This window comes from Phallusia mammillata, chromosome 3, assembly GCF_965637545.1.
Source record: "Phallusia mammillata chromosome 3, kaPhaMamm4.hap1.1, whole genome shotgun sequence".
In the NCBI taxonomy this organism is placed as follows: domain Eukaryota; kingdom Metazoa; phylum Chordata; class Ascidiacea; order Phlebobranchia; family Ascidiidae; genus Phallusia; species Phallusia mammillata.
The window spans coordinates 16,483,808-16,554,597 of NC_137254.1; the positions used below are offsets into that span (position 1 = coordinate 16,483,808).

The 70,790-nt window shown below is 38.2% G+C and overlaps 7 protein-coding genes, 4 long non-coding RNA genes and 1 pseudogene across 16 annotated transcripts in view; 4 read left to right on the plus strand and 8 right to left on the minus strand.

The window, feature by feature from the left end:
- Positions 1-15, plus strand: part of LOC145219700 (general transcription factor II-I repeat domain-containing protein 2B-like) — a 705-nt gene extending 690 nt beyond the window's left edge. Inside the window, exon 1 of the mRNA XM_080087024.1 lies at positions 1-15. This exon is cut by the window's left edge and continues 690 nt beyond it. Within this exon, the coding sequence (XP_079943150.1) occupies positions 1-15 (15 nt within the window).
- Positions 16-5,461: 5,446 nt separating this feature from the next.
- Positions 5,462-17,390, plus strand: LOC145219701 (uncharacterized). The gene is made up of 2 exons (XM_080087025.1): positions 5,462-13,479; positions 13,948-17,390. The coding sequence occupies exons 1-2, from the start codon at positions 13,365-13,367 to the stop codon at positions 17,388-17,390; spliced, it is 3,558 nt and encodes a 1,185-aa protein (XP_079943151.1). The 5' UTR covers positions 5,462-13,364.
- Positions 17,391-29,104: 11,714 nt separating this feature from the next.
- On the minus strand, positions 29,105-29,800 carry LOC145218381 (uncharacterized). Its single transcript, XR_013857583.1, has 2 exons — positions 29,282-29,800; positions 29,105-29,217 (listed from the first exon to the last, which is right to left on the minus strand). It is a non-coding gene; the product is annotated as an uncharacterized LOC145218381 (long non-coding RNA).
- A 92-nt stretch (positions 29,801-29,892) lies between these two features.
- On the minus strand, positions 29,893-33,162 carry LOC145219702 (uncharacterized). The gene has a single exon (XM_080087026.1). The coding sequence runs from the start codon at positions 33,160-33,162 to the stop codon at positions 29,893-29,895; it is 3,270 nt and encodes a 1,089-aa protein (XP_079943152.1).
- A 1,191-nt stretch (positions 33,163-34,353) lies between these two features.
- On the minus strand, positions 34,354-34,643 carry LOC145218385 (uncharacterized). Its single transcript, XR_013857586.1, has 2 exons — positions 34,537-34,643; positions 34,354-34,472 (listed from the first exon to the last, which is right to left on the minus strand). It is a non-coding gene; the product is annotated as an uncharacterized LOC145218385 (long non-coding RNA).
- A 1,075-nt stretch (positions 34,644-35,718) lies between these two features.
- On the plus strand, positions 35,719-36,446 carry LOC145219703 (uncharacterized). The gene is made up of 2 exons (XM_080087027.1): positions 35,719-36,059; positions 36,123-36,446. Exons 1-2 carry the CDS (start codon positions 35,886-35,888, stop codon positions 36,444-36,446), a joined length of 498 nt encoding a protein of 165 aa, XP_079943153.1. The 5' UTR covers positions 35,719-35,885.
- Positions 36,447-36,804: 358 nt separating this feature from the next.
- LOC145218367 (uncharacterized) lies at positions 36,805-38,003 on the minus strand. The gene has a single exon (XM_080085775.1). The coding sequence runs from the start codon at positions 37,831-37,833 to the stop codon at positions 37,000-37,002; it is 834 nt and encodes a 277-aa protein (XP_079941901.1). The 5' UTR covers positions 37,834-38,003; the 3' UTR covers positions 36,805-36,999.
- Positions 38,004-39,640: 1,637 nt separating this feature from the next.
- On the plus strand, positions 39,641-40,425 carry LOC145218379 (uncharacterized; annotated as a pseudogene).
- A 4,819-nt stretch (positions 40,426-45,244) lies between these two features.
- On the minus strand, positions 45,245-47,959 carry LOC145218383 (uncharacterized). Its single transcript, XR_013857584.1, has 2 exons — positions 45,756-47,959; positions 45,245-45,689 (listed from the first exon to the last, which is right to left on the minus strand). It is a non-coding gene; the product is annotated as an uncharacterized LOC145218383 (long non-coding RNA).
- Positions 47,960-48,595: 636 nt separating this feature from the next.
- On the minus strand, positions 48,596-49,514 carry LOC145218384 (uncharacterized). Its single transcript, XR_013857585.1, has 3 exons — positions 49,281-49,514; positions 49,037-49,136; positions 48,596-48,764 (listed from the first exon to the last, which is right to left on the minus strand). It is a non-coding gene; the product is annotated as an uncharacterized LOC145218384 (long non-coding RNA).
- Positions 49,515-60,028: 10,514 nt separating this feature from the next.
- LOC145218361 (uncharacterized) lies at positions 60,029-64,767 on the minus strand. 5 transcript variants are annotated; one of them, XM_080085766.1, is made up of 17 exons: positions 64,673-64,767; positions 64,486-64,575; positions 64,071-64,240; positions 63,972-63,996; positions 63,106-63,326; positions 62,928-63,033; positions 62,781-62,872; positions 62,117-62,282; positions 61,886-62,028; positions 61,754-61,809; positions 61,588-61,693; positions 61,375-61,530; positions 61,192-61,319; positions 61,034-61,119; positions 60,793-60,973; positions 60,658-60,740; positions 60,029-60,399 (listed from the first exon to the last, which is right to left on the minus strand). In XM_080085766.1, exons 1-17 carry the CDS (start codon positions 64,758-64,760, stop codon positions 60,299-60,301), a joined length of 1,998 nt encoding a protein of 665 aa, XP_079941892.1. In that variant the 5' UTR covers positions 64,761-64,767; the 3' UTR covers positions 60,029-60,298. The 5 variants fall into 5 exon arrangements, with proteins under 5 accessions (XP_079941892.1, XP_079941890.1, XP_079941893.1 ...); XM_080085764.1 differs by having other exon boundaries at positions 64,486-64,581; XM_080085767.1 differs by lacking the exon at positions 60,793-60,973 and having other exon boundaries at positions 64,486-64,581; positions 64,673-64,760.
- Positions 64,709-70,543, minus strand: LOC145218368 (uncharacterized). 2 transcript variants are annotated; one of them, XM_080085776.1, is made up of 4 exons: positions 69,554-70,543; positions 66,746-66,832; positions 65,146-65,239; positions 64,709-64,773 (listed from the first exon to the last, which is right to left on the minus strand). In XM_080085776.1, the coding sequence occupies exons 1-4, from the start codon at positions 70,194-70,196 to the stop codon at positions 64,767-64,769; spliced, it is 831 nt and encodes a 276-aa protein (XP_079941902.1). In that variant the 5' UTR covers positions 70,197-70,543; the 3' UTR covers positions 64,709-64,766. The 2 variants fall into 2 exon arrangements, with proteins under 2 accessions (XP_079941902.1, XP_079941903.1); XM_080085777.1 differs by lacking the exons at positions 64,709-64,773; positions 65,146-65,239; positions 66,746-66,832 and adding an exon at positions 67,000-69,133.
- Positions 70,544-70,790: the final 247 nt, after the last annotated feature.

Here is a 70,790-nt window from a genome sequence, read left to right on the forward strand (position 1 = left end):
CAGCCATCTCACTAAGAGTTTTTTTTCGCTCGTGAAATATGAAACAATGCTTTGGATATTTTATTCGGAATTAAAAATAAAAAATATTTGGCCCGCCCAAACTGTTGTGCAATTCATGCGGCCCGCAGCATAAAGTAGGTTCCCCACCCCTGTTATATGGTTTCGGTCATCCCCAGGGTGTTTCGAACGTGCTCATTGCTAAGTCTGTCACTCTCAAGATTGTTCTGAGGCATTTCATTTGAAATAAGATTTATTTTTTTAAATACAAAAATTGCGATCAAAACAGACATAGACATGCCGTTAAAGAAAAAAAGTTCGAAATCAACCATCTGTTAAGGCGGGAACGCGCGAAATATTTTCGCTTCTTTATTTGAGACTTTGAAGAGCGATAAGTAAACAGCGCTTTCACCTTTCGTTAATATGTGCACTATTCGAAAACACACCTACATGCACTGATTATTACTGTTGAGTTTGATTGGTTTACTTTATCACTTATATTTTTATATTATTGTTGAGTTTGATTGGTTTACTTTATCTCTTATACTTTCACCTATTTGGCCATATACTTTGTTTTGCCACACACTATTCACTTATATTTGTTTTACACTGTAGTAGTTGCTTTTTCGTCGTTTCTATGGTAGAAGACCATGCTTGGAGTTCAAGGTCCTGCCCTATTCAGATGACTTAGTCATCTCTGCTGTGAAGAGGTTAGGGATTACCATCACCAAACCTGACATTAGCATCTCTCACCGACTTCTAAAGATCATCCCCGCCCGGCTATCATTGCCAAATTCATGAGCCGGAAGGTGAGAGATGCCATTTACTCCAACCGGTACAAACTAAAACAAACGAACAAAGTCGTAGCCCCTGGGAATCAAATTTTCATTAATGAGAGTTTGACAAAGAAGAACCGTGAGAGATTTAATAGCTGTCTCGGTTTAAAAGGGAGCATCAATTCCATTACATCTGGACAAGGAATGGAGCGACATTTCTGAATAAGGATTACAACAGCAACATCATTGCCATCCCCACAGCGACATAGATTTGGTAAGGCATAAGATTTGTTAATACTTGTAGTATGCAAACCCCAGAACTTATTATCACTTCTCTTCCACATGAAATGCAAAAGATCGAAAGCAATACACATGCGCTATTTTCTTAGACCTGTCCAAAGCGTTTGACACAGTCGATCACAGGGTTTTGTTGTGGAAGTTGGAGCATCAGTATGGAATACGGGGAAGCCCCTTAGAACTACTGTTCAGGAGCTACTTAAGTCATCGTAAGCAATGCACACGCATAGCAAACGTAACATCACAACTGCTGAATGTACCATGTGGCTGCCCTCAAGGTTCGTCACTGGCTCCTTTACTCTTTTCGCTTTATATAAATGACTTACCAACGACATCTAAATTTACAACGAAACTCTTTGTGGATGACGCGTGTTTAAGCATGTCATCAGAGTCGCTGACTGATCTACAGGCAAACGTAAACAAAGAACTCGTTTATGTTGACAACTGGATGCGCCACAACAAATTATCGCTTAATACGAGTAAAACAACGTATTTACTGTTTTGTCCTTCCAGGCGCTCAAACACGCAGAAGTTTTCGATTTCCATAGGATCGCAGCAAATACAGCGATCAACAGAAACAAAATACCTTGGAGTTTATATCGACGATCAGTTAAAATGGGAGAAACACATAGCCCATGTGGAACGAAAACTAGCACAAGCCTGCGGTATTATGTTCAAGCTGCGTGACCCATTTGGACAACAGTTTCTCCGTATTATCTACTACTCTTTTGCGTACCCCTATCTGCAATATGACGTCGCGGCTACCTTCCACATACAACTCTCTGTTCACACCTATTGCGTCAGTACACTATCACAACACCCGAAGGGCTGAAAACCAGAACTACTTTCATCCACGCGTAAACACCGCGTTCGGCACAAGATCAATTTGTCATCGAGGTCCAAAAGTATGGGAAGACTTACCACACGATATTAAGTCTCTGTCACGCTTGTCCTGTTTTAAAAAACAGCTTCGTTTGCATTTTTTAGGGCAATATTACCCCTCAACAATTAATTCACTCCCGTGTCCTCGCTTATACCAGAATACATATAATAGGCCTACAGCTTGTTCTCCTACGTCATAACTACCCTATTTCTCACTTTTTTTTCTTTTGTGTTTTTTTTGTGTGTGTGTGTTTCAGTTTTATCTTAGTGTGATTTTACATTTTATTTTTTTATTCTATACTATTATATCATTAAACTAGATAACTTGGTCACATACAAAAGAACGAAATACTGCCGTAGGATTCGGTTTTTTCAGAGCACCTTCCCCAGCGAACAACATCTGAGATCTCGCCATCGATCTTACAAAAGCAGAGGAGGAGATGCTCGACTGCAACATTCTCATCGTCGCAACGAACTGTCCTTGGGACACCCGGGTCTGCCTACGGGATCACAGGAAACGTTCCGAGGAACCGAGCTGGTGTTTCCGTTTAGGCGGGTTTCATTTGGCCAGCAGAACCTGCGGGTTCAACTACCGTCTTATGCAACCGGACGTACCCCGCCAGGCTCGTGCGGTCGGTTGCGATCCTACGGCAGGAAATACCTAAAACGGAATTCAACCACAATTCAAATAACAGGACACTTGACTCGATAACCTACGTTTTTTTCGGTGTCCTTGCTGTTTATGTATCCGTTCAACAATGGAACTGTGATGATGAAGTGACTATGCAAATAAAATTTGACTTGACTTGACTTGATGATGACAATAGAGATTGTCGAAACGTCTACACCAGGGGCGGGCAACTTCTCCAGTGGGCGGGCCTGATATAGGAAAATGAAGTACTTGGCGGGCCGGATTCCTGAATCGACACATTAATCGTGTATTTATCCAGTGATTTAAAACGGATTTTTGACCACCTAAACCAAATACATTCAAGAACATCACAAATACAATACAGTCCAAACAATCTAACTCATATAATACAAAATTATTCACCACAGCAAATTTAATGCATACACCACAGACTTAGATACTGCTGAAACACTAACTAGGCTACACGTGTGGAAACAAAAGAAACCGTGAAAGCAAGCCACACACATGGCAGTTATGTCGTAACAATGGACGTATGGTGCAATGGTAACAACGGCGGGAAATTTTTTGCTATTGGGGAGCGTTACTGTCCGTTTCAACTATAATTTGACGCAGTAGGCAAGTAAGTAGTGGGGGAATGCGGCAGACCGTGGCCGCGGGCCACATTATCATGCAAGACCTGAAACTGTCTGCGGGCCGCTCAAAATCCCGTCGCGGGCCGAATCCGGCCCGCGGGCCGTATGTTGCCCGCCCCTGGTCTACACGATGTATTCTACACCACTACCTTGGCAGTTATGTTCATGATTATTGTGACATTTGCAACAAAAGATTTAGGCGCAGTGTGATTTGACAAAACACATGTTGACTCACACCAAAGAGAAACGCCATCAATGTGATGTTTGTGGAAACAGATTTGGTCTTACTGGAAGTTTGAGAGACACATGTTGACACACACAAATGAGAAACCTTATCGATGTGACGTTTGTGAAAAAACTTTTCAACGTGGTGAACATTTGAAAAGGCACATGTTGATTCACACTACATAAAATGTTATTGGAGAAACACAATTAGTTTGTTAGAAAATGTTCAATGTTAAGTGCATAAAACCTTATTAGCAAATGCAATGGATTTAAAGTTTTATTTTTTTAAATCCAAGTGCACTTCTGACACCCCCACAAGTTGGGTTATCTTTGATTCCAAAGGAATGCGTAGCGCATTTTTAGTCGTTTATTGAATTAGAACGCACAGATGAGTTGTTTCTTTTTTGCGCTAGCACTTTGCTTTGCCGATTCAGTGGGATGGCTGACTAACCCCCCTGCTAGTTTTGTAGCATTTTTTTAAAAGAATTTTAACAGTTTTGTACAAAGTACAATTACGACAGTAAAGACGTATTCGCAAATTTAACAGACGTAACAGATTAACACAATTTGCGGCGTATTCGCAAATTGTGTTAATCTGTTACGATTAACCTCGAATAAACACCTCGCTACACCCTTGCCTTTTTTACACATAAGGCTTGATCGTATTCTAATCCAACAAAACAAGTTTACTCACCTCCACTAAACCGGTCATGAACTGTCTTATGGCTAATTTGTATCGTCCCTATACGTGCTCACGAGAAGCAACGTCTTAAACAGTTTCTATCCATGTTATATTTGACGTTTCTAAAATCACTTAATGAATAATTACGGTTTTGAACTTGCTTAATCTTTTTGGGAGCATGTGTTTACAACTATGCGCTCATATTAGTCTTGTGCGCTTAATAAGTCAAACGTTTCTAAAGCAAAAGAGTTAATAGAGTGCATAATAGAGTTATGTAGTAACTTAACTGAAGTACTCGGCGTCATATAGGTTTACTTAAGCTGCGTTTAGCTTGTTTCAACAAAGAGTCAGATCAGTATTGTTTACTGAGAAGTTATTAATGAAGTACAAAACAGCAAGCGTTTCATAGTAATATTCCCCATGTTGCCATTTTCTTCCTTGAAAAGCATAGAGGCCTTAGTTTTCTTTATGTGCAAACGTACTAAAACGGTACATAATCGCAGCGTTTTAAACCCAACCGGAAATTATCTACGCATGGCGGTCGGTTTTGAGCTCTTCTGCGCATTTAAAGTACCCTTGCGTTTAGGTTCGGCGATATTTTTTCCGTTCTCCAACCTGATTCGCAATAGCAATGTAAACCACGTTTGTACAAAAGTGAATGGATAAATGAAGCGGTATGTTGACCCAGGGTATCGCGTTTGATGTAAATTGATTGACCGCACATCACAATAATTTTTAACTGGACATTTGACGTGTACAGAGTACGGCTTGCTGGCCATTGCAGTAATGATTTATTTAAACTGACAAGACACATTATTTACCTGGCTGCTGGTACATACATACGATGTTAAATAATTACGTACATATAGGCATAAATTATGTTCACTACTTTACGACTCAAACCAGAAATCATTTGTGACAAAATAAATTCCCACGTACATACGCGTCCATAACGGTAGTATTGCGGTGTAGATTTTTGTCTGTTCGAAATACAATAAAACAGCAGGTTATGGTAGGGCAGACAACTCTAAACTCGCGTGAAGACATTTAACTGACTTTCTTCACTTTACTTCGATTAATGTGGTAAAATTTATTCCAAGGGCACCCATAGACAGAGTATAAAAAAATACACAACTGCTCTCAACTTTGTATGTACATCATGTACCATGGGACCGTTTTTACACAATTATACATCCAACTACATTACCTGTTTCATATGAGTCAACATATGTCTTTTTAGGTTTCCAAGCTGTCTAAATCTCTTTGCACAAACATTACATCTATGCAATTTCTCTTCCATGTGCGTAGCGTATGTATTTTCAAATTTCCTTTAAATCTAAATGTCTTTTCACAGACACGACATCGATGAGTTTTCTGTTGTGTGTGAGTCAACATGTGCCCTTTCAAAGTTCCAGCCAATCCAAACCTTTTCTTGCAAACATCGCATTGATAAATCTTCTCTTTAGAATGAGTTAACATGTGTAACTTTACATGCCCACGGAGTGCAAATGCTTTTTTACAAATTTCACATCGATGCGGTTTTTCTTTTGTGTGAGTCAACATGTGTGTTTTCAAATTTCCAGCTTGACTAAATCTTTTCTCACAAACATCACATCGATGTGGTTTCTCTTTTGTGTGAGTCAACATGTGGGTTTTCAAAGTTCCCCTCTGACGAAACCGTTTTTCACAAACATGGCATCCGTGAGGTTTTCCTTCAGTGTGAGTCAAAATGTGTGATTTCAAAGTAGACCCATATCTAAATCTTTTATCACAAATATTACATCGATGTGGTTTTTCGTTTGTGTGAATCAACATGTGTGCTTTTAAATTACCATCAAGGATAAACATTTTCTTACAAACATCACACCGATGGCTTTTTTCTTTACTATGAGTCAACAGGTGTCTTTTCAAATTTCCACTTTGCCGAAATTCTTTTTCGCATACGTCACACCGATGGATTTTTTTCTTAGTGTGAGACATGTATGTTTTCAAAACTTCCTTTCGACTAGATCCTGTTTCACGAACATCACAAGGATGTGGTTGTTTCCAATTTCCAGTTTGGTGTAATTGCTCATCCATGTCCCAGCATTGAAAGTTGTGGTTCTCGTAAGTACCTGGTTGCCTTTGCAATATTATAGATGGCGCTGTAATAAATCAGGGCGGTTGGAACATTATGCACTCCCTCACAAAAAGGAAATTTGAATCTCATTAAACCTTTGAAATACATAAAATTGACTGCTTCTGACCAGAAATGCGGATTGACCAGCTGTTACCATCGATTTCGTTGCTGTTATAAGGTATTGCCAACATAATAAATCATAAGCAAATACGCATCACAAAGATTGGAAAGTTAAAATGTAACAAATTACTCGAGTACACTTAATTACCACTATCAACAACTAATATCATACAACCGCTTCCGAAACCACGAAACAACTATTTAAATCTTGCCTAGAGAGAAACTATTTGTTTGTTTACCTGCATCTATCTACTGCTACTTTTCTTATTTTTGACTACCACAAATAAATCGATGGGTGAAATAAAATCAACCGAACAGCACAATTAGATAAGAACAGTTCCATCACCAACAAAACAACAGTCCGACAACGTTTTACTCACATACACGATATTGTTTTATAGTAAAGCCAACTGCATCTGTTTTTGTGAAATAGTTAAAAGCCGCTGATGGTAGGGACAAGTGCTAGCTAGTTTCTGCGCAAAACATCCCAAAACGCGTCGTGAATGTCAAACTGGGCCATGCGTCGCAACAAAAACAAAGTGTGCAGTGAACCGTAGCTGAAAGAAAAAGGCAGTCGTGCATTGCCAGTGCGCAGACGTTACTAATTTGTTAACTTGAAAATAACTAGTCTGGGGAAGTAGCATAAAAATGCTGTATCCTTTTCAGTATTTCGCATCTTGACAACTGTACAGAGGAACTATAATTCGTTAACAACCAGAATAACGTTTTTGTGCTCATATTGCAATTCCAACTTTGCCTGACTGCAACGTAAATGAACACAAAGTTTTTGTTCACAATATTATTTATCGAAGTTAATACGCTTTGTTGTTATAAACCAGAGGTGGCCAACTTGCCAGTCGTTAGATCGACGAAAATTTTTCTGAATTGTACACGATCGACTGATCAGTCGTAATTTAGGCTGCCACTAACACAAAGCAATAACGCACATTTCTTCATGGTATTTGATTGACAACCACTGAATATTAATAACCATGAGTTTTATTGTCAAGCATCACCTAGTTCTTAAAACGTCGCATAAGTAAATATTTTTCATCCAAGTAGTCAGGGGGAACTTTTAAATCTCCCCAATCAATTGCAACTGCTTCGTTAACGCAAACACTCGAGTTGTGACGACAAACATTGCAGTTGTTACGACATAATTTGGTGCCAAACTAACAATTGTTACGCAACAAAGAAAGTGACAATTACATAGGTATTGTCTTATTGTACTTTGTGTGTTGTGTCAAAATGTCAGAAGTGCTGTTTTATATTATTTATTTGTTTTTCAATTGATAAGCTTTTGATTAGTAGTGGAGAATTTAGTGGCGATCGACGAGTCAAAAGCAGGCGATCGACGTGTTGGCCACACCTGTTATAAACGATGGAAAACAATGGAATGTTACAAAATGCAAGTAGGCAACCGTAAGCAGTGAGTATAAACCACCGCATTAGGTGTATTACCACCACGCCGCATGTAACAAAAATCAATGAGTTTGGCTTTGCGCTTTCTATGTTCGACGCAGTGTTTAAGGTGAATACTGACCACCATACCAATATGTATTGTTTGTACTAAGCAAACGTTTTGTAAAGAGTATTTGTTTTCGTTTTAAACTCCATGTGCTGGAAAATTAGCAACTTTCTATGCTTGCTGTGGGTGCAACTGTTTACTAGTTGATGTCTGCTGAAAAGTCTTTTGAGTGTTTGTTACGGTAGGTTCAAAAACTTCGCAATTGGGTGGCATATCATACTGTCGGCGCATTGTGCAAAACTAAATTACTGTTTTTTTACGTCACCTTTTTTTCTTATTCTTGTGAAGTTGAGTCTTTTTCTGAATATGCTTAACGACAAAACACAACCGTGCACCATTAGAGCGACTTTTAATGCATCTCAATGCAGCTAATCACAATGAGGGCACGGATTTTCTGCAGCTGTCGTTTGTGTAACCACGGCTCTTTGTAACATTTTTTCGAAGGAAACTGATTGTATTCAAGCAACAAACGCCCTTGATAAATGCTAAAGCAAGTTCCTGTGCGTCCGTTCAATTTATGCACGGACTATTATAAGATAGGTTCATTAATTCAAACAATAGACCTTTGTTTCGTTAGTCAAGCACGGAGAGGGGATTTTTGTACATCCGTCCTTTATACGTGCTAGTTTATGAGGGAAAGTTTGTTCATGAATTTTATTCTTCCTACTTACTTTTCGTGCAGCTGTTTCTTATTATGAAAACACTAGCGTTTTTTGGTGCAGTTAGAGTTGTGAGAAAAGTGTGAGACTGTTGCTCAGGTTTTGTTTCAATGAATTTAGGATGTCTTAACCAGTCAGAGTTTTGTCGCTTTTAAAGTTTGAGAGGTGTTTTGTCTCAAATTAAGAGCAACAAAGATAATTACAAATGTGCGAAAGAAACTAAAAACATCCACATAGGTTGCATTCTTGCACTTTTAAAGTGGTCGCGAAGATTCATCCCAACTTAAAAACTGTAACGTTTTTTTCCTATTTCATGCGACTAAAGTGTAAATTGTGGTTGAATGTAAATACTTCTTTAGTGCACAATACTAAGAAACACTAGCAATTGTTCGTGCACAAACTTTACTTTTTTGTTTTGTTTATTGCTGTGTAACAAATTTTCCTTGCATAATCCTAAACGCGGTAATCTTATAAAACTAGGTGAAAACAATCTCGTACGTTGTTAATGAAGTTCTTAAAGGTTTCCTAAATGAGTAAATTAGCTTTTTTCCTTCACTCAGCAAAAAACAGTTGTAAAAAGACCGCTTGCAAAAATTAAAACTTTGGGAACCATTCATGATTTTGAATGTTGTTTAGTGCAAAATAGCATAATAATGATCCATTCTGCCAGAGTTTTTGACTTTGCACGACTGCAAGGCAAAAAAGCTTACTTTTATATTGACTTTTAACGCTAAATTATATGTCAAATACATTCTGGTAGCTGTGTTAAAAGAATCAAAAGGAAGTTGCACAAAAAAAGGTTGAGAACCACTGTTTTAGCGAATGTTATCTTCTTCACATTAATCTGTTTTCGGTAAACGATATGCTTAGTTAATCAAACTAGGAAAGCCAGGCCTCTGATCAAAATAACAATTGTTACGCAACAAAGAAAGTGACAATTACATAGGAATTGTCTTGTTGTACTTTGTGTGTTGTGTCAAAATGTCAGAAGTGCTGTTTTATATTATTTATTTGTTTTTCAATTAATAAGCTTTTGATTAGTAGTGGAGAATTTAGTGGCGATCGACGAGTCAAAAGCAGGCGATCGACGTGTTGGCCACACCTGTTATAAACGATGGAAAACAATGGAATGTTACAAAATGCAAGTAGGCAACCGTAAGCAGTGAGTATAAACCACCGCATTAGGTGTATTACCACCACGCCGCATGTAACAAAAATCAATGAGTTTGGCTTTGCGCTTTCTATGTTCGACGCAGTGTTTAAGGTGAATATTGACCACCATACCAATATGTATTGTTTGTACTAACCAAACGTTTTGTAAAGAGTATTTGTTTTCGTTTTAAACTCCATGTGCTGGAAAATTAGCAACTTTCTATGCTTGCTGTGGGTGCAACTGTTTACTAGTTGATGTCTGCTGAAAAGTCTTTTGAGTGTTTGTTACGGTAGGTTCAAAAACTTCGCAATTGGGTGGCATATCATACTGTCGGCGCATTGTGCAAAACTAAATTACTGTTTTTTTACGTCACCTTTTTTCTTATTCTTGTGAAGTTGAGTCTTTTTCTGAATATGCTTAACGACAAAACACAACCGTGCACCATTAGAGCGACTTTTAATGCATCTCAATGCAGCTAATCACAATGAGTGCGCGGATTTTCTGCAGCTGTCGTTTGTGTAACCACGGCTCTTTGTAACATTTTTTCGAAGGAAACTGATCATTGTATTCAAGCAACAAACGCCCTTGATAAATGCTAAAGCAAGTTCCTGTGCGTCCGTTCAATTTATGCACGGACTATTATAAGATAGGTTCATTAATTCAAACAATAGACCTTTGTTTCATCAGTCAAGTACGGAGAGGGGATTTTTGTACATCCGTCCTTTATACGTGCTAGTTTATGAGGGAAAGTTTGTTCATGAATTTTATTCTTCCTACTTACTTTTCGTGCAGCCGTTTCTTATTATGAAAACACTAGCGTTTTTTTGGTGCAGTTAGAGTTGTGAGAAAAGTGTGAGACTGTTGCTCAGGTTTTGTTTTGTGAATTTAGGATGTCTTAACCAGTCAGAGGTTTGTCGCTTTTAAAGTTTGAGAGGTGTTTTGTCTCAAATTAAGAGCAACAAAGATAATTGCAAATGTGCGAAAGAAACTAAAAACATCCACATAGGTTGCTTTTATCTAACTAAGAAAGGGGAGGCCAACCTATGGCGCATTGCATTCTTGCACTTTTAAAGTGGTCGCGAAGATTCATCCCAACTTAAAAACTGTAACGTTTTTTTTCCTATTTCATGCGACTAAAGTGTGAATTGTGGTTGAATGTAAATACTTCTTTAGTGCACAATACTAAGAAACACTAGCAATTGTTCGTGCACAAACTTTACTTTTTTGTTTTGTTTATTGCTGTGTAACAAATTTTCCTTGCATAATCCTAAACGCGGTAATCTTATAAAACTAGGTGAAACCAATCTCGTACGTTGACTTTTAACGCTAAATTATATGTCAAATACATTCTGGTAGCTGTGTTAAAAGAATCAAAAGGAAGTTGCACAAAAAAGGTTGAGAACCACTGTTTTAGCGAATGTTATCTTCTTCACATTAATCTGTTTTCGGTGAACGATATGCTTAATTAATCAAACTAGGAAAGCAAGGCCTCTGGCCAAGAAGTGAATGTCACCTTCGTTCTTGCAAGTCAACAACTGAAGCTCGGCCCAGTCAACGTATGAAACAAGTTGTCAAAACTTATTGTTACTTATTTTATCAAACCTGTTGTTACTTATAAAATCAATTTGCTTCATGGTCGCCAGCTTGTGTCCAAAGTAATACAGCGATATAGTGGAAATAATGCATAAATTGTCTCGTTTCGTACAAATTAACGCGGATTTGATTGGGCGAATGGTAGAATCAACAGTTTAATTTGATTTGACTGTTCAAATGCGCGTCAAAACGGTTTGTAAAAATCACGTCAAGGTATTTATTGCTCATTTGTATCACTTTGTTAAAATACACCCCCAACAAATCAAAGGGAACGAATCCCTCGTATATAAAAGAAATTGCCCTTCAACGAACACAAACCAAGTACGAAGAATATTGTGAAAAATAGCGGTGCTGTATTAATACAACATTAACGTGCGTTGCACATTTACCACCAACTGCAATAAGGAGGAACCTAAATTCGCAAGGCGATAGATTATGTTAACAAATCCCAAATTAACTTACGTGATTGCTGAAAACACCGCGCCGGGGCGATGCAACATTTAAGTACAGTAAAATCGGAAATGCAAAACATTGCAAGAATCTACAGCGCATGAAACCAGAAAGTAATCATAATCTCTTCCTTCTGTGGCTACAGGGCTGCCAAAATGCAACGCACTCAAACAAGATAAAGTTGCGAAGCTCGTTTAGCACAATTACCCCAAAACAGAGGACGCAAAAATAAGTTATACGCCCACACCGACACGCGAAGAAATGTTAGTGTGCTGAGCACGAGTTAACACTTTTATTTGAATTACTCGGCGACGAGAGGGCATTTTTAACAGTATTTTTGAAGCTAAAGGTATTCAACTTTATTTTACAACATTTTATACACGCCGCACATATCTTTCGCAACATTTTGTTTCAAAGTAATTCGTGAGGGAGACGTAATGCTCACTTGACTTTCGAGAGCAAAAATCGGAATTCTGCCGATATTATTGCAGTGCAAAGAGGACCATATCGATAACTGAGTCCAACATATTTTAATTCGAAGACCGAGATTATATGAAATTTCGATACAATGGATACACAGTACCGAGTACTTATAACTAAAAAAATAATCCACCCAATGTTGTAAATAGTATCCATCTAAAACAATTTTAAGCCCTCACAGTATTGCTAGAAAAACTAGGTTGCGATGGGATTCGAACCCATCTTTTCACGACTCGCGCTCTGCAAACTGAGCCGCACAGGATCAGTGGCGTACCCGCTAAAAGTGGAATCACAAGCACTGTTGCCTGCCTCGTATGCTGCACATGTCACCTTCGCCGGTCGCCAAGCACTGGCAAGGAGTAGCCAAAAGATTAGCCTGCGGTGGAATTCAAACCCACGACAGACATCTTTTCGGGAGCCCTACTTTAAGATTTTGCTTTAACTAAAACTTATCAAACAACTTAACACTCAAGTGACATCTATAAGCCCTACTTCATTAAACTGTGTACGAGTTGCGAAAATTAGACTACCAACTTAACTAGACGTGCGTCGCCTGGTTGCCACGTACGGTGTCCCGTTATTGCTTGATTGGTACATAAATTGGCCTAAATCGGTAAAACGGCTGGGAAAATATAATTTAAATGACCTGTTTGTGAAACAGATTTAATTTTGGATTTTTGCTCTCTCGTTAGAGATGTAAAAAGGCAGTTCAAATTTTTAACAGTGATCAGTGGGACAGTTACGCGAAAGTTGACCGGACGTTTTATAGTTTTTGGCTAACCTTCCAATAGTGACAGGCGGTTGGGCCCAGGCTTAGGATCCTATCTCCAATAGCCCTTACTGTGAGTAATTGCAGAAATTTCCACTGCAGTAAACCTTCGCACACTCGAGCCTTTCTGTTAAATGTATAACAGACGTTTTTGTCACCACATGCTCTTCATGACCAAAAAAACTTTTTAGTCCAAGTGTGTTTTTACGACATCCTATCCAAACATGTATTATCTTTATATTTGGCACTATAGACACGATTGCTGGGCGTATTTACGGAAGACCAAGTTCTGTTACAAATGTAGCGAAAAATTTATTTGAGGTTTACTTGACGGAATGTTTTTCTTTTAGATGTTGAAAAATTTAAGGAAAAATATGTGGATATTATTTCTATTGTTTGCCTTCGAATGTGTCAAAGGTGAATGTCCGGACGAGGATCACAGTCTTGCTCCTAAACCTTATGCAAGTAAGATTTTTGTTCTTAATCTGGTTAAACAAAAAAGTTTTTAATTTGGTAAATCCTGGCTTTGTCAGCTGTAAGCGGGCGTTTGGACCCAAATTCGAAATTACAAGCTGTCACGTGAGTAGGCCCTAACGATTGGCAAAACATTGTGTGAAAACAGTATTACACATTTAGATTTGTCGCTTTTTGCGTAATGATAAACATTCACCTGAATCCTTTTTTTGCCATTTTTTAGAATATGTAATATAAAATTGTTGACAGCTAAAACAATGCATGACCCATTTTTGCAATATTTCCACTCAGTCTGGACCAACCGTTAAGAACCACTAGTTTATGTCTTTGCAGCTCACATATGTGTTTATTAGTTACGTTTTTTATGATTTACCGTAGAATTTGGGCAACGCACCTTTTTGAATTTCCTGTTAGTTGGACTCAATGTATATAAAACGTTTTCTGAAATTGTATGCACAGAACTTGGCAATCTAGTGTTGTGCGAGAGACCGTACCGTGGTCCAAACTGCACCTGTCCTTCATCAATGTTTGAATGTGCCTGTCACAAATTTGGTCGATGTGGTAACAAACCAGGATGCATACCGATGTCGAAGGTAAATGACTACTGGGGGAACGACTGTGGAGATTGGAGTGATGAGTTAAGTGATATTTGTCCAAAGGGCATGTTTCAGTGTGACTGTTTCAACAACACTTGTAAGGGATTTTTGGGGTGTGTGGAAAAGGAGAGTCGATGTAATGGGGGAGTAGATTGTCTGGATGGAAGTGATGAGGTTAATTGTACTTGCCCAACTCATGAGTTTGAATGCGATTGCTACAAAAAGAAAAACTGTATCACTAGAAGTGGTTGCATTAGCAAAAGTAAGCAATGTAATGGATACACTGAATGTGGAGATTGGAGTGACGAGGTTAATTGCTCCTGCCCAAGTAATAATACGTTTAAGTGCGATTGTTACAAAACACAAAACTGCACTAATAGCAATGGCTGCATCAACACAGACTGGCAATGTAACTCGATCGATAATTGCGGTGACTCGAGTGATGAAGTTAACTGTCCTTGCCCCAATGATAGGTTTAAATGCGATTGTTACGAAACAAAAAGCTGCACCAGACATTATGGTTGTATTTTAAAAGACAGACAATGTGATGGCGAAAATAACTGTGGAGATGGAAGTGACGAAATTAATTGCACTTGTCCAGCTCATAAATTTGAATGTGCTTGTGTTAGCACGAAACAGTGCAATATCCGTACCCAAGGAAGTTGTATTGAGCGATCTTTGTTGTTCGATGGTAACCGTGACTGCGTTGATGGAAGTGACGAGACACATTACACACGCACCTGTTTTGGCGTTTACGCAAGATGTCCGTGTTATCCTGGCAAAAAACATTGCCCTTCTACTGGCAGATGCATACCTTTCGACTGGTTAGGTGACAATATAAACGATTGCTTTGATAGGAGTGACGAGCTTTGCTCGTTCTCAAACTTTACGTGTCAATCTTGCAAAATGTTTGTAACTATTTGTAACAATGAACGACTTGCCAGGTATCTTGTACATTCCACAGTTCCAGCAGAATGCAGCACAATAATCCATCCGTCGTGTGCTGATGACATCAGAAGTTGTAAAAGTCAGTACGTGATTTGCATATCTTCAGCGTGCACAAAAATAGATACAATTTGTCACAATACTTTTATTTGTAAAAACCAACAAGTCATAGCTGGAGGTGACTTCTGTGACACAATTGGTAGTTGCAGTGACAAGAGCGACGAAATCAAATCGGGATTTGGATTTAAATGCTCTGGTTCATCAAGACAAGGTGTTTGTATTTTGCCACAAATTAACGTTTACGATTCAGTAGCTCAATGTTCTGATGAATCTGATCTCTGTTTCCTTAACAGACAGTTCAGATGTTTTCAATGTTTAGATAAAAAATTAATAATATCACCCAAACAAGTGTGCGACGGTATAGTGGATTGCTTTGATATGTCAGATGAATGTTTGTGTTTGAATCAAAGTTTGTGCGACGCGATTAGGGGTGTTTGTCCGTCAAATCAGATGAATTGCCAAAATAAGTCTGTCTGTTCGCTTCAAAGTGGTAAGTTGTGCAACCACAGCGTTCATTGTGTTGACCAAATCAACACTAAATACTGTTCCTCACCTAACAAGTTGGAACAAACTCGCTGTTTACCAGAGCACTATCAAGGCCTTGAACTTGGTGAAATATTTAAGTGTTCCAAAACTGACAACAAAGCATTGAGAATATGGTTTCGGTTACACATAGATTTTGGCTTTAACGCCCTAGATTTGTTAAAGTCAATTTGTGATGGAGCAGTTGGGGACCGTCTTGGCTTACGTGGAGAAGTAAAGTGCCCAAATATGTTCTACTGCCCATCAAAAGGAGAAATCAATATAAAAAACAGTCGTGTGTGCAACGGAGAAGTCGATTGTGACGACGGATCAGACGAATTTCTGAATCGATGTCGCAATACCCGTTTTTATTGCAAAAGTAAAGGCAGGGTTTCTATTGACAGAAAAAACGTTTGTGACGGAGTTATCGATTGCGAGAATAAATCTGATGAAAGCAAGTGCCGCTGCGAAAAGAAAAGGTATTATTGCCAAAATAAACAACCTTTGTCAGTTGAGTTAAGATTGGTGCAAAATGGAATTCGGGATTGTTTGGATGGTAGTGACGAATGTGTAATATTGGCAGGGGACGCATTTGCAGATCTTAGCGAAATGATTGCCAAACCAATATTTCGAGCCTTTTTTTGGATAACATCCATGTTAAGCTTGGGAGGAAATTTGCTTGTTTTTTATGTAACGGCTTACAGCTTATGGAATTTAGACAGGAACAAAAAAGTTTCTATTAACACCAGAGTTTTTATTCTGAACCTCAGTTTCTCTGATTTTCTGATGGGAATTTATCTGCTTGCAGTTGTAGTCCAATCAACAAAATTTTCTGGCTCGTATTGTTTGTTTGATAAAGAATGGAGATCAAGTAGTTTGTGTTCAGGACTTGGAGCACTTGCAATTCTATCCTCCGAGGCATCGGCCCTAACTATGACAGCCATGACCACTTTTAGGCTTATATCAGTATTTAACCCAATTATAACTCAAAGTGTTGGTGTTCATAGAGTTCTACTTGCTGAATTGATTTGCTGGATTTTAGCTGTTGTTTTGGCAACTGTTCCTTTGCTAAACGTTACTTCAGAATATTTTACAACTGCTGTTTGGTTTCCAAACAACTTCTTTGCAAATGATTTTGTTACAAGGAAAAACATGTCATTTCTCGCAGAAAGAATTGCGGATATAAAACCAGAAAGTTGGAACGATGTGAAACGTGTCATTTACGAGGCATTTCCCCGCAATCCAATCAGGGGAGAGTTCGGATATTATGGTGAAACAAGTGTCTGTTTGCCACGTTTGTTTGCCACAACCAGTGAAATTGCTTGGGAATATTCAACTTTCCTTGTTACAATTAACTTCCTCATGTTCATATACATGGTGGTTGCGTATGTTCTTATCTACAAACAGAGCAACCGTATGAAAGGATCCAGGAGCACTGATGTCAGTTCCAAGATGCAAAAGAGAATTTCGAGGTTGATTTTGACCGACTTTTGTTGCTGGATTCCAGTTTGTGTCATGGGCTATTTGAGTGTTGGAGGAATCAAGATGCCTCCGGATGCTTACGTGTTAAGTGCTTGTCTGCTGCTTCCCATCAACAGCGCTCTCAATCCCTTGCTTTACTCGAAAACATTAGAAAATCAACTTACCAGGGCCAAAAAGTGTGTGGTGGAAAAGATATCATCTCTACAGACATCTACAAATCGCTCGTCGCATTTTACTGTAAGATACAACGCTAAAGCAGAGGAAGAAGGTGGCGGAGTAATTGAGATCGTTGAATGAAACGCGAATCTCAAATAGATAACGTTGCCCCTTCCACCATCGTTTTTTTGTGGATTGTTAAATCATGTTTTTTCTTGATTGTAGACTGTTAAATCATCTGTATCTTCGAATGACTTTGTAATGGGATTGTATCATAAAGTTTGCACGATATCGGAGGCTTACCAAGCAGTTAGATTTGACTTACTGGCTCAAAACTCGCAAGGATGTCAAATGGTGTACTTTGTTTAAGCGGATTGCCGAAATTTGTTCTTAACCCGGTTGTATTTACTGTCGCAGTTTAAAATTACTGTCGTGTATTCTAAATTTCCTGTACATCGGTGCACAACCTTTACGCTGTGTCGGCCACATTGTAATTCCTTTTTGCGCCTGACAGCCTTGGACCATTTCTAACTTGTTCCACAGATTGAGCTGAACAGTCTAGCGACCAGCCTTTGCGCTGTGTCGGCCACATTGTAAATCCTTTCTGCGCCTGACAGCCTTGGACCATTTCCCACTTGTTCCGCAGATTGAGCTGAACAGTCTAGCGACCAGCCTTAACTGTTTATAACGTCACCATCTATATCAGGGGCGGGCAACATACGGCCCGCGACGGGATTTTGAGCGGCCCGCAGTCAGTTTCAGGTATTACATGATAATGTGGCCGGCGGCCACAGTCTGCCGCAATCCCCACTACTTGCTTACTGCGTCAAATTATAGTTGTAACGGACAGTAACGCTCCCCAATAACAAAAAAACTTTCCCGCCGTTGTTACCATTGCACCATACGTCCATTGTTACGACATAACTGCCAACCTTGTGTGTGGCCTGCTTTCATGGTTTCCTTTGTTTCCACACGTACGTGTAGCCTAGTTAGTGTTTCAGCAGTGTCCAAGTCTGTGGTGTATAGAATTTTTACTGTAGTGAATAGTTTTATGTTATATGAGTTAGATCAGTGGTTCCCAACCGGGGAGGAATTTTATGAGTTCAGGGGAGGAATTTCATAAAAAAATGTAAAATAATTTACATTGGAAATGTTACAGAATATTTTTGATTTTGTATGTGCATTGGGGATGTCCATTATAATTTGGATCCGGTTGTAAAAGATTCTAAAATGGACCACCCTAATTACAAGGTCTATTTTAAATTGCTTTAATTTTTCATGTTATTGTTGTTTTTCGTCTTATTGGGAGGAATTAATAGTTCGAAAATTGGCAAAGGGAGGAATGCAACAAAAAAGGTTGGGAACCACTGAGTTAGATTGTTTGGACCGTATTGTAATTGCGACGTTCTTGATTGTATTTAGTTTAGGTGGTCAAAAACCCGTTTTAAATCACTGGATAAATATTCAGGAATCCGGCCCGCCAGGTACTTCATTTTTCCATATCAGGCCCGCTGACTGGAGAAGTTGCCCGCCCCTGATCTGTATAGTGACGCAAATGATGCCTGTTTTTTCGCAGTATGCCAATAGTAGACTTACAAAAAATCTGTAGCAGATATGGCTCCTGGGTTGTTAAATTGTAATAAAGATGAACATTTCGTATTCGAACGTTGCTTAATCGGAACAAGGTCTTTCAAAGAAAATATAATATATATTCCGATTTAGCTGAATTAGAAAGGGATGTCCAATTTAGGCACAAAACCATGCCAAACTGAGAGAAGGGTCGGACCATCTAGCAACGACAGGGTACAGCAGCGGGGATGTTTTTGATGACGTGGATGTGAACAAACCATTAACGAAATAACTGAAGGTGTTCAGACAGTATGTATAAAATACAAATTGAATCTAAACAAAACAAAAAGCGTTTCAACTCTTAAAATTTGGGTGTAGCACAACTAAGTAAAGTTAACATTTTATTAGTTTGCATGTTACTTAAATTATTTTGACTGATCGAGGCCTTATTTTTAAATAGTTGAAACTAATTGGTGAGTTTTGTATCCGGAGCATGTACGGACAGGCGAACATTACATCTAGGTTGTTGAAGCAAAAAGGACTGTATGCGCTGACACTGTACACAACAATAACGGCTGACATGTTAACAGCTGGATTGTAAAACCGTGACCAAATCATAATATAAAATCCAGACACGTATATGACAGATTGGTTCCGACTTATATTGTGTTTGCTGGTGTCGGTGCTGCCTTATTAATCAACATCAGCATACCGAATTTATTTCCAGGTTTCTTGCGTCTTAATTGTCAATTATGAATGAGTGGTAATGTTTCTAATTGTGTAAACTGACCAAGCATATAAACCAGTGGTTCTCAAAGTATGTGTCGCGACCCAAATATGGGTCGCGCAGGGTCAAAAAATGGGTCGCGCTACGGTAATTCAATTCTGCCCAAACGAACTATTACTGAATTAAGCAAACACAAACGAATTTATTTAATGCAGTAATATGGTCACCACACTCGACCACGTTGTGCAGTAAATAGAACCAATCATTACCACATACAGAATATAGCCTTTCAACTTTACTGTTACGCACATGGCGATTGTAACGTCATAGCACGGGAAGTAACAGGACAAGTTAATCATGCTAAACTGAACCTGGAGATGTAACAGTTAGCGTGTGAGGATGAGTAAGTATTCGTACAAGGACAATTTTTTGGATTTGGGATTCACTATCAATAATCATGGTGCTGTAAAGCCGCAATGTGTGCTGTGTTATGCAGTGTTGTCCAACGAACCAAGCTCGTTCAGCCTGCAGCCATTTTCACATGGCCACAATCCTATGCGGCAATAACGGTGGACTCGAAATTGCAGTCCGCCTCGTTATCTAACATCACAGTTAAAAGTCGAATCACAGACCTTTCACTGAATATAAAGTATCAAGTGGTCTCCCGAATGAAAAATAGAGCCGCGCATTGAAGATGTTAGGAAAATTTCGGTTTCATCAATCACATCAAATAAATAAACTATTTGTATGTAATCAATCATTGTTTCATAGAACTGTGTAGTACAAATGGTTGTCTGTGTCTATCATTTCATGCATATCAGAAAAATACTTTTTTTGAGGTTTGGGTCGTGAGGTGTTTATAAAACTCAGATTTGGGTCGCGGTCAAAAAAGTTTGAGAACCACTGATATAAACTATAGTGGCAATTTATACAGAAATTATAACTACATGGTAACTGAAATGCAATGGCGGTCGTGTTCTACAATATACTATCTCCGCTGGAAGCAATATACCAGACTTTGGTTGGTTTATTTTTGCTGCAGACAACTACAACAATGTAGTGCGATTCTACGTAAAGCCACAATATGAATTTGAATAGTAGAAGTTGTCTAGGCAGAAGACCAAGCAAAAATTAACTGACTACTGACTCTTGATAACATGAAAGACACAAGTATATAAGCACACATCAAAACCCCCTCATCAAACTGCGAACGTTGGATCTACGATTGGCCTGAAAGAACATAACACTTCTATCCTTTGTCCAAACATCATTTGGCAATTATAAGGACTTTTCCCACTGCGGTCCCACGCAATTAAACACTTAGCGTACACAAAATTACGTAAAGGAAAACTGACAAGTCACGTCGGCTCTTAATCATGACATCGGTATAGCTACTAACACAGGAATTCACAGTACCCAGGTTTGCTCAATTCCGGTAGGTGGCGAACGCAAATATTTGAAATATAGTTTGTGTAAAGAATACTGACGGTTAGGGGGCTATTAGGGTTGTTGGTATGAGGTTTCATAACAATAAAATCAACCTAAAAAAACTGTTCTTTAGCTTACATTCCCCCAACCCTGTCCCAGTTACGTAAGCTATAGTTCAGAGCAAGGAATTTTTTAATATTGTGCACCCTTGTACACGACCTTTATGCACATACCCAGATGCGCAGGGACTGACTGAAGATGACCATCAGTATTTAGCAAACCTTTTGTGCTGTGAGTTCTTGTGTGAGGAGCTCTAAGAATGAAATAATTACATGACATTTTTTTAGGAGCGTCCACGTAATTTATACCCGCTAATAGAAAGACGATGCGACTGCGACGTACAAGGTTTATTGCAAAAGCTTTATCGTACATTCTCGTTTAATGAAAAAAAGGAGTAAGCTATAGTTCAGAACAAGTAATGTTTTAATATTGTACACGCCCTTTATGAACATACCCACATGCGTAGGGACTGACTGAAGATTACTTTCAATCTTAAACAAGTTTATTATAAGCTTGTAAAAACTTGTAAATTTCTTTATTTATTTTTGGTCTACTTTTGACAAACTAAAAGCATTTACTAATTAACCCGGTGTTTTTAAACTGTTAAATTCGGGACCTCAAATACTAAGTTTGGTAACCGCTTGACTAATCCATGTGATACATGTGACGACGAAGCAGTTTCCGCTTTGAATCACCTACCCTGCACCGTTACACGCGATTGTTTTTATCTGCACTGCAACCCATAAGCAGGAATATATACGGTGTTTAAGGACGAGATTGCGTACAACTTAACCTACGGTAAAGTAATGTGTAAAGGAAGTGTTCCATTTAATTCATTGACGGATTTCGTTACTTGGAAAATGCTTTCCATTCTTTGTTGCAAAGGTAGTGGTTTGCAAATATCTGGTTGCTACACCAGTTTGGGTCGTGAAATGTGTAAACGTCTTTATGTAACAATACGTTTTGTAAACTTCTGTTTTGGTTAAGGAGGGAATGTAAAAACCAAAAGATTTAATTTATGTCTCGTAAATCTTGATCGTAATTTTATTAGTGTTGAGTTACTGTCAAGCATTTATTTTTTTGTTGCATCACAGTCTGGTGTTTGCGTGGTGTCTGTTAAGTTAGCACTATTTTTTTCAGGTTTACCGAGAAAGATTAGCTTGCCTCAATACAAATTCTTTTTTAAAAGAACATTGAGCTTTTCCACAAGGCTCAAAAAAGTGGTCTCGAACAGTCGTTTACGTATGTCTTGGTTATTCGCGGACCCCTGGTTTGAAGAAATTAAAAGCCATAAAAGAATAACAAAAACATATTTACTGCAAAAAACTTAAAATCAGGGTTGCCCAACCTTTTTAAGTGTCTTCATGCCAAAGCATGTCAAATGGGTAGTGTGCTCATTATGTTACGCGATAACTGTATTGTTATCAAATGCTGGTAATCAATCACTGTAGTGCGGTGATACATTTATTGATGATTACACTGTACGCAGTATGAAGCTTAATCCGCATTTTGCTGCGGATGAAATGCATTTTGAAGAAGATTTAGATCATTTAACAAAATGCCTTAGGATAAAACTAAAATACTTACGCTGAAGTCTTCACCGAACTTTCTTTTTGCTAAAGGAAGGTAGCTGTGCCCAATTAATAGCAGATGTGCTTATGCGAATGGAGCTGAACAAATAGGCCTTGGCCTCTTGGTAGTATTTTAAGATATATGAGTCATGTTAGTAGCAAAACTTAGTACAGCATAAATAAACGATACTGGTATGCCAAACGTTTCAGCAATGCGTGTCCAACCGTTTTTGCAGGGACCACAATGAACAGGTCAGGAATGTGTCGTATAAGTTTTAGAATTTCGGCTTTTCTGGCATTAGCTGCAATATTTTTTTGAATTCTCTGCTTATTACAGCGACGAATCAAAAAATTTGACGCAGGTCTTGGCAAAAAGATAATCGATAAAAAGGTGCGTATCGCATTATCTGTTACAATTTGATGTATGTGTACATTTATTTTAGATAACTTCATGCTTGTGTCTTTGTTTTGGCAGCCACTGTTTCAACTTATCGAATTCCCGCTCTTGAAACAACACGTAAATATAACTCCAGTAACCAAACTGGAGAATAAGAAATGTTCCAAACCTATCCTCAAGTTCGTGTTTGTAAAAACTCATAAAACTGGTTCTACCACTGATTTTGGTACTTAAGTGTAAAGTTGGTACGCAGTTCTGTTTATAAAAGATAAAAAAAAGGTTCTGCATGTCATGTAATTGCATTTTGCAGTTGCAGACTGCGGGGTTTCCGAAATCCATAGTAGGGGGATATCCCGGTCGTTTTAAGTGCAAGTTCAGTTTTCCCAAAGGATCTACAATAGGGTTGCCATACGTCAGGATTTTCCCTGACATGTCAGGGAATTTAGTGTTTAAATCAGCGTCAGGGAGAAATGATAAAATGTACTTAAAAGTCAGGAATTTAAGAGAACAAAATATATGCTATGAAATTAATGTACCAACGGAAAAAGTTTCTAGTAGTTAGCTATAATCGCGTCAAAACCACTGATCTCTATAAACACTGGATTGCGCTTCTGGCCGTCACGGTTGAAGCAAATTGAAGCGTAATGGCGGCTGCAAAAGGAAGCCCCAAAAATGCATACGGGCAATGGGGAGAGAGTGGAAAAAAGTCGATAAATCTTGTTTCAAGCAATTTTATAGCGATTTTTGCACATATGATTTGTAGTTTAATAGGACGCATCTGTTCCAATAAATATGCTCAGACTGACTATGGTGTGTGTTAGTGTAGGTGTGCTGGGAATACATTGTTAAGTTAGTGTTGAAATAAATCGTTACTGAGTGGTAATAAATGTTTCATTGTGCAATATAAGTAGTTTTCGTGCTTTTTAAGTGATTTGGACATAAATCCAACAAGATGTATATTTTATTCACACAAGATGATGTGATACTTTGTGTGACATTACCTTGTGCTAATCCAACTGCTCTTTTTGACTGTCATCTAACTCCAGGAAATTCTGAGGAATGGTATAAACGTTTCAATTAAAATCACAAAAAAAAATAATATTTCAACTATTTTTGGCAGTATTTGCCTTTTTTTCTGGATTGAGTGCATTTGATGTGGGTCTTTATTATCCTGCCATGGTGATATTATTAAATTTTGCAGTCCCATTTTACATTTATAATAAAGTTGTTTCAAAACATTTCAGACACAATAGGGTTTATGTTTTTATAATAAGCAACCTTAATTGTCTCAGGAAAAATTCCACTGGAAATGTTTCAGTCTCTTCCCAAACCCTCAAGCTTGATGACACTGCAGGATTACAATACAGCCATTTTCGACAACAAATACACTACGGAGGGATTGGAATCACATTAAACATTTTTTGTGTGTATACTGTTCTACTTGCACCATATATGTTTTGTAATCATTTATGACACATAGCCTGTGATATGCTGCACATTTTAAATTTAAACAACTTTGAGGTTGTTGTTTTTTTTATCTTGTGAATGCACCATCTGTTATAATGGGATAACCAATAATGGTGATGCATCTGACAAAATTTACAGGATATCTGTTTGAACTTGGCTGGTGCAATTGTATTTGTTGCCTTTATTCCTGTTTAGCAAGAATTTAAGTTTTGGTGAAAAGTGTTGTGTATGCGTGTTTTTGCAGAAAATTGTTTATTAAGTGGAATAAAAACAATATCTCAAGATTCTGACTGAAATAGTCGCCTACATAAACAGGCAACTCATTTGGGTAGTTATACTTGTCCACCCTAACTGCTATGATTTCTTAAATGCATTTATATGCACATGTATCTCTTTGAGATATTGGAATTTTGTTGAGAGTTTATAGTTTGAGAACTCACAACATTATAACAAAAATTTATTCCACACATGTTGGATGCAAACTGAAAAGGGTATATTAAATGAGGTAAAAAATGTGAGCTTTTTAGATTTATGGTGTGCAACATACAAGCAAAATAATGTTGAACCGACTACAAAAAACTTTAAAACAGTCACATTTAAGGCCCAAGACTTTTGTGACAATCAAAAACAGCAGTTTGGATCAGCACATGCTAAATGAAGTATCACATCGTCTTGTGTGAAGGAAAGAGCCATTCTTGTTGGATTTATGTCTTAAATATATATGAACGCACGTAAACTATTTATATTGCACAATAAAACATTTATTACCATTCAGTCGCGATTTATTTCACCACTAACCTAATAAACGTATTCCCAGCACACCTACACTGACACACATCACAGTCAGTCTACGCATATTTATTGGTTATTACACACTGGAATAGATGCGTCCTATTAAACTACAAATCATATCTGCAAAAATCGCTATAAAATTGCTTGAAACAAGATTTATCGACTTTTTCCACTCTCTCCCCATTGCCCGCAATGCATTTTTGGGGCTTGCTTTTACAGCCGCCATTACGCTTCAATTTGCTTCAAACTCACCCAACCGTTCAACGGAGTAGCGCAATCCAGTGTTTATAGAGATCAGTGGTCAAAACCCATATATGTGAACCTATATGTTAACGCACAAGCTAACTGTTTCGTTTTGCAGTGTTTGTGCGCGCGTAACAATATCTGTTTGCTACTGGTTGTCTAACAATACGCGTTAAATACACAAATAAAACTCCGCGTCTCGAGAAAACACAGCATTCGATGCTACGTGTGAACGTGGGAAGTTTCATTTGCTTGAACTGTGTATATAATATGCAAGGAACTAACTAACAACATAAAGTCGAATGTCGTGACTCGTGGGACAGAAAAAGTGGCATTTTATTTCAAATTTAACTATGTTCGTTTTATGTTTGACTCCCAGTGTTTGTTTTTTTCTGTGAAAATTTGAAATTGTTTCGAATTGACTTTATAGTGGTAAAGGCTGGCGACCCCTGACATAAGTGCTTATTGTTTCAAGGATAGTGAGAGTAGTCAGCTTAGCCCAGCGGTTCTGAAACTGTGGTACGCGTACCACCAGTGGTACGCCGGAACTTTTCAGGTGGTACGCGAGTAATTTTCTGTGAGACCTAATTTAAGTCTGATTTAAAATTGCTCCCCGACTGACCCAACTGATCAGTCCTGGTTGGGGCGAAACTCGTTTTCTGGTGCTGCCCCCACAAACTTTAGCCTTTACTGAACATATATAAGTTGGCAATATATTGAAAAGCTACATTTCTAGTTTTCTAGCCACTTGTTTTGTGTAGAAAAACAAGTAATACAAATCTTAATTAGCAACTCCATTGTGACGTAATTTTTGTTACGCAATAATGTACACGAGTGTAAAGAGCAGACGGCATCATTTGTGTATTTTGTTTACTTGCACAGCGACGGGCCAAACACAATAACGTTCAGTAATAATGTGAAAAACAAAAACACACGTGGCACAGCTTCGAAACGAAGTGGTTGTAAATACGGTAAAACACAACAGGAATATAGAAAAAAAATTAATAGAAAAAATAGATATAAATCAGTCGAGAAAGGTCGAAGTATTTCAGTTCGACAACAAAAATTGTCATGTTTCATTTAAGTAAATTTAGTCACAGTCAGCGTTTTCAACATATTCTATGACACTTCACAGATTATTGTCACACAAAAAAACTAGCCATATAGCTTTTTATTGGTATCATAACTAACAAATTTAACAACCACATTACATTGTAAAAGTTTGATGGCTACACTAGCCAATGCGGCCGATCTCTCGTCACCAGCTGCACTGATGAGACCTTATAGGTCGAAACAGTGTGCACTGTCTGCAGCTTCACATTACATTGGTTTCAGAACTTGTTCATTTAAACATCTTTCTTGAATTTTTGTGTACAGACTATTAATTGTATTTTAGTTTCTTAACTGCTATAATTGCTGTTTGCTGGCAAATAGCTTAAAATTTCCTTTTTTAAGTGCAAAACGCCTTCAAGCTTTAAAATTTACAACACTCTCACTTAAATTTAAACCATATTATTAAATCTTGTGCTTCCTTTTTACAACCAAAATGAATCATAAAGTTATAGTTTGGGCATGATAATTGATAGCTTCTTCCTTGATTCCAAATGACAACTGAGAAACTGTTTTTCTATTTAGTACTAGCACTGCAAGTGCAGGTCTTTTGGAAATATTGGTGTTCCTCAGAAAAATTGGCATCTTTTTCAGTGTTCAAAAGAACTGTTTTGCCTTTGAAGGAATCATGGAAACAGCAAAAAGGATTTTTCATCCTAGTAATTTAACTTGTCAAAACATCATCTCTAGATTAATTATTTTCAAAGTAATCATGAACATCAGATCTACAGAAACATTTTCATTTGAGTAACTAGCTTTTCTTTGTCACTACTATCTTGTCTGTAGAATGTTCATTCTTAAGAAACACTTCCTGTGAAGCAATTTAGCAGCTACTGTTTAGACCAGTGGTTCCCAACCTTTCGTGGACCATGGCCCCCTTAAAGTAATTTCTTGGCCTCGTGCCCCCCTTCAAGTTACCATGTATGACCTGTGGCCCCCTTAAAATGTAGATAACAATCTCGCGTTGGAGTGCGGTATTAATTTTGGCCTTAAACAGGTCGAATAGAGTAAATGAGCGTGATAAACCTCAATATAAACAAATAGTATGTAAAATAGTCGATTAAATTTGGGAATAAAGTTAAAGTGAAAACGACTTTTAGTGGGTGTTTCTTGTGAAAATACGCCCGTGGCCCCCCGGAACACAGCTCGTGGCCCTGGTTGGGAACCACTGGTTTAGACAAACAGTACATGTCCATTATATCAATACAAATGATTGCACTTGGTTGCAAATACTGTCCACATGGTGTGTTAAGAAATCCACACTTTAAATTGTCTTCACTCTTTTTTTGTCTTCATTTCAAAATTCCTGTTGCTTGCAGTTGTTTGTTCTGCATTTGATATTGCCTGAATTTCAGTGAGGCATTTAACTTCACAGTCACAAATTTAATTTTTCTTTGGTAGCATTAGGAACTAAAACTGAGTATTTCTTGTTGTTGCTTATTCCTGCATGACATTGGAGAAGCAGATGTTTTTCCCATACTTTCATAAATCTTTTTAATTCAGTTATTTATTATAAAGGTTAATTGTGACTTTTAAAGATGTTAGATGACCTTTTTTATCTTTTTCAAGGTGTAGATACACTTATTTAATTCAATGATAACTGTAAAAACTGAAACCCACTTACAGTCATCTTGAAAAGTCACGACTAACAGTCAAACAATAAATTTAATGATAGCAAAATAATTATTTAACTGCACTCACTGTCGAACTTAAAAACACAGTACACGGGTTTGCCTTTGGAGCTCACTGACGCGAAGCAGACAACACAACTAGCGCTACGTCACGGGAGGGGCTGCGCGAGCCACAGCCCCCTCTCGCCTATTTCGCCCGGCATGTAGCTTTTCCAAGTGCGCATGCGCACAACTGAAAACGTCATGAAACGTTACGAAACTGGAGCTGCAGCTCCGCCATAGATAACTTATTATTTAAAAAAAAAAATTTTTAAACAACGTAATGTGGCTCTGTCTCGAGCTTTTTTACGTTCAATTCAAAATATTTTCGCAGTAGTAAAGCTGTAATGTTGTAGAATTTTTCAACTATTTTCGAAAACTGCAAAAAAGAATGGAAAAAATAGGTTAGAAAAGGAGTTATTGTATGAGGCGTATGCGCATGTCCTGGCAGTTTCTTAAGAAGGGGATATTTAGAAACCAGTTTTTGATGGTATTAAGTATGACAATGGGCGATATTTTTTCTTGTTAGTTTGAAATATTTTTGCATTAGAAAAACTAATAGTTGGTTTAGATGGTTTATCTGAATTTTATCGGTTTTGATCCATGTTTTTTAGTTGTACTAGTGAATAAGTGATTACGTATAGGAGTTAAGACAATGTATGCAGCCTGGAAAATCGTTGATTTGAAGAAAGAACTGGCGAAAAGAGGGGCCAAAACTTCTGGCAAAAAAAAAGTGTAGACTCTGAACGGCCGACCTGCAAGGCTGAGCCTCACAAAGGGGTTTGTCACGTTGAAACACGCCCCGCCCTTTCCCACACAAATCACACTTCCCGAATCTCGTGTAATAATCCACAGCGACAACAACCACAACGTCGTACACAATTTAGGAACGGATAGAACAGGGTTGAGAACGAACGGAGACGGGAACGGTTTTCTAAACAAGAAAACGAAACACATTGACATATGTTAACGCCCAAAAATGCCAATGACTAACTTACCAACTATTTTGCGACACAGGTCAACAGGTACAGTACACGTATCAACAGTTGCAAGACGATGAAACAATCGCTGCAATCACTATAGGAAAATACAGCATGCCATAAGTCACACATAAAGCCATGAATTAATTTAGGTCACAAATCGAATTAAACACTCACCGACAATCACGGTAAACAGCCTTCACTTGAAGATTAATTAGTCAGTCGTCACAATATTTTATTTAGCCTTATTCGTCTCTAAAAATGCAACACAAACGAATTTACTTAATGCAGTAATAAATCACCTTACTCGACCACGTTGTACAGTAAAATGAACCAATCATTGCAACATACAGACAAAGGCCTTCCAATTTTACTGTTACGCACATGGCGATTGTAACGTCATAGCAGGGGAACAGTGGGACAAATTAATCAGGCGTAACTGAACGTGGAGATGTAACATACCCCCACCTAAATGTATGACCCGGGTAAATACATTTCACACACAAACAAACATCGAACGTTCAACGAAATTCAATAAACAAACAGCGCGCCACATTAAGCATCGCTTTCAGCGGCGACAATCGTAGACAATGTTTCGTCGGAAACAACTTGCTGTGTCATCAGAGACGTCAGAATGCGCCGGATGGAGCGCACCATTCGTTCCCACGCACCTCCCATATGACTGTCTGTCGGGGATTGAACGACCAACGAATTCCGCTTTGTTTCAGGTACTCCTCAATGTGTACTTGGTTCCAAGACTGCAGTGATTCTCTCAGTATCCGTTCTGCACCGACAAAGTTCGTCCCATTGTCGGAATATATATTTACAGGATTTCCACGCCGGCCAATGAAACGACTAAGCGTGTCGATGAACGAGTCTGTAGATAGGCTGTGGGCAACTTCGATATGGACAGCTCGAATCGAAAGGCAGGTAAACACTGCTCCATACCGTTTCACTATGCTCCGTCCCTGCTTAACTGGAAAGGGACCGAAATAATCAACCCCTACGTGTGAAAACGGGGGCTCGTCCGGATGCAATCTTGCTGAAGGAAGGTCTGCCATCATCTGTACTCCAGCAGAAGCATTTCGTCTTTTGCAGAACAGGCAACTCCCAATCACTCGACGTACGGCTACTCCACCTTTAAGTATCCAAAACCTTTGGCGCAGCGACGACCAAGTGTGGCCCATTCCAGAATGTCCGACAAGACGGTGATGTCTTTCGATAACCAAGTCAGTAAAATGACATGAATGTGGCAGCAGAATCGGATGCTTGGCATCGTACGGGATAAAAGCCTTTTCTAATCGACCACCAACTCGAAGCACGGAGTCAACGACAATTGGATTTAGTTTGAACATGTGACGTTTCACAGAGGTCTTCGAAAGAGAGCCCTCCTCCAACGCAGCAAGCTCAGGGCTGAAATGCTTTCGCTGCACATATTTAATCAACTCTAGTTCGGCAGTATTTAATTCTTCAACGGATAATGATCCACGATTATGGAGCACAGCTTTGTCACGCCGAACACGCGACAGTAAAAATTTCTTATATCGAAGCAGCCAGGCGATACTCTTTTTCAAACGATGCAACGAAGAGTACCGATGGATGATCCTCTCAACAATGGACTGCTTCTCTAAAACCATATGTATGGAGACTTCCTGCCTTTTTACGGGACTGAACTCAGGAGGCAAGTCGGGTAAAACAATCGGACTCACAGGCCAGTGATCCTCAGACTCCAACAAAAACTGCGGACGGCGCAACCAGCGGCCAGTCGTCACTAACGCCTCTGACGACAACCCACGTGACGCCTCGTCCGCCGGATTGAGCTTTGAAGGAACATGTCTCCAGCTTGAAGGATCGCTTTGCCTTTCAATCCTTGCAATTCGATTAGCAACGAACGTAGGGAATCTTTTCTTGGAATTCCTGATGCTCTGTAGGACGGCAGTTGAGTCTGTCCAGAACACAGACCGATGCACTGGCAAGCCAAGCTCTCGTCGCATCATTTCATCTAGCTTCACGGATAAAACTGCCGCTGTCAGTTCCAGTCTTGGAATTGACACTGTTTTCAGCGGCGCTAGTCGACACTTGCCAACAAGAAACACGCAGTGAACACGCGAACCGACGTCGAATATCCTCAGATAACACACAGCTCCGTAGGCCACGGAGGAAGCATCTGCAAAGTGGTGTAACTCCCAACTTTGCACATCGCCGAAATCATCGGGCTTAAAACAACGAGGAAGACACAGGTCATGAAGCTTCGGTAAACGCCCAAGCCATTCGCTCCATTGTGTTGCTTCCGATTCCAAAATGCGGTCGTCCCAGCCAACTCCACGTTTGCACAAACCTTGGAGTAATAGTTTGGCTCCAAGCGTGCACGGCGCAACGAATCCAAGAGGGTCGTACAGTGAACTCAATGCAGAAAGAAGTCCTCTTCGAGTCTTCGCCGTTTCAGGAAGGTTGACCTTAAATCCAAACGTATCGTCATGCACGTTCCAGTGGACACCAAGCACTCTCTCTGTGACGTCATCACTCAAGCTTTTGTTTTGCACTGCCTTTGACCTCTCTTCTTCAGGAATTTTTGACAGGATCTTCTGGTTGTTACTGAGCCATTTAGTCAAGTGGAATCCTCCGCGTAACAACAAATCTGAAATCTCTTTGGTCATTTGAATTCCCTCCTCTGTAGATGCAACCGAAGTCAGGCAGTCGTCCACGTAAAAATTTCTTCTGACGACCGAAGACGCCTGTGCATTGAAATCTTGACCAAAATCCAAGGCTGTTTGCTTCAAGCAAAAACTCGCGCAACTAGGGGATGAAGTCGCCCCGAACAGGTGCACAGACATTTGATGCGCTGTTGGTTCATTTGTCAAATCACCTCCAGGCCACCACAGAAATCGCAAGGCATCCCTGTCCTCAGGGGTAACACGAATCTGGTGGAACATCGATTCTATATCTGCCACTAAAGCGTACCGCTCTTTGCGAAATCGAGTCAAAATACGCACCAAACTATTTACGAGATCCGGGCCCTGCATCAGCACATCATTGAGAGAAACGCCCTTGTGCTTTGCAGCGCAATCAAAAACTACACGAACCTTGTCTGGCTTACGGGGATGAAGTACAGGATGGTGTGGTAAATACCAGCAAACACCATCAACCGATTCGATTTTTTCTCGAGGTATCTCTCTTGCGTACCCTTTCTCGAGGTAGGACTGCATTGTGCTCACGTACTTTTTCTTCAGCGATTGATTCTTCTCCAGGCGTCGCTTCCAGTACGTCAGCCGTCTTTCGCCCATCGGCTTGTTATCTGGCAAACAAGCTGAGCTTTCTCTCCACGGCAACGGCAGCTCATAGTGACCTTCCACCATTTTCACGTCTTTTTGCATGATACCATACGTCTTTCTGTCTTCGCGCGATGTGGGAAAATCTAGAACAGCAGTTTCGTCCCCGAAATCTGTCTCCCACAGACTAGAGATTTGCTTCTGTAAAGAGCTGTCTCTAGACTTCACGAAGTTCACCTGATACCTCGATGATGCACACGGAAGGAGTGAAGGGCCAAATAATGTCCATCCAAAAGGTGTCTTGACAGCAAACGGTTTCCCTTTTGGACCACGACGCATCTCCTCAATGAACAAGGCGTCTGGATTATCCAGACCAATCAGCAATGTTACAGTTCCTTTCTCGATTAAGGGAAAATCCAAGTCACGTAAATGTGGGGCACCCCTGAATGCTTCTTTGCTAAAAATCGGATTAGGACGAACGGGGATTTCACCAACGGTTATTACTTTAGGGAGAAATATATCATCTCCGCCACCTACTGGAGAAACAGAGAAACTCACTGAAACTGCCGTATGCTCTTTGGCTTCATCTGTCAGTGTTTGTAAAACAATCTCCTTAGTTTTACCTTTCATGTCCAGGGCTTCAATCAACCTTTAGTTACTTTACAGAAGGTTCCGGTAGAGCCGATATCCAAAAATGCGTAAGTTAAAACTTTCCAGCCTTCGTATTTTACCTCGACCGGTACGAGGCATTGATACACGTCGTCGTAACCACATTCGCCAGCGTTGTCACTGATTATGAAGCGACCTTTTGCGGCTCAGCTGGTGTCGCTTGTGACTCTGGCTTTGCGGCTGGAGCAGGCCTATGCAGCAATGTGTGGTGGTAGTGACTCGAACAGTCGTTTTCTTCGCAGGCAGCTCGAACAGTCGTTTTCTTCCTGCGCTACTATGGGATTATTCCTATTTTGACAATCGTATTGCGGAGTAGCATAGATAGGAGGCTGATGACTTACTTTAGGCAGCTCCTGCTTGTCACAACGCGGTACAGGTTTTGGACATTCGTTAACCGTTTGTACAAAAGGCCTCTCTACGGTTGGGGGACAAACGAATTCCGCTTCAAATTTACCTTCCCATCCGCGAGCTTCGATTTCGGCTAATTCGGCTTGACGTTGTACCTCGCGAATTTCGGCGTCGGCAGCCAACTGGCGCTCTGTCTCGCGCAAGTTCTGTTCTTTCGACTTTTTTGAAACAACTGGTGGCGGCAGGGACGTAGAATGCTCGGCCTTTTCAATCCATTCAGCAACCCTGGCATCGAACTCAGTCTTCTCCTCAGCGTATCGCTTTAACAAATCCTTATCAAGATCTTCATTTTCAGATAAATTGGAAGTTATATGTTCCACAAGAAGTCGGTATCTTCCATCGACAATTCGCACCGACGAATGCACACAAACCAAGTTTTTGGGACTGACCATTAATCGTTCCGTTCGGGTGTAGGCTTCTTGCAGTGAACGCTGCAATTTGACGAGCTTTTCACCGTTATCCTCCTCAGTCATGTCGGTATTCATTTTTCTTCACCGAGCAACAGCTTCTCTCCGACAAGGAAGAGTAGAAAGCTTCTCTCAGTCAGCGACAGTAGAAACTTTATTTTCAACGAGAAACAGTTGAAAACTACTGTTTCGACAAGCAAAAGTTGAAAACTTTATTTTCAACGAGCAGTAGTTGAAAAGTTCTTTATGTAGACTCTGAACGGACGACCTGCAAGGCTGAGCCTCACAAAGGGGTTTGTCACGTTGAAACACGCCCCGCCCTTTCCCACACAAATCACACTTCCCGAATCTCGTGTAATAATCCACAGCGACAACAGCGGCAACAACCACAACGTCGTACACAATTTAGGAACGGATAGAACAGGGTTGAGAACGAACGGAGACGGGAACGGTTTTCTAAACAAGAAAACGAAACACATTGACATATGTTAACGCCCAAAAATGCCAATGACTAACTTACCAACTATTTTGCGACACAGGTCAACAGGTACAGTACACGTATCAACAGTTGCAAGACGATGAAACAATCGCTGCAATGACTATAGGAAACTACAGCATGCCATAAGTCACACATAAAGCCATGAACGGTAAACAGCCTTCACTTGAAGATTAATTAGTCAGTCGTCACAATATTTTATTTAGCCTTATTTGTCTCTAAAAATGCAACACAAACGAATTTACTTAATGCAGTAATAAATCACCTTACTCGACCACGTTGTACAGTAAAATGAACCAAAAAACTTCCAATTTTACTGTTACGCACATGGCGATTGTAACGTCATAGCAGGGGAACAGTGGGACAAATTAATCATGCGTAACTGAACGTGGAGATGTAACAAGAAGAATTGATTACCCGGTAAACATTATGTTAAGTTTAGTGAGTTAACATGCACTAGCACGACTATACAACATGTTTATACCTTATGGTTCGCAAATTTGCAAGAATGACAACTTTTTGTATATTTACAGCTTAAAAGCCTATGAAAGAAATGATGACTTCACCTGTTCGTTTGTAGACACTGTATCACAGGACACAGTGTTCTGGCCAAAATCTGGATTCAAGCAAGTTAATTGTGACTCAGATATTCCAAATATAACAAGCTCACATATACAAAGTTACTTCAGATTCCGGGCAGCGACTGATAAATTATGTGATGTCAAGTCTATTAAAAAAGGAAAGCTGTTACTTGCTGCAAACCACATTCAGGCATGCAGTGAGCTTTTGCTCAACAATGTGACATTTATTATTGGAATTGTAAAGGCATCTATGAAGAAGCATGTTTGCTACAACATCAATCTTAGTTTAAGTGGTGAAGGAGAAATATTAAATACAACATGTGAATGCCCAGCAGGAAAAGGACCTCATGGGTCATGCAAGCACTTAGCTGCGGTTGCTTTAATATTAGCAGATTTCGTAAAAAGTAATGTGGTACAAGTAAGACCATCATGTACAGAACAATTGCAGTCTTTTCACCAGCCCAGCACATCAAAGCGTAAAAGATTATCTCGGAAACGTAAGCTATAGAATCAGGCACCATTCAGCACAAGTTCTGCCTGAGCACTGTTTTGGTCTGAATTACATGGTTATCACTAAGGGTCATGCATTATATTTCATATAATTCTGGCTTACAGAATTTCATCAATGCAAGTTATGTTGTTTGTTGTTCATTTGTGTTTGGTATGCTGAATATCATGCTGTTATGTTTATAAACTAGCTTTGTATGCTTTGCAGAGAGAGCAGTTTCAGCTTCTTCTTTGTTTAACTCAAGCACCTGTAATGAAGATCCAAGACCATCAAAATATCGGAATATGCCTGGATATTGTGACTATGTATGGAACACAGTGATCAATTATTGCAGCAATTCACAAAAAGATTTATCCATAAGGCACATCTGTGAGCGAGCAGATTTGAGAGTGACTGCAGATGACCATGATTATTGTCTCTTACCATTCTTGGAACACTGGGTAGATAGAGCACAAAGAGTAGGTTTTTTATTGTAAAAGAAATACAAGATGTAATAATGCTATACTCATGTAATTTTGTAGGTTTCTCAGGAGAAGGCAGCAGACATTGAGATGAACACCTTATCACAAAGTGATTGCAGAGCATGGCATGATGAAAGAAAATGGAGGATCACATCATCAAAATTTGGAGAAATAGTTCATGCAACCCACAGGAGAGACATGGAAAAGCTTTGCAAAGCTATATATTCCAACAAAGAAATTCATTCCTCTGCTGTAAACCATGGAAAAATGTATGAATTAATAGCTTTGCAGGAATTTTCTTTGCTTACTGGTTTTGATGTGTTTTCTTGTGGGCTGCACATAAGTGTAGAAGAACCCTATTTGGCTGCCACTCTTATGCAATAGCAGAAGTTAAATGCGGTAGAAATTCTAAAATAGCAGTTGGCAAAGACTTTCCATTTCTTCAATTAGTAGATGGAAAACTTTCCCTTAAAACACACACACAATTATTATTTTCAAATTCAAGGTCAACTTGCAATAACTAGAAAATCACAATGCTATTTTATTGTATATATATTTTGTGACTTTTACATGGAAATAGTAAAACCAGATCCTCAATTTTATGCCACATGTGTGCTTCCCCAGTTAAAAACCTTTTATGAAACACACTGGCGACCATTTCTCGCTAAATGCATTTGTAATTTTGTTTAGGTTTCGTTTCCTATGTAATCTGTTCTGTTATGCATGCTTTTTCAGTGTTCCATTCAAAAGCAATAAAATGTTTTTATTATGCAAGTTCATTCACTACACTTCGACGAAAATTTGTCAACATAAAACAGACAAAAACTATTTTAGATACAAGAGGAAGCAAGCCGTGTGGAATTGTTGACTGCAGAATTTTATAAGTTTTTGCCAGGCCTATCACACGCTCGACATGAATTCTTTTTGATGCAATACGTCAATGTTTTACCACATCTTTTGATGCTAGTTGTGACTGCCCACGAAGCATTGTAGGCGTGTTAACAAACACATCATGCATGGTAAAAAGATCTTGCACCATCATTCCACGATCTGCCATTAGGCTATCTTTCGGTTCAAACCGGGTTGCAGCTTCTAAGTACAATTCACAATCTTCGATAATCTGTCTATCGCTTGCTGCTCCCCCAAAGCTATCACTCACAAATGAAAATGTTCCTCTTTGTGTTATACCCACCATAGTTTTGATTGTGTTTTTATTCTTGTATGTAGAAAATGTACTTGATTGTGAGTTTAGATCAATAGGTCTTTCAATAGGAATTTCTGTTGCATCCAAAATAACTCTTGTAGTTGGAAATTGCTGTTTAAAATTTTGTGGCATGGATTGCTTTACTACTTCAGAAGATGGCCACGTGTTGATTTCTTTTAGCTGATGCCATAAAAATTTAACCCAAGTAGAAAATTTTTTTGAAATGCTTCCCTTAAATATGCCAAATAAGATGCCGAGATCTTGATGATCTTTATTTTGTCGAAGCTTAATGAGGGTAAGGAATAGTTGATTTCTTGGACTCAAAACATTACATTTATAGTTCAAATTTGAAGTAGCAGGACCCAAAATGTTAAAAAACAGATCAAAATGTTCGTAATCATCAAACCCAGTGTAATATTGTACAGCAGAGTTGTCATTTTTAAAGACTTCAAGATTAAAATTTACTTTGTTGCACAACAGCATTGGGCCAGCTGTTTGTGTAGCAACTGTTGCATTTGATTGGCAAATAGCAGATTCATTGGATTCAGATGTTACTTCTGTATCCATAGAACTTGCTGCAATTTCACAAGCTACATCTGGTATCACATCACAGACAGAGCGATTTTGATTTCTTTGTCTTTTGCTTTCTTTTGAGACTGTTTCTCTGAATGAAAATAAAGAAGGTACGGCATTATTTTTCAAATTCCGCTTTCTCCGTCTTCCATGTTGAGTTGTTTTAGCAATAACTAAAACACGAAACATCGTAAGTTAACTATTTGTAGTATCTATAAAATACGAGCCATACTGTCTCCAAAATATTACAAGTTTAGTAAAAGCTTCCGCAGTGTGAAAGTGATTTTGGTTTGTCAATTGAGTTTACTTGCATCAACAACACAAGGTTCAGTTGAAAACGTCCATAAAAAAGGGGATTTTAGGTTCGGCCTGATTCGGCCGAAATTATTCGGCGTCATGGTCGAATATTCGGTTTCGGCCCGAACCTTTTTAGGCGGGTTCGGTGCATCACTAGTAATTACCACCTATAGGGCAACTTTCGTGCAACGCTCAAAACCATTCAGCGTGCACAATCCAAGAACACCAGGGACGGAAAGAGATACAAAAACAGGCGAAAACCATCAACACAATTGCATAACATTCGGGTAGCGGAAGCTTCAGTTCGCTCACGGTTTAAAATTTGTACCTACACCTCGTTGGACCGCGCGGTTGGAGTCAACTGAATGGGTTGAACACGTCAGGAGTGTGGAATGGGGTTTTGTCTAAATGTAATCCAGGACAACAAAATTGTTATGTGCATGTGAGATAAAGACGGAAAAGTGGTTATTCTCAATGAGGTATCGTGAGGTGTGTGACAATCAAGCTGGTGCCATAGACGATGCCATGCCGAAGAAGCATGTAATAGGCATGAAAATTGCTAATGGAAAGTATAAACATATACCAGGCGCTATCGCAAAGTTCTTTTCTGTTCAGGAACCCGCTTGTGCATATCCTCTTTTTAAGACGCACAAGCTGGAAGTGACGCAACTTGGTAACATTTCGATTGAAGATATACCTGTCAGACTTGTGCAGGCTTCAGGCAACATTACAAACACACGTGTAACCGCGTTTCTTCAACCGATCAGTGCGGAATTTTGCCATACTTCGGTAGATGAGCTTTGCAAAGGCAGCAGACAGTATATCAACAGCTTACTTGACTGGGAAGAGGCTAACATTAACAGCATACCAGAACAGCTAGATACAAACCCTCTGCATATTGTTGCAGCTGACGTTGTATCGCTATACCCCAACATCAAACATTCTCTCATAAAGTCTTCGCTGGAAAATGCACTAAATAACCACTCCACGTACTCTGATAAACTCGAACAGATTATCATCCAACTTACAACCTTTACTGTTACCAACGTGTTCACGCAGTTCCAGAAACACTTTTATGGAATAAAAAATGGCATAGCAACCGGCGACAACCACAGCCATGCATCACATTATTTCTGGAATCGCCCCAGTTCTGTCTCAAGCGCAAATCTTCAAGAGATTTATTGATGACATTGTTTTTATTTGCGTTGGTAAGGTGTCCTAGCGAATTAATCATGCCCTCAAACATCAATTTGCGCTATTTGGGTTAAACCTAACCTTGCGCACGTTACACACAAATGAAGACAACAAGAGATTGGAATTTTAAGATGTGCTTCACAGAACAACGCCAGCACATCCCTATCGGTTTGTAACGTGTAGCTACACCAAGCCAACCAGCAACAATCGTTTGTTTTTACATGGATGATTGCACCATGCGCCTGCAACTTTTCGTTCCATTGTACTGGCTGAAGCGATTCGGCTGAGATATCTTAACCAGTTGTACGTAGATTACAAAAACAGCCTAAAAAGGTTGCAGTTAAAGGCGAGCTGCTCGGGTTTGGCAAAAGAATGACTGCTGCTGTAGTTAAAAAGGCAAAAGCTTGGAAAGATCAGCGTTACGAATACAAAAGGCATTCCAAGAACAGTACGTGTGAAAAGGAAAGAACAAAGAAACTCGTTTGGGCCACGGAATTTCCAGCGCTACTGCACCTCACAGATAAAGAAAACCTAACTGTATGGTGACATATAAACGACGCCCCTCCCTACAACAACTGTTTTTACGCCCCAGGAAACTTGCTTTAGGGCGACTAAACCATTGCGCTCCATCAGGATGCTATCCTTGCGGGCATTGTGCTCTATGTGGCAACCATGGAAACCACAAAACCGGCATGGTTAAACATACCGCAGTTCTACAAACCTGGATGCGCAGATTTAAAATCTTGCAACATCTCACATGCAGAAGTTATGGCATTTACGTCGCCACTTGCAACTTATGCCAAGAACAATATGTAGACCAGACAAAAAATCGGTTTGCAACTCGGTGGTCGGGTCACCGTGCCATTTGGGCGAAGTTTGATACTTCGCAGAGCGATGATGGGACGGCGCTTTTACACTATTATAAAGAACGACATCCAAACGAGTTTGCGAAGAAGCCATCAATTGAAATTGCTATTGTGTCGTGTTTGTTGAACAGCCACGTACTGCTGACCTGGATTTAGCCGAAGACAAATGGCTAAATAAAATCAATGCAAAATAAACATTAAAAAAATGTTTTTACCGAGGTGTAAGTAACGTGTGTTTTTCCTTCGCCTTTTACACTTTTATGTTTGGTGCGTTTCTTATCTTTCATTGCGTGTCCAGTCAGTTTAGTCTGTTGGGCTTTCAGTTAAGGATTGATTTTTTGTGCAAAGGAACCATTAGACTTTTCTGTTTTTAATGCCTTTTCTAATTTTAATCCCTTTTATTGCTTTCTAGACCAGTGGCGGCTCGTGCCTAAAATTTGTGGGGGTGCTGCCCCCACAAATTTTAGCCTTTACTGAACATATATAAGTTGGCAATATATTGAAATACTACATTCCTAGTTTTCTAGCCATTGTTTTGTGCAGAAAAAACAAGTAATAAAAAAAAAAAACAAGTAATACAAATCTTAATTAGCAACTCCATTGTGAGTAATTTTTGTTACGCAATAAGTTTAAACAGCAGACGGCATCATTTGTGTATTTTGTTTACTTGCACAGCGACGGGCCAAACACAATAACATGCAGTAATAATGTGAAAAACAAAAACACACGTGGCACAGCTTCGAAACGAAGCGGTTGTAAATACGGTAAAACACAACAGGAATATAGAAAAAAAAGTAATAGAAAAAATAGATATAAACGAGTCGAAAAAGATCGAAGTATTTCAGTTCGACAACAAAAATTGTCATGTTTCATTTAAGTCAATTTAGTCACGGTCAGCGTTTTCAACATATTCTATGACTCTTCACCACTGATCTCTATAAACCCTGGATTGCGCTACTGGCCGTCACGGTTGAAGTAAATTGAAGCGTAATGGCGGCTGCAAAAGCAAGCCCCAAAAATGCATTGCGGGTGTACTGACCTTCAATGTAGACAATTAAAAACACTGCCGTTTATCTGACTCTAAAAAAACAACTATCGCTGGCTAAACAAACCTCAAAAGACGCAAGGTTAATTTAACGTTCCCACATTATATTTCAATAAGGCATGTCACGCAAGCGCCACTGGCGACTAAACACACAACACAATTTTCACCGCGCCACGAGTCAACTGTGATATATCAACGCTAAAGCAAAAACTAGTAACTGATTTTAAGTCTAAATTGATGCGGTTTATATAGCGGTCAGGTCAAATGTTATTACAAGTTGTAAAACTGGTATGGTTGTAAAACACGTACGGCCGAGAATATTAACTGAGTTCTAAACCGCAATTATTCATTGAAATGCTTGTAGAAGCGTCACATGCAACATGGCTGAGAGCTAATTTAGACTAGGTTCTTGTTAACACATAAGCGGGGCGATAAAACAATAGCCTTCAGTCAGTTTATGACCGGTGGGGTAATAAGAAAAACAGGTTTAATAGCCGGTCAAGTTTCTGTGTAGAAAAAGGCGAGGTTTGACCGAGTTTGACCGAGGCAAATATACGTCACGACAAATGCATGCAAGTGAATGTTTTGAATTAAAAGTCCAAAGTCCGATATGTTTTGAATGAAAAGTCCAAGGTCCGATATGTTTTCAATGAAAAGTCCAAGGTCCGATACACGGGCAATGGGGAGAGAGTGGAAAAATGTCGATAAATTTTGTTTTAGGCATTTTTATAGCGATTTTTTCAGATATGATCAGTAGTTTAATAGGACGCATGTCTTCCAGTGTACAATAACCAATAAATATGCGTAGATTGACTGTGAGGTGTATGTATGTAAACTGGAAATTAAAACGTTTTTAAGTTAGTGTTGAAATAAATCTTTACTGAGTGGTAGTCAATGTTTCTTGTGCAATATAAGTAATTTCCGTGCTTTTTTAAGTATTTAGGCTTTAAATCCAACAAGATGGCTATTTTTTTCACACAAGGTGATGTGATACTTTGTGTGACATTACTTTGCTTATCCAAACTGCTGTTTTTGACTGTCATCAAACTCCAGGAAATTTTGAGGAACAAGTGGTTTGAACGTTTTAATTAAAAACGCAAAATAATAATACAATTAATATTTTTTGCTCAAAATATTTTTAACAGTATTTGACTTTTTTTCTTGATTGAGTGCATTTGATTGGGGTGTTTATTACCTATTATAAAATTGGTGTTATTATAAACTTTAAAAATTCTCATGAAGTTGTTTCTAAACATTTCAGACACAATAGGGTTTATGTTTCTCCAATAAGCAACATTAATTGTCTTAGGTAAAGTCCACTGGAAATGTTTTAGTTTCTTCCCACACCCTCAAGCTTCACGACACTGCAAGATTACAATACAGCCTTTTTCTACAACAAATACACTACGAAGGAATTGGAATTACATTAAATATTTTGTGTGTGTATACTCTTTTACTAAGACTAAGTATGTCTTGTAATCATCTCTGAAACACAGCCTGTGACATGATATGCTGCACATTTTAAACTTAATTAACAACTTTAAACTTGATCTGTTATAATGGGATCACCAATAATAGTGATGCATCTGACAATAAATGCAGGATATCTGTATGAACTTGGCTATATAGTGCATTTGTAATCGTTGCCTTCATTCCTGTTTTGCAAGAAAGAATTTAAGTGTTGGAGTGTTGTGTAGGCATGTTTTTTTTGCAGGAAATTGCATATTGAATGGAAATGAAATGGAAATAAAACAATATGTCATGATTCTGACCAGAATAGTACATAAATAGGCATTTGGGTGTGAGGTCTTAAATGCATTTATGTACATGTATCTCTTTGAGATTTTGGAGTTTAGTTAAGTTTGAGAATTCGAAACATTTTACCAAAAATTTATTCTGCACATGTTGGTTGCAAACTGGAAAGGTTACATTAAATAAGCTAAAAAATGAGCATACTAGGTTTACAGTTTGTAGCATACAAAAAAATGTTAAACCTACTGCAACAAACTTTTAAAAAACTTTAAAGTCACATTTTAGTTCAAAGACTTTGGTGACAATCAAAAACAGCAGTTTGGATCAGCACAAGATGATGTTAAATGAAGTATCACATCATTATGTGTGAAGGAAAGAGCCATTCTTGTTGGATTTATGTCTTAAATATAGAGGAACGCATGTAAACTACTCATATTGAACCAAAAAAACATTTATTACAACTCAGTAAGGATTTATTTCAACACTAACTTAAAAACGTTTTAATTCCCAGTACACATACTTACACCTCACAGTCAATCTACGCATATTTATAGGTTATTACACACTGGAATACATGCGTCCTATTAAACTACTGATCATATCTGAAAAAATCGCCCTAAAAATGCCTAAAACAAAATTTATCGACATTTTTCCACTCTCTCCCCATTGCCCGCAATGCATTTTTGGGGCTTCCTTTTCAGCCGCCATTACGCTTCAATTTGCTTCAAAAATCACCCAACCGTTCAACGGAGTAGCGCAATCCAGGGTTTATAAGAGATCAGTGCTCTTCACAGATTATTGTCACACAAAACAAAACTAGCCATACAGCTTTTTATTGGTATCATAACTAACAAATTTAACAAACCACATTACATTAGTTTCAGAACTTGTTCATTTGAACATCTTTTCTTGAGGAACTTGTTCATTTAAACATCTTTGTTACGTCGTTTTTATCAACTGCTGTGAATATAACTTTGTCCAGCAAACGTATAACAATTGTCCTGTGACGCAACAGTTAGTGTTCGATTGCGTGACAATTAATGTTCCAATGCGTGACGTCAATTGCCTGTGTACTGTGTATGTTGCAATCATTTGTAACTTGCCTCGTGGTGTACGTTTGTGAACTGCTGACAGGCATAATTTGAATTGAAGCCATCAATCTAAACTCTGATACCTTTATTTAGCAGCTAGAAAGTATAAATAAATTGCTGAGTTTGATAAAGCTGCATTTGTGAATCATTTTGCTGGCAAGTTTGGCTTTGTACTGTAATGTGAAGTTTTGTTCGAAACCTGTAAATGTTTGGTTGTTTGTGCAGGATTTGTTCGGCCTTTAAAGCAACATTTAATACCAAAACCCCTGTGGCCAAACAGTCGGTATGTTTACTTGTTGTGTTTCGAGTGCGATTTGTGCTTTATACGTTTTCGTTTTCATTCGCACAAAAACCGGATTTGACCAAACAATTAAAACGAATTGTCGTTCACTTGGTGTCCGCGTTTTACTTAAGCCACATTGTGTGACGCTTGCGTGAGAAAAAGGGGCCTTTTCTATTCGTATAATCCTTTTTGACAGTCGGTGCTGTGTTAGGAGTGTGGCTCCCATCAATGCAACCATATATCTGAAACACATAAATATCGGTAATATCTTTAGCAGTCAAAGAAGTCGTTACATACCTGTGGAAAATAGCAGTCAAAGTAGTCGCTACGTACCTGTTGGTTGTTTTTTATTCTTTCTGCTATTTCCTTAGCTTCATTTTCAGTAGGCATCTTTATCAACATTACCAGCTTGTTTATATCCATGCAAAATCTGCAAATTTTCAATGCATTTTTTTCCCTATTTACATTGCATACAAGTTCAAACTTCTTCCAACCTTTTTGGGCAATTGTAAACTGAAGACTTGCTCACACCAAAGTTGTGAGCAACTGTTCAATATTCCACGGATGAGGTAATTGCCATTCGTTTTTCAGCACTCGTAGCTTTCCGTATCATCTTAAGGTAAACCAATTAAAATCAGCAGTAAGATGTGTTTTGATCAAGTAAGAGAAACAAACCTGGTTTTATGTTATGATACAATAATTCCAGCAATCTCATAAATGTTGATTTTCTCATGCTAACGATTTCAATCCATTGTACAACTGGACATCTGCTTCCCAATAGTTTCCACTCCTGCACAAGTAATGTAAGATTTCTATATGCTAGAATAAGCAATAGGAACCATGACCCTTAAAGAACTGCAAACTGAACTGCAAGAAATGCAAAAGAAATTGGATATTTTATTCAGCGTACAAAAAAATATTGAAGAAATTAAAGAAGCTTTACATGAGGCAAACACAGAGGCAGCATTAGTAAGACAAGAACTACTGGACACAAAACAAGAGTTACGTCGATGCCAAGAACAAACAGGAAATGTGCAACAAAAACTAAACAGTACTATTTACAAATTGGACAAACTTGAACAATATGGACGGAAAGAAAGCATACGGATTTATGGACTACCGGAATCAGACACTGGAAATGATGATGGGGAAAAACTTTTACATGATCTTTTACATGAAAGCAATTGCAAATTTCTTTGTCGCCATCAGATGTTCAAAGAGCCCACAGGGTTGGCAAAAAGAGAGAATCCCGCCCGAGACCAATAATTGCCAAATTCGTATCCTTTAAGAAGCGTCAGGAATTCATGATGAAAAAAAGGGAACTTAGAAACCAAAAAATTTATATAAATGAAGATCTGACACCTATAAGGTACAAACTTATGTATTACCTGAAACAAACCCCAGCAGTGGAAGCAACTGGCAGTTCATATGGCAGAATCAGTATAAAAGTGAATGGAAAGTGGCTGCAAATTGACTCGCCAGAAGACCTTCTGAAAACTGGACTTGAAATTGAATGAAAGATAAGTTTGTTTTGGGTTTAATGTTTATGTGGTTTTTGTGTGTCAAGTAAATATGCAATGGATTCCGGAAAAAAAACAAATATTACACAAAACAATACTGATTGTGATAAAATAAGAAATGAATCATTTGAAAACATGGGACAATGTAAAGTTGAATCAATAGGAGCATTAAATCGATCAACTGAAACACAAACAGATAAAACACTGACAATCCTGCACTGCAATATACGGAGCCTAAACAAAAACAAGCACAAACTTGAGGAGTTACTAGCAGAAATGAAAATTCAACCAAACTTTATTCTATTGTCAGAAACTAAAATAAACATAAGCCAAGCCCCATTTAATTTTGACATAAACGGATATTGTTTTTTTCATTCTGACTCCACTACGAAGGCAGGTGTTGTTGGCATATATGTCAACAAAGACATTTCAATAAAATTAAGAAACGATTTGCATATTCCCACCGTCAATCAATGCGAAGATTTATGGCTGGAAACTAAGAATAGGAACAATAGCACCATTATCATAGGTGTCATATACCGTCACCCTAATTTTGACTTTTCAGATTTTGAAATTGGCTTTGCAAAGCGTTTGGACCAAATTCAACAAAACAATTTCACATACTACATAGGAGGGGACATCAACATAAATTTGCAAAATGTCAGCTGCATACCGAAAATAAAAAACTACATTAACACAATTCACAGTACTGGCTGCAACATACCAATCGACAAACCAACCAGATATGGGCCTTTTAGTCAGCCATCAATACTTGATCACTTTTACACAAACACTAGACATATGGTATCTCCTGCAATTATAAAGTTTGACATATCAGATCATCTACCAATTATTTTATCAATTACCTCCACACAGACACTTCATACCAAGCCAGTTTTATCATACACTCGCTCATTAAAAAACTTTAACATTGAAAACTTTTTGACAGATCTGGACCTCCGGTTGTTGTTTGAATTACAACAATCAGAGAGTACAAACATCACAGATCTAGAAAACAAATTCACCTCTTTCATTAACATTTTTGCTAAAACCTTGCATGATCATGCACCACTGCGCCCCTTGTCAAGAAAAGAAAACAAACTTAAACAAAAACCATGGATTTCAAAAGCAATCCTAAGGTCAATAAAAATCAAAAACAAAATGTTTAGAGAATGCTACAAAACTAAAAGCATTACAAAAATTCAAAAATACAAACCCTACAGCAACATATTGAACCGTGTTAAAAGGGTGGCAAAGCAGGAATATTACCACACACAGCTAAAATACAGTGCAACTTCCACACAAACATGGAAAACTATAAAAGAAATAATTAATAGCACAACAAATAAAACAGTCATTAATCAGATAACTAACAATGGTAGCAAAATCACAGACAGCCTGAAAATAGCACAACACATGAACAAACATTTTGCAGCAGTAGGTCAGACACTGGCACAAAAAATCACACCCACACAAGAACATTTTACAAAATTTTTAAAACAGCCATGTCCAAATTCCTTTTTTCTGCCACCCATAATCAACATTGATGTACAGAGACAAATTCAACTTTTAGCTGACAAAAAATCACAAGGTCCACATCACATTCCAATTCGGTTTATAAAAATGGCAAATGAAGTCATCACACCATATTTAACAGACTTATATAATGAATGCATAATGTTGTCATATATTCCCAAATGTTTAAAAATTAGTCACATCACACCAATACCCAAAAATAAAAATCCGACCACATGTTCAGACTTTCGGCCAATCTCCATAACTCCCATTTTCTGTAAAATATTTGAAAAACTTTTACTAGCTCCATTGACAAAATTTATTGAAAAACATAATGCCATCTCTGAGCACCAATTTGGGTTCCGTCGACAACACTCAACAGACCTACTAACAGCTGACCTTTATGAAAATATTTTGCATAGCTTAGACCAGGGGTGGGGAACCTACTTAGCACTGCGGGCCGCATGAATTGCACAATATTTTCGGGCGGGCCAAACATTTTGTTAAATTCCGTGTTATAATATTATAATACAGGTTTATCACTTATTTCGACTAAAAATAAGAGATTGTCCATTCTTTCTGGAATACCCTAGCTCCATTATATCGATCTGTCTTTTTTTTCCAAGAACATGTTTAAAATACCAATATAAGGATCCACGCTAACAGCTCTAAACGCAATTCGAAAAAATACACCACATGACAAATGATTTGTTACTGCAAGGAGAGGCAATCGAGTGACTGTTACGTCACAAATAAAGCAAGTGGTTGAATGTGTAGCAATTTTTAGAAGTTTGGCGTCATAATGTGGATGGGGAGATTACCAGAAGTGTCGAAGTCTTTTCAAGGACATATTTGTACATAAAAATTTTATTGTTTTTTATACTATGTTGTATACTGTACCTATACTAAAATATGTTGTATACTAAAATTATGTTGTATACTAAAATTGTGACGGGGGCCACATTAAAAAGGCAAGCGGGCCACATGCGGCCCGCGGGCCGCAGGTTCCCCACCCCTGGCTTAGACCATAAACAATACCATTGCACTATATTCATGGACCTCTCCAAGGCTTTTAACACAATCGATCATGGTATTTTAAAGCACAAATTACAACATTATGGTATACGTGGTGGGCCGTTAGATTTGCTCATGAGTTATGTGACCAATAAAAAACAACACACAAAAATCAACAACACTTTATCAAATGCATGCACACCATCACACGGATTACCTCAGGGCAGCATTTTATCACCACTATTGTTTCAAATATATGTCAATGATCTACCACTATCCAGCCCCCTCCTATGCAGATTATTCGCAGATGACACAATCCTCTTTCAGTCTGACAGCTCACTAACAAGCCTAAACAACAAAATTCAGTGCGGAATTACAGGAGCAGACATTTGGATGCGGTGTAATAAGCTATCAATTAATTACCAGAAAACCAATTTTATGTTATTTCATAATACTCGTCCACCTGATCCACTACAATTTTGGACTAATGTCACCAAATACCTTGGACTTTATATAGATGATAAACTTACATGGAAAAATCATATATCATGCATATCATCAAAAATAGCTAGGTCAATTGGGATAATTGCTAAAATAAAAACTTTTGTCAACAAACCTACACTTTTAACTCTGTACTATGCGTTGATTCATCCACACCTTCAATATTGTGTGTTAAACTGGGGACGTGCTTATCCCACCAATTTGGCCCATATTCAAGTACTGCAAAATAAGGCAATAAGACTCATAAGTAACACTGACATCAGAACACACATGCAGCCAATATATAAAGACCTACGGATACTTGACATTAATGACATGCTTCATTTGGAAATATATAAATTTATGTACAAATTTGATAAACACCTTCTGCCTTCGGTGTTCAACCAATATTTTATACCAACATCCCAAGTCCACGATCACAACACCAGGCAAACCAAATTCCAAAACTATCATCATCCGCAGGTACAAACAAACTCAGGTCTCAAATGCCTACAATACTTTGCAATTAATCTTTGGGCCCAAGCTCCAAATTCCGCAAAAACACTTGGGTACTCAAAATTTGTCTCCCATGCAAAGCGCAGTATCATACAATGAACTTGTTGACAAATACGCCCTTGACAAAAACGCACATGTTGTTTCGAAAAAAAAATCCCATGCGGCAGAAGAATCCTGTTGCAAACATTGCTTATTTTTCGTTTACAGTTTGTTTATTTTTTGTTTACAGTTTGTTTATTTTTTGTTTACAGTTTGCTTATTTTAAATTGGCTGCAACGATGTCATCTTTTCAGCTCGCGTTTTTCGGTATCTTATTTATTTATTTATTTTCATCTGTTCTCTCGTCATCGTTTTTGTTTTTTATTTCCTCACGCAGCCTATTTTCGGTTCGTTAACTATTTATCCACCCGCTTTCTACTTTTTGTATACATTTCGCTTTACTTAGTTCGCTACTGCAATGCAATTTTTTTCTTTTCATCTGCGTGCTCTTGTCATCGTATTTCTTTTTTTCTTTCGTCATCGTATTTCATTTCCTCACATATTTTCGGTTTGTTTATTATTTATCTAAACGCATTCTATATTTGTTTACACTTTGCTTACTTAAGTTCTCTACTGCAATGTTGTTTTTCAGTCCATCATATAAAGTTACGGTTAGCAGTTTTTTGTCAATTTTTCCTTTTTTTTCTGTTCCTTCGTCATCTGTTTATTTGCTTTCCTTTTTCATTTCCTTATGTGCTTTCGGTTTGTTTATCATTCTTTCACCTGTACTTCTTTTCATAATCACGCCCTCTCATAATCACACACATTGTTTTTTGTTCTATGCGTATTTTTCCCCATTTGTCACCGGTTTTTGCTATCGTAGTTCGTTGTTAGCTGATCTTTTTTACTCTGGTTTTCCAACCACAATCGTCTTTTTCGTCCCGTGCCCTTTTTCGTTTCTTCAGTACATTTTGTAGTACACTTGCTTGTCGATCCATCTCTTTTTCGTTTTTGTTCTTTGCTTAAATGTAAATAGGCAATTTTTTCCGATGGGTGATTATTTTCTTACCTTTGTATGTTTTCTGTTTTGTTTATTCATTTGATTGCCTGTTTTGAAATCAAGGGTGGCTGACAAGGTGACCTTAGGGTCTTTCGCCACCCTGCCGCTTAAACAGCGCAAAAATAAATTACTTACTTGCTAGAACCAACAATTTCCTTCACTGAATAGTTCTACATCCACACTAGCAATTCGCCTGTCAACTTTAAATAACAAACGCAAGCAACTGCTGCAATGCTATTTAAACTATTTTTGTCCGTCTTCTTGCTGACTATACACAAACAATCCCAAATATACTCAAAAACCCTTTCGCGAGAATCTGAAACCTTGAATGCCTTGGAAGCCATGTAACTTTACGCTTTTGCGAATTGAACGCTTGACGTCACACAAAGCGGATTTTCGCTCATGTAAACAGGGTTAGTGATCCCAAAACTTGACTCTTGGGTCATTTCATAACCCCAGACTAACATAAACATGTAGTTCAAAGTTCAACTATCGTACTTTTTTATATTGTTTACCTAATACATATCCTTCTACTTTTTTGCGGCGAGTCTTTATTTTCTCGATTTGTGGATTAAAACGATTTTGGTGAAGTCTACAAAAAGTAAAACACACACATCACTGTAACATCAGTTAGGGACCAGCGATCACGGCAGACTCGTACAGAAATCATGGTTCGCAAGTAGCAGGCGTTGTACCGAACCAGCCGGTCACCAAGCATTCGCAAAACTGCGCAAAAGCGCAGGTAGCTCAATAGGAATTTGATTTAACCAAACATTATATATTCGTACACTAGGAGCCTATGTCCATCCTCTACTACCAGTTAAATCAAATTACCTTAGCATGCTTACAAGACTCCTACCGAAGACAATAAAAAGATTTGCCTTTCTTTACACGATATTGCAAAGCCGTGACAAATCTCGAAGCATAATCTTGGATGTGGCACAAACTCTATTTAAAACAGTTTGGAGTACTCCCTCGAAAAGTTCGGGACTGTAGTAAACATTTATCGATTCAGTTGGCATATGATTTGTGGACCATTTTACGGGTCATCTATTTTATTTCTATGTCGAACATAAAACGGGGAACGGCCCTCCCGTAGTTCATCGGGTGACTTTGCGTCAAAAAAAATCTGCTTCATCCACTGTCGTGTCAAGATCGTGGCTAGACGCAGGTTTTTGAAAATGATCTATTGAATAAAATCGTCGACGAGGAAGCAACTAAACCGCCCAACTCTGAAATATTTGAGCACGCAAATATAGTGTTAGTATTTTTTGTCTTTACTGTAATTATTGCACAAAATTTTGGCGGCTTTCATAGCTTGACTGTAGCAATTGGGGACGGACGTCTTTTGCAGGTCGCAATGAGCAGGCACTCCTGTTACAACTCTGTAACAACGGTTGTAATAATCCAACCGCGATTCACGACACATTGCCATTGTTTCCCATCAATTATTACCAACTTGGGTTTTCTTGCTTTCCCACACACTTTTACCGCATCAAATAAAAGTTTTCCAAAAAGTGGCTGATTGTATTAGCGTCGTAATGGGTTGTTACAAACATTGCGTCTGGTAGTGCTAGGCCGCCTTTTCTTGGGTTACGAATTGGTAAAGTATAAACCTGAAATCAGATTAGTTTTCCACACGACGCAAACACTTCCAGTCGCGTCAAATTATACAATGTCAGACTTGTTTACCCCACAATTTTACACGACTCTCAACTTTATAAACATACGACCAAAATGTAACAACATACTTCACTCCACACTGACATTCCTCACTTGAATTATCATCGCTTAGTTGTGGGCCGTTGCGTTGGGAGACAGACCGTTCTTTAGTTGACACGTTTTGCTTGTCGATTTATGGACGTAAAATTTATTTGATTTAAGATCCGTACCCGGACAAACCAAGTGTAACCTATTCCAATCTTTAGCTGAAAATGTTATAGCTGCAAATAACCGATCAAACACACACCTGGGATGAAACCATTGACCACATGTTTCACACTCGACCGTTAGACCTCCATCGTAGGGGGTATTTCAAACGCAATAAAGGTCAACGGTATCCGATGACGATTCACAGGGAGACAACGGACTGTCAGAAATAGGATTTGCGTTAACTAATCCATTTATTTCATTATAATATTGTTGTATAGCTCATTGGAAAGAGGTTTCCATTAACCATTCGCGCTTAATAGTTAGAATGTTTACGTTGTTCACTTTCTTTTTTCGAGCTGTAAGAAAGGATTTAATAGCTTTGCGGGGCAAAGATGAAGTATTCGGAAACGAGTCTAAACAACTAAACAACGACCAGTGAAGGTAATGTGCGAGCCCATGTTTGTTCTGGATCAAGTTCAGCATTGACAATCGAACTGCGACCTAAACCATCTTTTATTTCTGTTTGGTGCGACTTGCAAAGTTTTGAACTTTGAACTTGTTTAAGTCGTTTGAGAAAATTTCTCCCCTTCCAAAGTTTGTTGTTGCTAAGAAATCTTACGCAACGAGTTTTATCGAAACTGGATATTTGGTGCAATTGCAAATATTGACATATCGACTCAACCATTTTCTTAGACAATAGGAAACGGTGATCCGCCATTCTTCACGCGGAGCGACGCATGCGCGGAAAATATCGTAATATCTTACTATTATGATCAATATTTTCCAAAAAGTCCAAAGAGTTTTTAACTGTTTTTGGAACAATCGACAACAGGAGAAATGATTGCAGCTAGAAATTTTGATAAATTGTAAGTGGGTGATAGGTCGCAAAGGGATACTATCTTTATGGATCTTAGGCAAACCGTAAAATTTCGGAAGTAATCCATCCCCATAGTTGTAGCATACACAACTTCTTTACGCTTTTAGATAAGTCGCACAAAGTTTGCAAAATATTTGTACACGATTCTGTGATTCAATACAACTGGGAAGATTTTGTCGGTTTTTACGTATGTTATTGTTTAGTCGGTGGACGGGTGTCCAAGCAATGCTCTGGAGATGAGGGGTTTGCCATTGTATAAATTGCAGTTGCTGGCCAGGATTTGCATTTTTTCAATCTTCGAATGTCGTACAGTATTAAAACCGCTGTTGCGCTTTGGAGACGTGTTTGTGTTATTGTCTTGATGCACTGACCACTCAGTGCTTAATCGTCAACACTGTCCACTGGCACGGGGTACATAAAGAGATGGAGTTATAGATTAATGACAGGAATTATGCTCCGATTTTATGTAAATTAGTCAACATCGTCAAGTCGACTAGCAGTTGAGCATTTTTACCAAAAATGTGAGAAACTTCCACTGTCTTACATTGGCTCGAGCAATGTACGTTTGTGAAAAGGGACAGAAATATTACATTTAACCAAACCGATCACCGCCCTCTTTAATGGATCAACACCAAGACATTTGCTTTTCAAATGACACTATCTGCTTGTATACAAAGTTAAAATGTCGCCCATTATTTTCATCCCTTTCTGTGCTCATGCATCAGAAATCATGCGACATGAGACTGCAAAAATGCTTACCTTGAGGAAAAACACATTTTCATAAGTTTCAAAGAAAACGCCATTTGAGCTGAACTGTTAAAAGAGACGACATACGACCGGTTCGGGGCCAAAGTAGTTGCGGTTGTTTGGATGCACACAAAGTTTTTGTTCTTTTTATCCACGTAAGTACAGCAGGAATAAACCACTGGTTGATTGTGTTAATATCATAGTTGCACCCCTTAAAACTAATCAGTGGTAACACAATAAGGAGGTATTTGACAACATCACGCGGCCAAAAAAGAGCTTCTTTTCCACTTCTTGTTTTGGATGTTAAACTTTTCACAACATGACAGCGATTCAATGTTACGTCCAACAGTAAATTGAAAACACTGTGAAGCTGGTAGCAACGGGAACAATAAACAATGTATCAAAAATAATTATCATCAACAATCTTTTGTTTATTGAGACGCCATGAATTAAGCGATAAAAGAACACAAAATTATTAAGGTGGAAAAATGGGTTGTGTTGGCATCAAAAAAATAAAAGAACAAAATCAAGGCTTTTACTTCCTGTCAACGGTAGTTTGGGCCTTGCGAGAAGCAGATGATCTACGAAACATGATAAAACAAACCATGCGGACAAAATGGAAATGACGGAGTGCTTAGTCAAGATGGTAGTACTTGTGAAAACCACCTTTTCATCCAATTAATGTCATACTTATACAGCCCACCACGTCGACTGAGAGGATGTTTGGAAACATTCCCACAGACCTCCAAACGACAAAACTCCTTATGGGCGTCTTTTATTTGCTAGAACACACCACCAAATCGATAAAGTTTCTCACCCTTATCGGAATAATTTGTGCACGCAAGTGTGTCTCCGTTTCGCCCGAGATTCCCGAGCATCAATCCTGACCAAAACACAATTTTCGGATAATTGAAACTTTTCCAAAAGTTCTGGACAAAAAATGATTGGTTGGAAGTTTACCATCTGACTGTTAGCACTTTTCGTAAGTTATCAAACATTACAGCCAAAGTTTCGCCAAACGGGACATCGTCACTTGAACCCAAAATGTTTTTTCCTTCCGAAACGTTAGCATCAAAATTGCGGGATTTTCCCTGACATGTCAGGGAATTTAGTGTTTAAATCTGTGTCAGGGAGAAATGTTAAAATGTACTTGAAAGTCAGGAATTTAAGAAAAAATACATATATATATACTATGAAATTAATGTACCAACGGAGAAAGTTTCTAGTAGTTAGCTACAACCGCGTCTATACCATGAAACGTAAAGAGGTAAACTGGCGGCGGGCACTTCAACGTTACTGTTCGGTGCGTGTGCGCGCCTAACAATACCTGTTTGTTACTAGATGTTAAACAATATGCGTTAAATACACAAATAAAAATCCGCGTCTCAAGAAAACACAGCATTCGATGCTACATGAGAACGTAAGAAATTTCCTTAACTGTGCACCTAATATGCAGGGAAGTAACTAACAACTAAAAGTCGAATGCGTGAGACATAAACACATTTTTGAAGCTCCATTTTTCTTCAAATTTAAAAAGGTCCTTGTGGCTCCCATTTACTAAACAGAAGCCTACGCAGAAAGTAATTGACAAGGATCAGAGTATAGTATGTAACATTTTCTCGTGTCGCCGTCCGTGTGACTTCCGAATATTCTAATGTATTCCGGAATAGAAGTGTTTGGATCGCAAAAATGGTTAAAGAGAAAAAAAGGAATTACAATCGAAAATCCCTAATTGATGAACAAGAGAACAAAAACTTTCAGCAACTCTATGACATTGTACGTAAGAGCAAAATAAGTTTTGTAATACTATCTCTGGAATCCGATATTTGTTCTTAACTGTTACACGCTTCGCAAAAGAGCTTCTACTCTTCAAATTACATTCAACGGCAGAGTGTTAAACTGTTGCTGCTGTTTAAGAAGAGTCAAGCGATAAAGTTTTAGAACTAAATGCCGTGTTTTACCTTAATTCGTTGGCTTGTTTTAAAGGTTCTGAGTAACGTAGTGGTAACGGTTTCTTTTTGTTTCAGGACATTGCACTTTACGATTACTTTAACAAAACCTTTTGGAAACGCGTTGACGCGTACGGACGGAATAAAATGGCAATAGATTTGGAAATACTAAGCAATCGACAAAATAAGCCGTCAGCTGTGAAACTTATTCGTTTACCACCTCGTGTAATTATAAACTCTTCACTAAAAGCGGAGTCGCAAAATTACATGTTCGAAAATAACGAAAAATGCATGCTCCCCGGTTGAAAAAGCCTATGTACATTCCTTAGATCAGAGATCGGCAACTTTCATCATCTTGGCGCTTTTTTATCCACAGCACAGAGCTTTAAACTCAAAAAATTACCCATGAACAATTACAAATTAAGAAAGATTTAAGTGAGAGAAAGTACACAAACTATTTTTTGCATCATGTACGCGTTTCTGTTTACTCGATTGTATTCCGGTTCGATGCAGCGTCATTTTTGTTCTCTAATTACTAACCCAACTACTTAAAACAAATCTCTAAATAAGTTTAATTCTCTTTCGTAACTGAACGTTTTCCTCTTTTATTTTTTTGTTGGCTACTAATTCGAGCGTGTAAATTGTAAAAACTGATATGTCATTGACATTAAAATAAGCACCCGTTTGTGTACGTCACCAACAATATTTCCAAAATATTGATTGTTTGAAAAAATAATGACAAAGGAGGAACTGCACACTGTTCGCTTAGTCATGGCCCGAGTTAAACGATATCTTTGCCGATAGCTTAGTCATGGCCCGAGTTAAACGATATCTTTGCCGATAAGCACTGCCGTCATTTGGTAAAACCTGGTATGCGCTATTTTTCAACTTTGACCAAAATGCCCTTTTGCGTTCTGTGATTTAAAAAGTATAAAACGTAGCAGACTTTTTGTCCTTAAGTGTAATTTGAGAGAGTGGCCAGATATAATATTTTTGAAATATCGATCACAAAACTTTATTATTTAGTTTCTTGCTATTTTGGCGATTGATTGGTATACCATGTTTTACCAAGTACGAATTGTACTTGAAATAATGAAGTAATCGGTAAAACCTGGTATCTTTCGTGTACCGGCTAAAAAATGTCACCCCAGAGTTGCAAGCGGGCCCGAAATCTGAGCCCGAACCCGGCCCGAACCCGAAAGTATGAGCCCGAAGCCCGGCCCGAACCCGAAACGTTTTTGCGAAGCCCGTTTAGGCCCGAAATTTTGATTGACAGGATGAGAAAGAAAAAAGAGATAGACAACAAATACAATGATCAATAGTAGACCATGGGGTAAACAATACGTTTTAGAGTAGAGTGGGCATTAGGTCAAAGCCAGAGTTTCTTAGCCGAGTGATTTTATTTTGTTTTTTTTAATGGCGGACACGGAACGTAAAGTCAGGCCCGTTTTAAGCCCGTTTTCTCACAAATACCTAAGCCCGAACCCGGCCCGAACCCGGCCCGAACCCGGCCCGAACCCGGCCCGAAAAGCCCGGCCCGACTTGCAACTCTGTGTCACCCACTGTTTACTAATCAGGGTGTATCCACTACAACAGTGTTTTTCAACCTTTTTTGAGCCACGGAACACTTTACGAAACGAAATTTTGATGCAATGAAACAACTATAGGCTCAGGGTGACACTAACACGCTAAAACGCACATCATGTAATCACTAAAACGGATGAACACGCTCATATAGCGCTATTAAAGTTTGGGGAAGTTTTACGAAATCGTTTCATTGAAACTAGTATTGTACCTAAATACAATATTCGCCTAGCACTGACTGTTCCGTGATTCATCGTTTTCCGCGCAAGCAATTATGCTGAACGTCAGAAAATTGGTTGAATCTCGTGTCGATTCAAACAGCGTTTAAATGTTATATTATTTTTAAAGATCACCAAAAGCTAAATTGCACCAACCGTCAGCAATTTACCCATGATTCAGCTATTTCATTATTAGACAACGAGTCTTAATATTACACAACACTAAATCAAGCCAATCACCAGACAGAACATTCCTATCGGGGATGGCGGATAACTATTTTCATGAAAGAAAACCTATTTCCGCCTATTGTATTAAACCAGTGATTTTCGACCGGTGTTTGACATAAAACACTATTCAAACCATAGAAGTCTAAAACATTAGAATCATGTATTCAATCAGCAAATTTCTCACGGAACACCTGACGATCTTTCACGGAACACCGGTTGAAAATCACTGCACTACAAATCGTTTTCTTACTATTATTGGTATGTCATTCGTTAAATTCCGCATTTTCCATTCATAAAGCTGTACCAGTCAGTATTAAATCAAATGCCACCATATATTTGGACGAGAAATCTCTTTCTGTGGCCGTACTTTCCCAAATCTCGCTAGAAACGTTGTATTTCAAAAGAACCTTACTAATTTCATGTAATTATTAAACCGCAATTATTCGCTCGTTGTATCGCCCTGAAGGCACGCCAATTTGTTGGCGCCATCGTCTTGCATTTTTTACGCCCATCACATTGTATATATGTCTCTGTTTTATGTTATGTGGGTCAGTGTTGTTTATCGGGCATTGGTAAAGTCCGTGTGTTGAATGTAGTTTCTTTGAGCTTAGTGCCAGATTATTGTTATTTTGGCAGTTTAATGATTTAGCGTTACGTCTATTGTATCATAATTGTTTGGGTGTTTCTTTTATTAAAATCGCTTGGTGGAGTGGAATTAGGTTTTGTTTATAGACAGGTTTTCTCTTTATAATATAACTTAATCTTAGCTAAAATACACAAGTCTTACACAAAAGCCATAAGCGAACTATAGTGAACTCACGCAACAATAAGCATAAGCTTGAGAAATAATCTACATTAACGTAAGATTACATTCTAAATTAAGTGGCGTTCTATAATAGCTTAAATAACCAATTTAGACTAAAAGGCTAGTTAGAAACGTTACAGGTACGAAGCACCAAAACAGGGGGTACGACATGCAGTGTGAAATTATACGCTATTTAGGCATATTTGTGATAAATGCGTAACAAGTTACTTTGTTATATGTTTTGACTGATTTTAATTGATTAATTGTCGGTGTGCTGTAAATTTGTTGAACTTACAAGACTGTTTTAATGCATACATTCAACACGTAAGTTATAAATACACTGAGTTTAATCATACATAAACAATTTGATTTACTTTCGTCAGCCATTGTAGACAGGGGGTACGAGAAAATTTCATGAAAGCTCAAAGGGTACGAGCGCTAAAAAGGTTAAGAAACACTGGTCTAGATACTGCGCATTGCTGTCGTAGGCATTGCCATCCTAGATATGCTTTTGGATATATATCTGATTTCGGTTATGTGATAAGCGATAGGCTGTTAAGGGCACATTTGTGTTTCTGCATGTTCTACGGCACAACTTTGTAACTAAGCGATTTACTCTGGACCAAGCGACAGTGTTCAAAAGGGGGCCCAGAAATAGACTTGCACCAGCATGAAACGTTTTGTTACAAATAAAACAACTATTTATGTACTACAAATAGGTGGCACATTTTACACATCTCGTTTGTATTGAATTCAACATGGCAGAATGAACTTGGTCAAATGGCGCGCCAGACCTAGACATTAAAAAATTCGGGATTTCGTCCCCGGAAGAAAAAAAGTAGAATGTAATTTCGAGACTAGTAAAAAAACAAACAGTATTAATTGGTGGTTTAGCTGTGTGTTTATGGGTGGTTTGCTGCAGTAATAACAAGCTTTACCTATTTTAACTAGAGATGTACCGAATAATTCGGTTTGCTGAATTTATTCGGCCGAATCGGCCATTATACAAAGATTCGGTTTCGGCCGAAAAATTTGTTACGATCGGCCGAAACCGAGTCTTTTGCAAACACACATTTAAAGCGTAAAACGTTTTTTTTTCTGCCTTATAAGGTACTATACATAATGTTTCAAACTACGCCATAACTAAAATCGAATCAGGTATTATATATTTTCTTGTTGTGTCACAACCTCTATAACGGTTTGGGTTCGACATCATCTTCCTAGCACAGTAATTTACTACAAATTTTGTATACTGCCTTTGTTACATTTTTTTGTAAAGTTCGAAAGTAGTACAAGATTTAAAATAAAATTTCTATTAATGAATATAAATGTTACCAATCTGTTGCGAAATTTCTGTCTACGTTCAGTTACAAGGCAACTCCAAATGTTTTTACAACACTTTTCGCTATTGCAAGCATTGGCCACATCAACGACTATTACATACACACATGTACAAATCGCGATAAAAACATTGTTTTGAAATGTTTTGCTAAATACAAAATTCCTTTACCTAACAAAAAGCAGCTAAATTTATACACATTGAATTGTTGTGACGCACTGGATAGATTTATCTGTAAAATATCATAATTGTGGATTTAATGTCTTTTTCCGAATGGGAGTAGTTTGCTGGTTGGTTGCCAATAGTTTTCCCATCATAGCCACCCCAACCTGATGATAAACATGTATATTTTAGAAATGCGATATGAATTAATCATAAACATTACTGCCAAGGTGCTGGTGTATATAGAATACATCGTTCAGACGTTTCAACAATCTCTGTTGTCATCGTCAGTGTACAGAGATTGTTGAAACGTCTGAACGATGTATTCTATATACACCAGCACCTTGGCAGTAATGTTTATGATTAAATTACTTTTCAAGTCCGTGTATAGTGTTCCTAACGATATTAAATTTTACAAAACTTACTAAGAAAATCGTTGCAATCAGCAGCATGAGCATGATTCGAAGCACCCCCGACACAAACAAATTCCGCTGAACAATCGTCGACCCTAAAAATTGATTTTTAAAAATCAACTAAAACCTTTTTTAAAACCTATTTACATCAGTCCTGGACATATGGCGTAGACGCTTCCCGATTTGCCCTTGGCATAAAACTGAATGAAACCAGGGTTGGTTGCGCCCTTCACTTTCGGTGGTGTCATATCCGAAACTGTCGCAGAGTTTCCAACCGTAAATGTTATTGGCACCACAAGGCTTTCCCCGCTGGTTTTACAATCAGCGTCTAAAAGGCAAATTCGTTGGACTGGCAGTCGAACAGGCGATGAAAAACTTGTTTACTTACAAATATCATGGAACCCACTGATTATGTTTAGAGTAGCATTCAGTGTTTTTCGAAGTTCAGTGTCAGTGACCGGTTGTCCGTTGCTCCTTGGAAAAACAGAAAATATTTCACTACCCTTTGTTTCGGCTAGCAAAATCCTGCTCAATTAAGGAACATACTTGGACAACATAGTGTATGCAAACAGTCCATTCGACGGAAAACCAAATAAGTACATATAGTAACCATAATTCATCACGCTTGTCTGATCATCATCTACCCACGTCGGCGTTTCACAATAACCCCATTCCTAGAAATCACAGAAAATAAACCGAGTGTGTGCTCATGGGTTGTCATACTCTTACCGCTGAGTTGCAAACAAAGAAAAATATATCACAGACGCTTTGTGTCTGCCCTGCTCCATTGTACCGACAAACACCTTTGTATGTCATTGTAAAGTTACCCAACGTCATTTCATCAAAGAAATTGTCAAAGCTCCCCATTCGTAGTTCACTGCTGACCTGAAAAAACATATTCACACTACAAAACTAAAAGAACACTTACTATTGCATTATTACTTGAATCAAAAATCGGTCGTTTAATCTTCGTTCGTTGCCAATTCCCAGCATACCGATAAATGGGTGAATTTTTCTGCTTGTCCATTTGCTTTGCGAGTAAGAGCATCTTTTGAAAATAAAAGTTAAATGACCAACTTGCAACTTCACAACAGTTATGTTTACTAACTTGATGTCGCTATCGTAGATAACTCGTTCATAACATCCTGGTGGCCTAACAGTAATCTAACAATATAATATACGAACACCATTAACTGCATCTTAACAAATGACAATGCTGAGCATTAAAAAGTTTACTTACTTGCATGCCTGTGGGGTCAAACATTTCTTCCAATCTATCATTGTGCGTATAATCGTAATAATAAAACGAGTAGAATTGCTTGTTAATTTCATTTGAACGAAGCGCGATCCTGTCCATGATTGTGTCGACATCCGGATAGATAACTGCCCACAAGATGGTGGTAAATATTGATCAAAGTCGCTGTTTAGTCGCTTATTGAAATTATAAAACTAATTTTGGACGAGAATTTACCGTCTTCCCTTGGGTCCAAAGGATAATGGAGTGAAAAAAGTTTTTGCAAATTTCCTCCATAATCCGCTAAAAAATTGTTGGTCGTAAAATACTCGAGATGAGAGGTAGCTTTTGAGTCAGCAAGAGTTATGTTGTTCTGCACATGTCTTAGCAAAACGTTAGATGCCTGAAAGCAGAGTTTGGCATATTACTGCACTTGTTTTGACACAGCAAATGTGGTAAAATACGGTGCAAGTGTTTTTTAAAACACTACCCGTGCTCATGTGAGTGTCGGTTACCTTTGTTGCTCTGATTTGACTTCGTTTAAAGATTTTTTTAAAAGATTAAACTAAAGACCTTTTTTAAAGTCTTCATAACTTTTTTCATTACTTAGGATATTTATAAATTTTGTTAGGTTGCAAAGGCCAATCCTTTGCGTTCGGAGTTGCAGAAAAGCCGTATTTATACAATGATCTTATTGTACTAAAATCGTGATGCAATGAATTTATTTGTTACACTACCTATGACGTCACATAGCATAGCTCAGCCTCGAGTTTACTGGTTGTGATGATAGTAATAAGTTTATCCCTCCTTGGGAGACCGATTTATCCCCGGTCTCCTATGGCACATAGCAACAAGTTAAAAGTAAGCGATGACGGAAGGACGCTGAAAGTGGAACCATTACCTTTAATGAGCAAAACGCTGGGTTTTTGTAATCTTCAACGGTTGACCTATTTAATGTTCCAAATGTATTTGTGTTCACCCAGTTTTGAGAAGCTGCAAGACAAAACGGATAACGAATAGTAACAAACTACGTAAAGTGTTACCATACCGCCCATCCACTTATCATTCTCTGCGCATCTGTCAGTTAAATCCTCTTCATTTATAGTTGCAACAAGCGTCCATCCTCCCCCATCAGTGGTCATGTCACAATAAGCCTGAATATGTATTAGTAGGTGTAGTGTGCGATCGAAAATGTGGCAATATGTTTTAGTATATTAGCAACTCACAGGAAAAGACTCTAAAGTTTTTTCAGTTATGTAGTAAACTGCGTCAGTTATAAAGCCGTTTTCCAACAAATGCAAACATGATATTGCGGGATTATCCTTTGAGCCCAATAAAGGAATCGTTGGTGTTTCCGGCAAAGAAACCGACGAGGTTTGAAATTTGATCGTATTTGTGGTTTGTTGAAGAGAAACCGAACTTGTTGACATCTCTTTGAGATTGCTTCCTGATTTGCAAGACATGGTCAACTGGTTTCTGTTATTAGATATGATTGTGCCTCAAAAAACAGTATAACGCAGGACAAATCAAAGTTAGACAGGCCTTTTAAAAGTGCCATACCGAATCAACCTGCACTCGCAAAAAGTGCGATTTTGCCGATCGGTGAAACTATTGAACATAATAACTCGCCACGGCAAAGTTAGCCAAGTGCTGAAATTTTGGGTTTAATTTTCACGTTAGTTAGAAGTTGATTTTTTTAAACCTCACCCCATCTCTTAGAGCCCCAAATTTTATAACAAATATTTGTAAATGTTTTATGCGCCATCCATCGGTAATGTGCAAACTTTTTTGCTAATTTATTAGTTAATTTTATTGCCGTGCGAGAATTATGTACGACAGAATCATGTCCGTGGCTGGCCCTCTTGAAGTTAGCCACATAGGCTCGATGGTCACCAGAAGGCAGCTGGTCAACTGATTGGGTCCGGATTACACACAAAATAACATGCCCTAAAATAGTATTCAACAGTAAAGTAAGTTTGTAAGCTCGGAGATTTAGCACACATAGTAAATGTCAACAAAGCTATGCAAACACCGAACGCTTTGGTTTTATTCGTTACTTATTTACCGTTGATCGCGCGTAAGACATAAATACCTGTTTGCTTCTGCGACGCTAGATCCTGCAGAACAATTTGGCATTTAACTTTTTATGGACTACATGTACAAAAACATAAAGAATATGTAAAGTAATTACCATGTAGCCTACAAAGGACAATACTGAGAGGACAAGAATAACTACTAACAACAGCAGCCCAACGCCTGCAGCGACTAAAAAACATCTCGTCTTTTGTGGTACATCAGAGGACTTAGCATCCAGATTAAGTCTTTGCCTTGTTCTTCTCTGGTCTATAGAAGCTCCTGAAACTATTGAAAACATCAAAAATAATGAACTATTATCACAAAAACGGTATTTTATAAAATCAAGCAAACCTTCCACGTGGTCGTTTTAACTTGGCGTAAGCTAACCAAACAGATTCAAAAGTTAAACATAAACTAGTTATATTTTGAAACTATATTTTTACAACAAAAACAGTCAAAAAGAGATTAATTAGTAACAGGTAAAAGTTGTCTAAGATCGTCGGTTCAAGAAAACAAAAAAATAAACTTACACAAATCTCGCATGGAAGCAACATTATGCATTTCAGGTACTTCGTAGTCATTTGTCCCAGATTCCGCGTAAACGTTCCGGTGAGCGAAATCTAAATCTAACGATTTTTAAAGTTCTCACGTTATTAATTTATTAAAAAAGTTTGTTACCTGCACCACCTTACTTTAATTGTTGATTACTATACCTACCTAGTGCATTTCTAATCGTCGGTTTTGTTTCTTGTTGTTGGATATCTTTTGTTCCAATGGTGTCGTTGTATGTATGAGGCATTACCATTTGTCACTAAAACCTGAATATATTTGACAAAAATATGCTGTAAACTCCTATAAATAACACATACTGGCGTGTTTCTGTCCTTAGAACTAGTAGAGTGCCCGTCAGAGGAAACGTAATTCGGGCAAACAGAAAGTGGTTTGTAACAGGTTTTTGTTAGCGAGGTTTACAGCCTCGTTAACACCCTTTCAGCACAGCAACGCAAGCACACCGACTCGTATGGCATTAATTACAGACCATTTATGCTTATTAAAAAAACGGTATTCTTGTAAAATCGTAACTCAAATATGGGATTTAAGGCGACCGTTAAAGACCACGAACAACCTAATTTTTCCATGCCTTACATGTCTAGCTTATTGTTTTTTAGGTATTACACATTACAACTTACAAACTTGTAGCAAAGGCGTCTGGTTTAACTTCCTGACACGACTTGGGTAGGCGTTGGTGGGACCAGTCAGGGAAGTGCTGAAAACTAACCACCCCTGTTAGAGAATGAAAAGAAATCCTTTTAGGACAGTTTTAAGCGCCGGAGAGGAGGACACACATGAAATTATGCTTACAATTAATTGCTACATTTTGATTAAATCTGTGTTAATAGTCACGGAGTTTGTTCAATCAAGTTATTCATATTAAAATACTTGCTGGTGGGCCGCCAGCAACAATAGCAGTAAGTATAATGTGCTCCGTTTTGAATTGCTAGCACAATACATATCTGAGTGAAACGTAAGCTTATGCAGTTACCTGGCCCTAAATAATTCCACAAAATTTGCATACGAATTTACGATTTGTCTTAATTGGGTCAAAGATGAACTAAGAGCATTTTTAGGCAAATGACACACACAAAGAGCACAGCTTGTACTTTTGTGTATTGTGTTGCTTATTTGCAATAATCATCGTGTAATTTGTTTCGGTTTGTAACCAAAATACATCCTTTAACTAGAAGGGTGGCTTGGCATATTGCCATTGCACATACACTGTGACCTATTTCTTAACATGTATTTACATCCGACACTGATTTTATATTGGGTCCCATATCATCCACTGTCTTTTATAACGTTAGTTGTTTCCGCAAGCAGAAACTCATGGGTCCCCATACATGCAAAGTTGTAAATAATGCATTTCAAGAGATAACAATGAGAAAGTTTGGCATTGTAACGTCAAACACAGTGATCGGTACTGTGTATAAATAAATATGCTATATGGAGCAAAGACTACCTAAATTCATTCCATTCATACATTTATTAAGGTTTTTGTATTTTATGACTATCTGAGAAAAAAGTGTTAAATAGTGAGAAAATAGGCTAAAACACAACAAACAGCTCCTATTAATGGTGAATTGTACATGACTGTAGGAGTCTAGTGGAGTAAATGATAGGTACTACAGATTTTAACAGAACAACCAACACCTACAAATGGTACACTCTACAAACTGTCCAAATTTCATTCAATTCAGACATTGTTTAGAAAATTGAACCATTTTGGGGGGTTAGTGGGGTAAATGTTGGGACAACAGGGTTAAACACAACATTCTACACCTATAAATGGCACACTCGACAAGCTATGTAAATTTCATTCAATTCTGACATAGTTTACAAAATGGACCCATTTTGGGGGGCTAGTGGGGTAAATGTTGGGGCACAGGGTTGAACATAACAAGCAACAACTATAAATAGCACACTCTATAAGCTATCCAAATTTCATCAAATTCGGACAATGTTTAAAAAACCTACCCTTTTTAGGGGGCTAGAGGGGTAAATATTGGGGTTGCAGGGTTAAACAAAACAATTGACACCTATAAATGACAAATTCTGCAAGTATTTCAAATTTCACTAAATTCTGACACCATTTAAAAAACTTACCCAATTTAGGGGGTCAGTGGGGTAACTGATGGGGTTTAACACCCAAAAGTATAAAATATGAAACCACGATGACCTAATTAACAGTCATATAAAATTTTATCCAAATCGAACTATGTTTAAAATTCTTACCACTAGAGGTGTTGTTAACAACATTCGTCAACGCTTCCGACGTCATAAGGCTGTTAATTCCCCTCTGACTGGCATGTGCAAAAACGTCTACCAAGTAATGCACAAACACAAGTATGATATGTACTGGTGCTTTTATTATACCATTACACTACAGAAATCTTTCGTTTGTGGTGCGCAGCAACATACAAAAACGTTTTACATTTTGGGGTCTAGCGGGGTAAATACTGGGGTTATCAAGTCAAACAAAGCAAATGGCACATCTGCATAAATATATCTACCATCTGTGAAAGTTTCATCCAAATTCACCAAAGATTTCATGCCAAAAGTGCATGGACAAACTTCACTGGAGAAAAAAGAAAAAACTGAGTGAAATCAAGATGCGTCCCCTTCAGGGAAGGGGGACCCATAATAACCTACCATTACTAAATAACTGACAAAAGCTTTGCGACAAGCTGTTAATTTAAAATTAATGCGAGACTTATGGTGGATTTAGGTCACTCACACATGTCGCTGCCTTTCCCTGTGACATTGTGGCAACTCGTCGCTTCGCAATAACGCGGCATCAGGATACTTTAATAAGGTTAACTTCCTGTATATGCGATAAACCTGGAATAGTTGCTGTCGGTTTGAAGGCGTGCAAAATGAATAATTAGTCGGCATTCTGATTACTTCTAGACTTCCCCTAAAGATGGTAATAAGTTATAGCGGCTAAGCCGCAATTCTTAACGAGGTAGTAGGCGTAACCTTTTCAGCTCCCTGACTTAATATTTTTCTAGTTTTGCCATTACGGAGCTGGTCAAGCGATTTAATGACAAGAGACCAGAAAAATTGCTTACAAAAAAGTACCTAAGAGAAATTGCATTCCATTCAAGCATTCACGGCTAGTAAATATTGTTAGCGGTGAGTAGAGAAACCAGGTGTTGTTGTCCCTTTACCTTCATTTATTTAGTTAATTTTCATCTCTTGGTTGCTGATGACCAACGTCTCGAAGACACAAAAAGCACACACAAATAATCCATACACAAACAAAAGTAGCACAATGAACGATAGTCGCTCATTATGGTAATGCAGATTTAAAGACCCAAGTCGTTACAGAGTGCATATTAGATTACAGATTAGTACTGGAAAAAATGAGTGATAGGTCATCAAAACGAAAGTGCAGACAGTATAGTGTTGAATATCTAAAGTATGGATTTATTACTTCGCCAAGTAATAAACAGCAACCTATGTGCCTTCTTTGTGAGAAAGTGTTTTTAAACGAGGCAATGAAACCGTCAAGATTTTACGAACACTTCAAGAAGATGCATCCTGACAAAGAAAACAAAAATTTGTCATATTTTTAAATGTTGCGAGACAAGTTTCGCAACAGACCCTCAATATCCTCTCTTAATGTCCAAAAAAAACGACGATGGACTTATTTGCTCATATAATATCTCCAAAATGATTGCTAAGTCAGGAAAGCCTCATACGATTGGTGAACAGCTGATTTTGCCGGGTTTAGAGGAAGTGCTACGTACAGTAGTACACCATGATACACCAATTGCAATTATAAAATCAATTCCTTTGAGTAATAATTCAGTACAACGAAGGGTTGATGAAATGGCCGCCGATATGAAAGATATTTTATGTGATTTACTGAAAAGCCAACAATTTGGTTTACAACTCGATGAATCTACACTGCCAGGAAATGAAGCCTTGCTTTTAGGATACGCTCGTTTCATTAAAGATGGAAATGTTGTACAAGAACCGCTGTTTGCAAAAGAAATTGAAACTGACACTCGAGGTGAAACTATTTTTACTGCAGTTGAGCTGTTTTTTAAAGAAAAAGTATTCCAATGAGCAATATTATTGCTTGCGCGACAGACGGCGCTCCTGCTTTAACTGGTCGCCACAAAGTTTTTTATTTTTACAATCCATTGCGTTATTCATCGGCAACATCTAGTAGCCAGAAACTTAAGCGATCAGCTTCATAAAACCCTTGACGTTGTTATTAAGACAGTAAACAAAATAATGTGTCAACCTTTGAACTCCCGAATGTTTCGACAACTCTGTAACACCAACGATGAAGAATTTGATCGCCTTCTTCTGCATACCGAAGTGAGGTGGTTATCCAAAGGAAACTGTTTAAAACGATTTTATTCTCTTTTCAACAGTATCGTACAATTTCTCCAGGAAAACAAATACGTTTTTTGAGTGACTATCTTTTAGCAAACAAACCAGACATCGCCTATTTAGCAGATTTATTTACTACATTCAACGATCTTAATTTGCAACTACAAGGCAGTGACTTAAGCTAAATCCAAGATTTGTACATTTTTAGACAAGCTAATCTTCTTCAAGAACAATATTGGCCGTCGGAATCTGTCCCAATTTCCCAAACTAAATGAACTAGAAAAAGATGAATCTGTTAACTCTAACCTGGAAGACAACCTTTTGATTTATTGTGATCATTTGGAATCTTTGCACAAGGATATGAGCTGCAGATTCAAAGATCTAACCAACATGAACATACCAGACTGGTTTCTAAATCCATTTACAGACACCAGTGTGAATGAAACCGATTTCGACATACAAGAAGAGTTAATTGGAAGTTACTGAAAACCATCAATTGATAAACATTCGTCACTAATATTACAATCAAGCCATGTTTCCGTAATACATATAATGTCAAACCCACGATTTAATGCAATGGCATGGAGCTCATCCACTTTCACGGATGAGTTAGGACTAAATATAATAAGAGCGTTAATGTGACAAACAGTCAAATTAAAAATGAGAAAAAGAACTAGATATCAGTAAATCGCTCACCATTGACAAACAGACAGTAATCCGCTTGCAAAATTTTCCACCTAATTGTTTTCCCTTGCTTGTAGAACTTGTTGGCATGATGAATCAGGAGTTTTCTTTGCGATTGCATGGAAGTCGGTAGATGCCTTGTAATGTTAGCGTTGTAAGACCGGGCCCGACCAGCAAGAGAATGAATTTTTCTTTTGTCCGACATTTTGATAAACTTTACGGCAATTGGTGCAGATTTTAGCAAATCACTAGGTCCAGTATTCGCCGTAGAGGACGAGCGGCGCGGAAGGCGGTGTACATTACTAAATTCAATCTTAGTTAGATCAGAATGTGGGTACTGCAGCTTATCGGTTAAAAACGTGCGAACAATGTGTTCAGTTTGGTCCGGAGATTCATTATTAGATTGCGGGATGCCGTGAAACAGTAAATTAAACTCTTTTGATCGCAGCTCATCCATAACACTCTCTTGCTTCGATTGAAGTTGCGTTTCCCTGAGATTGTTTTCTAATGAAACTACTTTGCCTTCGAGCTCATCAATGCGTTGATGCGCATTCTCGAGGCTAGTTTCAACTTGTCCGACGCGTTCCCGCAGGTCATTTTCAATTGAGGTCAGGCGCCGATCCATAGATTGCATGAGGTTGAACAAGTCACGCATTGTGCGCTCTAGAGTTTTCTTTTGTTCAACTTTTCCTTACCGTAACGTTATTCATGATTTGTGTCACCAATATCTTTCGAGGTTTGCTACAGGAGATATTCCTAGAAGTCTTGACTACGAAGTCATCAATATAAAGCGTGCAGAATAAAGAAACTTTAAGCAATTGCAGCATCTCCAAAAACACGTCCGTCCAGCACGACGACCAAGCAGGAATGTGTATTCAAGTGTTAAGTTTTTTCGCTTGTTACTAATACCTAGACCGCACCAATTGAGCAATTGTTTCCTTACTAGAAAATAGAGCAATTTTAACTTGTAATAATAATAATATCCAGTGCAGAAACAAGTGGTGCTCAAACTGTAAATGACCTTTTAGCTTCGGAGATCTTTTTTCTTCTTGACAGGGCACAAGGCAACTGATTAGATGTTAAAAAAGATTACAATATCTGTTCATCAACTAGTTAGTAAAAAGGTAGATCAAACACTAAACGATGCCATCATATCTACGTTCTAACTCACCACATACCTGACGCACCTTTTTTTTTATCGCTGGTTTAATTTTGCCTGCCAACTCTAAGTGGGTAATCGTTTGTTATT

Bases quoted from the DNA above. Each gene is read 5' to 3' on its own strand.
- LOC145219701 (XM_080087025.1), top strand. From the start codon at position 13,365: ATGTTGAAAAATTTAAGGAAAAATATGTGGATATTATTTCTATTGTTT. The intron at 13,480-13,947 runs GTAAGATTTTTG...TTGTATGCACAG, and splicing joins TGCTCCTAAACCTTATGCAA to AACTTGGCAATCTAGTGTTG.
- LOC145219702 (XM_080087026.1), bottom strand. From the start codon at position 33,162: ATGAAAGGTAAAACTAAGGAGATTGTTTTACAAACACTGACAGATGAA.
- LOC145219703 (XM_080087027.1), top strand. From the start codon at position 35,886: ATGCCTGGATATTGTGACTATGTATGGAACACAGTGATCAATTATTGC. The intron at 36,060-36,122 runs GTAGGTTTTTTA...GTAATTTTGTAG, and splicing joins GGGTAGATAGAGCACAAAGA to GTTTCTCAGGAGAAGGCAGC.
- LOC145218367 (XM_080085775.1), bottom strand. From the start codon at position 37,833: ATGGATACAGAAGTAACATCTGAATCCAATGAATCTGCTATTTGCCAA.
- LOC145218361 (XM_080085764.1), bottom strand. From the start codon at position 64,760: ATGGTAATGCCTCATACATACAACGACACCATTGGAACAAAAGATATC. The intron at 61,694-61,753 runs GTTAGTAAACAT...TATTTTCAAAAG, and splicing joins ATCTACGATAGCGACATCAA to ATGCTCTTACTCGCAAAGCA. The intron at 61,320-61,374 runs GTAAGAGTATGA...TGTGATTTCTAG, and splicing joins TCTTTGTTTGCAACTCAGCG to GAATGGGGTTATTGTGAAAC.
- LOC145218368 (XM_080085776.1), bottom strand. From the start codon at position 70,196: ATGCGTGACTTGTTCAACCTCATGCAATCTATGGATCGGCGCCTGACC. The intron at 66,833-69,553 runs GTGAGCGATTTA...ATTACTTGGTAG, and splicing joins TTACTGTCTGTTTGTCAATG to ACGTTTTTGCACATGCCAGT. The intron at 65,240-66,745 runs GTAAGAATTTTA...ATTCTCTAACAG, and splicing joins TGTTAACAACACCTCTAGTG to GGGTGGTTAGTTTTCAGCAC.